This window comes from Miscanthus floridulus, chromosome 6 (genome assembly GCF_019320115.1).
Source record: "Miscanthus floridulus cultivar M001 chromosome 6, ASM1932011v1, whole genome shotgun sequence".
NCBI lineage: Eukaryota > Viridiplantae > Streptophyta > Magnoliopsida > Poales > Poaceae > Miscanthus > Miscanthus floridulus.
This window is the reverse complement of record NC_089585.1, coordinates 137,581,961-137,652,051: the sequence shown is the minus strand read 5'-3', so window position 1 is coordinate 137,652,051 and position 70,091 is coordinate 137,581,961. Positions and strand designations below refer to the sequence as shown.

Sequence of the window (70,091 nt, the reverse complement as noted above, 5' to 3'; positions counted from 1 at the left end):
GCAGCATCACCAAGACAGGCAGACAGCAATTCAACATACTGTTACCGATGATCATCCTTGACGACGTGCATGTGACATTGACACATTGTAACCTGATGATGGATGATCGGTCGTAAACAAGAACCCAAGATTCAGAGAATCTGCGTGTGCTGATGAGGTCACAGACTCACAGCCATAGCATTGTCCACTGACCAGTCCACCACCGGCGGTCCTTCCTCCATCCCAAAATATAACCGTAGATATTGTATTTCGAAAAATTATTTTTTTAAAAGTTTAACTAGATTTACAAAAGCATTATCAAAATTTATATTTATTTTCTAACATATTTATTATATAATTCTAATATATTCAATTACTATTAATCTAATAATATTTATTATAAATCATAAATATTACAACAACAACAACAAAGCCTTTAAGTCCCAAACAAGTTGGGGTAGGCTAGAGTTGAAACCCAACAGAAGCAATCAAGGTTCAGGCACGTGAATAGCTGTCTTCCAAGCATTCCTATCTAAGGCTAAATCTTTGGATATATTCCATCCTTTCAAGTCTCCTTTTATTGCCTCTACCCAAGTCAACTTCGGTCTTCCTCTGTCTCTCTTCACGTTACTATCCTGACTTAGGATTCCACTACGCACCGGTGCATCTGGAGGTCTCCGTTGCACATGTCCAAACCATCTCAACCGGTGTTGGATAAGCTTTTCTTCAATTGACGCTACCCCTAATCTCTCACGTATATCATCGTTCCGAACTCGATCCCTTCTTGTATGACCGCAAATCCAACCTAACATACGCATTTCCGCGACACTTGGCTGTTGAATATGTCGTCTTTTCGTAGGCCAACATTATGCACCATACAACATAGCAGGTATAATCGCCGTCCTATAAAACTTGCATTTTAGCTTCTGTGGTACCCTTTTGTCACATAGGACACCAGACGCTTGCCGCCACTTCATCCACCCTGCTTTGATTCTATGGCTAACATCTTCATCAATATCCCCGTCCCTCTGTAGCATTGATCCTAAATATCGAAAGGTATCCTTCCTAGGCACTACTTGACCTTCCAAACTAACATCTTCCTACTCCCGAGTAGTAGTGCCGAAGTCACATCTCATATACTCAATTTTAGTTCTACTAAGTCTAAAACCTTTGGACTCCAAAGTCTCCCGCCATAACTCCAGTTTCTGATTCACTCATGTCCGGCTTTCATCAACTAGCACTACATCGTCCACGAAAAGCATACACCAAGGGATGTCCCCTTGTATGTCTCTTGTGACCTCATCCATCACTAAAGCAAACAAATAAGGGCTCAAAGCTGACCCTTGATGTAGTCCTATCCTAATCGGGAAATCATAAATATTAGTATATATTTTTTATATATGTGATCAAAATTTTAGAAAAATAAATCTTGAAATAGTTATTTTAGATTAGAGGGAGTAATCTGCATGCTCGAATCGAGGATGAAGCTGGCAACCACAGACACAAAGGAGGTGAGGAATATAGCTCTTTGGGCCTGTGCTCCTCACTTTTGGGTCTCTAGAAATCTCCAAAAGAAACAAAAAAGGGTCACGCATACATGAGTGCTGTCTCGTATAGCTACTGGGCGGCAATGCGCTTTAGCTCTCTGCCGTAGTGCTTCGTGACCGTCGTATTTGCTCCATGATTTGACATTATTTCTTCCGCAAGACGAACCACTTTGGGTGGTTGGTCAGCCAGTTGTTTAATCATTTCATCCTAGAGTAGAGTTCGATTGGGAAACTTGGGGCCTCAAATAGTCAAATACAATCATCCTTTCATCGATCTCCCCCACTTTACGAGATTGGACTCAAATTAAAATATCTCGGGATGATCAAGGCTATTGGTGGATCATGATTCGTCTACTTTTGTACAAGCGTCTCTGAATAAAGTTTTCAGGGGAACTCATTTGATTCTAGCTCACTACAAGTTTTACGGTGGTTTAAAAATAAAAAGAGATGTAAAGGGAAATTGAGTGGTAGAAAAATACAGAAGATATCTAAAAAAGGTGCTCCAAAGTATCGAATAAGTACGTAGAGATAGTATAAATAGGTACCCATATTATTATTTTTTCAATAATTTAACAAAGATTAAGGGTCTCTTTCTTTAGAACATAGGAATATATCACATGAATCAGTTTATTTTCATGGAAAACACACACGAAATATATATAAAAAAAGTCTTTCAATCCAAAAAGGGTCTACCCTCGCACGGCTTCAAGTTTAGACCATATAACCCCCGACCCGCTGGTCTCTGCTATAGAAGCGGTGTGAGCCAAAGGATGTATTTAATCCCTAGGGTTAGTAAAACAAAAAATATGTCAATATTTTCTATGATTTTATCTTCTATATTGAGATATAACATTATATTTGTAGTGTCACTATTTTTATCTTTTTGACCAAAGAAATGTCCTTTCTCCATATATAACATTTATAAGTCAACCCAAATCGCTTCTTCATATTTGGGAATACAAGGTACTTTTAGAACACCAATGGACATACGAGACGAGTTCAATCCTGACTACCGGCTTTATATTCCTTTTTTTATGATATATGTATCATCTATTATTTATACGGATTTGCTTTTCTTTCCTAAAAGAGTTTTAGCCTAACTATTCTTTATTATTTTTCTTGTTCCAAGAAATATATAAGGACAAAGGTCTTCTAAACCTTTGGTATATGTTAAATTCTATGCGGGAAATATTTGGAGCCAGTATCTAAACACTAGACTTTGCAACCCTGCTTGTTGGTGGCCTGGTGGGTGGGCCACACAGAGGGCCGCTTGTTAGCACAACAGCTAGTGATGGCAAAATACGACGCTGCTCCAACCCAACACACAACACTGGAGCATCCGAACCAAAGGCAAAATTGGCCTTTATTTGGTTTGCTTGTTTCAATCGGGCTAGGCTGATTACTACTTAGCTCTGGGCTGGATCTGGCTGCCAATGGGCTACCTGCAACAAACCAAAACAAAACCATTTTAGGCATCCATGAGCATCACGATGTCTATCTCTATCTCCCTCCAATTCTATTCTATTGATGAGTATCATCGAGTGGGACTCGGGGGGCGAAACTAGCCACCGTCGCCGAAGCCCCTGGCCACGCCGGCTCCCCTGGCCGCCGCCGCCGCCGCTCTCCGGCTAGCGGTGGCGGAGGCCAGCTGCGGTGCTTAAAAAGGCATTCCGCAGCAGCTCCAGCTCCCCCTCCCTCCCCTTCTCTCTCCTCCTCCCCATTAGAGCTCAAACTTTTCTGCCAACAAAAATGGTCGCGCGGGGACTAGGAACGCCGGATCTGAGCCATCCGGCCCCGGATCCGGCGACCACCACCACGGATCCGGCGAAAGGCGGGAGATCAAGAGCAGCGGCTGTCGGGGACCAATACTAGGGTACTCGAAGAGGCGGAGCTAATAACCATCAACATCGATTCGTCCGAGCAGTCAAGAGCGCGACTACAGCTCCAACCGACCCCTAGGTGCGCAAGCTCCGCCTCGCCCAGCCTCTGGGGGCGGGCTCCGCCTCGCCCGACCTCTAGGGGTGGGCTCCGCCTCGCCCGACCTCTGAGGGCAAGTTCCACCTCCCCCGACACCGAGGCTGCGGGCTCCGCCTCGCTCAACCCTTGGGTTTGCGCTCCGCCTCACCCGACCTCTAGGGAGGACTCCGCCTCGACCGACCTCGAGGCCTGGGGATCCGTCTCGCCCGACGAAGACCCATACCCCCGCCAACCACTCTAGGTCCAAGCGAATGGGCCTGGGTCAAAGCTTTGACACCAGGGAGGTGACTGGCACGCCCGATATAACTCATGGCCGTGACAGGCCATACCTAGTGATTCACATCAGGAACAGCGTCGGGCGTACTGGTGTTGTTCTGCCTAACCCTCATACGAGGACTGACAGGCGTGTTAGTTCACCACGACGTCCGCCGGGATGAAGTGGAGCACCACGACCAGGAGACGACACCTGCGCATGGCGCCAGTGATGGACAGGGGCACGACGTGGAGCTATCCCTATTGATGTCTACAGGGTCGGTGGGACCTGCGTGAAGGAAAAGAAGGACCCGGCAATCCTGGAGGACTCCTCATTCTCCTTCTCCTCTTTTTCCTTCACTGTAACCTGTGCTTTCCCTTGGCCTATAAAAGGGAAAGCAGGGCATCCCATAAAGGGGACTTGAACCCATCGAACCCCGAACCGATCAGAACACTCAAGCACACACCCAAGAAGCGACTGAGCTCTCGGCACCCGTTCGCTCCTCTCACCAGAGACTTAGGACATGTCCCTCGCTCGACCGTTTGTAACCCATACTACGAACTTTCAGTGCTAATAACATGAGCAGCAGCAATGAACTGGACGCAGGGACATTCTCCAAGAACCAGTATAAACCTTGTCGGTGCAGAAAGTGGTCAACTAGTAAATATTTGTAGTTTTGCTGTACGTTATGATCGGAGGTGGCCTAGCACATAATGACACAGGATTTATACTGGTTCAGGCAACGTGCCCTATGTCCAGTCGGGGTCGGTCGACGACTTTATTCCTGAGCCTAGGTGCTCAAAGTCTATAGTGGGGGTACAAACGAGAAGGAGGAAGAAGGTGGGATACAAGAGGTTCGGTCGGCTCTGACCGGAAGGATCGTGGTCGGAACTTGGTGGTCCTATGGTTGGGAGCATTGATGTCGATCTAGTGAGTCTGGGATTGAAGAAATCGATCTCCCCTTCGGGAGAGGGAGCGCATCCCCTTTTATAGATGAAGGGGATGGCTTTACAGGTGAGAGGGGGAGAGTACAGATATTTCTAAGTCTTGCTGCCTACGATGATGAAAACTGGATAATGGTTGAAGCCTCCCAATACTATCGATGTCGCTGTAGGATGTCAGATGTGCACGGGGGGTCGAGATATCTTCTTCAGGAAGGATGACGTCGGTACCTGCAAAATACTTCTAGATGCCTAGTGGCATGTGAGGAGCTGTGCTATGTTCACCCGGTATGGCAAATCCTGGAGCCCATACCGCAATCGATGTCTAGAGACACGCGGAGGGCTTACCATATGGGAGTTTCTAGCGGCCCCTACAATATTTTGTGTCAGGATGGCTGTAGAGCACTGCTTCGTGCAGGGTATGGTCCCTGGTACAATGGTGTTGACTTGTGAGCCATGCCTTGCCTTTCTCTACACGCCTTATGGTTCTTTCCGAGCGGGCGTCCCCGGTCGGATGATCCCCAGTCGGTTCTGGCACGCCAGTCGGAGAAGAGCGGTGAGCAGGCTTCTTGCGAGCCCCGGTCATGGGGTCGGAGTCAGAGGCGGTCCTCGGGTCAGGCTTTCTGAGTGGAGGCCATGCGGAGGCAGCCGGGGCCTGACGCTAGCGCTCCGATCGGAGAGGCCGTTTGGAGCTGGCCTGAGCCTGAGCTAGTGCTCCGGTCGGAGAGATGGGCCGAAGGCGGCCTGTGCCTGAAGCGAGTGCTCCGGTCTGTTGGTTTTAGACTTTTGGGCCGGTCTAGAAGAAAGAAAGGCCGTTTTCCTGGGCCGAGCCCTGGCATGGAAGCCGGTCCCCGAGGGACCCCGGGTTTATGAACCCGACAGGAGCCCCCGAGCCCTCGGGCGATTTAGGCAGAATCGTTCGGGGGATTTTTGTATTGCCAATGGGTGCGCGCGAGCGCACCTGCGGGTGTAGCCCCCAAGCCCTAGGCGGTTCGGGCCAAACCGGTTGGGGGTGTTGTCTCAGTAGGCGTGTATGCATGTTTTTTAGTTTGAGATAGAATTTTGTTTAACCATGGCGTTGTTGCACGGCCGAGGTGTTTTTAAGCGCGGGGATTGGATTGAGACAGAACTTAATGATCCCGGTGTCGGTGCGCGCTGGGGATCGGACGAGGAAGTTTTTAGTTTTTGAAACAAGCCCTGGCGTCGGTGCGCGCCGTGAACGGAAATAACTTAGTTTCGGATGCAACAGAGTTCGATCTTTGGTGTCGGTGCGCACCATGGGATCGAGTAAGGTGGAGTCGCGAGTAGACCCAGGCGTCGGTGCTCGCCATGGATCGAAAGAGTTAGTTTTAGTTAGTGAAGCTGTCTGAAGTCATTACGCGAGTTAAGGAGTCATGGTCACAAGCCGTAGCCGGATGTCGCCTATCCCGTCGATGCGAATTAAGGAGTCGCAGACCCAAGCCGTAGCCAGATGTCGCCTATCCCATCGACGTGAGTTAAGGAGTCGCGGTCCCAAGCCATAGCCAGATGTGGCCTATCCCGTCGACGTGAATTTGGAGTCGTGGTCCCATGGCGTTTAAACCCCCGAGCCTTGTCGGGCCTTCGTGGGGGTTGTGAGTCATTTTTGCGCTACCCCATCCGGTTCCTCACAACTAGAGGGGCTGAGTTTCGTCGCCTATCCCGATCGCTCGGGCTCGAAGACTAGCTCGGTGAGCTCACTAATGGGTGTGATCGAGTGGAATCTGGGTCCGTCGTTCGTGACGGGGTCGGCATAGCTCTCTTGTGACATTCTACTACTCCTTTACCTATAGCCCGGTAGATGCCTAGGCCATTCCATAGACTGACCCATGTGGCTTGATGGCCTCCCCTCGATGGAGATTCTATGGGCTTGGTGGGTTCAGGATTAAACGAGAAGGTTGAGATGACCCGGTTTGCCAGACCAGGCGAAGGCCGCATGGTGCTCATCTATGGTTTTCTCCCCTAGCTCTGTTTAGTTGCTCATGTCAAACGAGGCAAGTCACCGCTTTGTGGCGCAACACGGAGCATTTTGGTGCATTTTGCTGCACGTGCGATGCTTAGTTCTTGAGCCCCCAGGTGGTTCATGCCCTAACCGTCCGGAGGGTTCAGGCATATGAGATGAATGCGCGTATGGATGTATGAATGATTTGTAATGAAATAGAGGGGCTTTGATGGTGTTTTACCTTGAAGACTGGAGCGACGGGGTTCGAAGAGCTCCAGTCAAAAACGTCCATCCAGGACCTTGATGACCTAAGAGATGGGGTTCAGAGAGCTTTAGTTGCAAATGTCCGACCGAGACCTGTGCTCGTCATTCGAGATGGAGTCGACATGGCCCACATGGGGTGCCCCTTCGCTTCCTTCTTGTATCTCAGGTACTTATCCTGAGTGAATCGATCGACTCAGGAGGCCGGAGCTTCAGTCAGAAACGTCCAATCGGTACCTGCGCTTGTCAATCGTGGGTTAGCTCTCGCGTGAACAGTTTTGTAATTAATGAACACATGCTTACCTTGATGACCTGAGAGACGGGGTTCGGAGAGCTTCAGTCAGAAATGTCCGACCGGGACCCGTGCTTGTCATTTGAGACGGAGTCGGCATGGCCCGCATGGGGTGCCCCTTCGCTTCCTACCTGTATCTTAGGTGCTTATCCTGAGTGAATCGATCGACTTAGGAGGCCGGTTGATCTCTCCTAGGTGACTTGATCGACTCAGGGAGGTCTGGTGGTCTCTTCTGGCGGAGATTCCTCGCTCTTCCTTCCTTCTTCTTTCTCACCGAGAGTGCCTGTACAGGGTCCTTTTGCAAACCCAGAGCGTGATGTTGGATTGGAGGTGAATGTCACCCCGGTCTTGGCGGAGCCGGATGCCGCGTCATCGAGAAGTGAGCAGCTCGAGCCTTCGTCAGTTGCACCGTCGTCGGATGTCACCGGGTCGGGCCAGTAGCATGTAAAAATGTAATAGTAGTTAGCAAATATAGGAAGTTTTAAGTTCGTGGGGAAGCCCCCGTGTAAGACATTTCATGGTGTGTTTTAATGACTATAATTGGTTTTTGCTCTTGTGATGGAGTCGCTCCGTTCGGGGAAGCTTGTTCCCTTTCGTTCCTTAGTTTTTCCTTAGCATAATTTTGTTTTAAATTTCTTTCTATCTTGTACCTGCCTGTTTGTTCCATAGGTCACAACTTTACGAGCCCGGGGCGTGGCCTGCGAGGCTCGGCCGGTCGTAGCCATAGGAAAAGGCGGGGTGTAATCAGTCGGAATGTTCTAAAGCAAAGTTACGTAAGGTAAAACAAAGAAACGAACTACCCTTTTACTCAGGTAGGAAGGAGTTTCTTTATACAAAAGCAAAAGAGTACTTGAGGTAAAAAACAACAAAGGGGTAGTAGAGCCCCCTGGTGGAGCCCCTGAGCGCTCCGAGCCAAACAATGTTTGGGTTGGGGTGCTCTTGTAGGAGCGTTCGCTAAGTAAGGTAAGACTGAAACATAGGAAAAGAAGAAAAGACATAGCTGTTCCAAGGTCCTTGGAGAGAGCGTCATCGTCACCCTTCAGTCAGTAGACTTCCGGTTGGATCACCTTGGTCGTCTGGATCCTTGTCCACTACGCCCCCTTCTTCCCTTGGCCCGCCAGCCTACCTCAGCAGGCGCCTAAGGAGCTAGCAGTCCTTGTAGAGATGGTTGATGGGATAGTTGTGGTTGAGGCATGGACCATCCATGAGTTTGTTGAAGTGGTCAGGTAGTCCCTATTGGGGCTGCCTGGGTGCGCGATCAACGCGGTGTCGTCCATCCGGCGCTGACCCTTCCTGTTCTTTTTGCCCCTCTGAGTGGAGGGGCCTTCATCTGGATCCACATGCTTGGGCTTGCCTTTCTCCCGACCTCCGCTGAAGACTGCTCCAACTGCCTCCTTGCCAGAGGCATGGTTGGTGGCGACATCGAGTAGATCGCGGGTGGTGCGGGGTTTTAGGCAGCCAAGCTTGTGGATCAAGGACTCACAGTTTGTCCCAGAGAGGAAAGCGCTGATGACGTCTGCGTCGACGACATCAGGGAGGGAGTTACAACATTGGGAAAACCTACGGATGTAATCCCGTAGGGATTCGCTGGGCTCTTGCTGGTAGCTCTTGAGGTCCTAGGAGTTTCTCGAGCGGACGTACGTCCCTTGGAAATTCCCAACGAAGACCCTCTTGAGGTCTGTCTAGTCGCGGATACTATCGTGTGGAAGGAATTCGAGCCATGCCTGAACATGCTCCCCTACGCAAATGGGAAGATATTGGATGATGAAAAAGTCATCATCCACTCCTCTGGCTCGACAGGCGAGTCGGAAGTCTTCAAGCCAAATGCCTGGGTTTGTCTCCCCGGTGTATTTGGTGATGTTGGTGGGAGGCCAGAAACGCTGCAGAAACAGCGCTCTCCAGATGCGCCAGCTAAAGGCTCATGGCCCTGGGCCCTCAGGGCTAGGGCTCTGGTCATCTGGCCAGCGATCACGCCTAGGGCGCGTTTCTCCGCTTCCCTCGATGATTCGGCCAGGGTCCGTGTCTCCTGCTACCGTATGGCGGACATCGTTTCTGTGTCGGGCTCAACAACAGTTGCTATCGATGCTACGAGTGTCCTGGTGTGGTCGGTGTGGAGCAGGCGCCTAGTTGGACCATGGCGTGGCTGCCACTCCCTGAGCCGAGCCTACCGGCTACGGCGGTGAGCGAACGGATTGATTCGGCTGGTGCGTCCCCGTCCCCCCGGTGGGGAGAGAGGGCGAGGGTCGGAGTCGCGATGCGGAGCTTTTTGCCTATTGGACGACGGCGGCCTCTACTAGAACCCGGAGGTTCCGGTAGACTGCCCGCTCCTAAGGGTCGATGGGCTCAGGAACACCATGGAGAAGCATTGCTGCAGCAGCGATATTCTGGTCGGCCTGGGCGAATTGTGGGACATTGTTCCCTTCGCTCATGATGTCGTGCTGAACCTAACGAGCACGACCCCGGGCGCCACCCGCTAGGCCAGGCGCGTGGGGCGCAACGTGCTGTACCGACGGCGCCGGTGCAGACGGCGGCTGATTCTGTCGTCGTTGTCGTAATTCCTCAGTGTCTGCTTGCGCAGACGCGAGGGCTCCTACACGTGGGTCTGGAGGGGTGTGAGTCTATATAGACTCTGCAACCACTGGCGGTTGTCGCGGGGCGTCTGCCATAGCGCACTCCTAGGATGGATAGTGGCGGGGTGCCACGTCACCGATGCTTGAACCGTCGCTCTCGCCATCAATATCCGGAAGTTTGTGAGGAATGGCAGGAACGAAGCCCACTACTCCCACGAACTCAAACGCGAGGGGGGACGGTGCCAGCATCCTTCGGACCCCCCGAGCGTAGGCGTCTACGAAGGATGCAAGGCTGTAGGGGAACCGATTGTATGGCGTTTGTGGCGTGGGCGGTACATTTCCTCTGAATGACTGGTGAGAGATAGCAAATAAAGAGTGAGTAGCACGCATATTACTTACAGTGGGGTTTGAGCAGAGAGTTTGCTCGGAATGAAGCGCAGATGCCGCGCTGTCGAAGTCACGCGTCCTGGAGTCGATGGAGGACGTTCCTCCGACGGGTGCCGAGTCATGAGCCTCCTCGCAGAGGTAGAGTACACCGAGCTAGTCGATGATGAAGTCCAGGCTCCCAAAGCGGAAGGCCTGGAATGGCTCGAAGATGGGTGGAACCCGCATCCCGGCGGGTGAGACTGCAGGGAACTCTAGCAAGCCGAAACGAATCGTATCGTCGGAGCCCGCCACGGCAAGGGTGGCGGAAAAATGGGCCATCCGATGACCAAAAGGTGTTGAACGTATAACGTCTTCCCCACGGATGGCGCCAACTGTCGGTGCAGAAAGTGACCAACTAGTAAATATTTATAGTTTTGCTGTACGTTATGATTGGAGGTGGCCTAGCACACAATGGCATAGGATTTATACTGGTTTAGGCAACGTGTCCTATATCCAGTCGGGATCGGTCGGCGACTTTATTCCTAAGCCCAGGTGCTCAAAGTCTGTAGTGGGGGTACAAACGAGAAGGAGGAAGAAGGTGGGATACAAGAGGTTCGGTCGGCTCCGACCGGAAGGATCGCGGTCGGAACTTGGTGGTCCTATGGTTGGGAGCATTGATGTCGATCTAGTGAGTCTGGGATTGAAGAAATCGATCTCCCCTTCGGGGGAGGGAGCGCATCCCCTTTTATAGATGAAAGGGATGGCTTTACAGGTGAAAGGGGGAGAGTACAGATATTTCTAAGTCTTGCTGCCTACGATGATAAAAACTGGATAATGGTTGAAGCCTCCCAATACTATCGATGTCGCTGTAGGATGTCAGATATGCATGGGGGGTCGAGATATCTTCTTCAGGAAGGATGACACCGGTACCTGCAAAATACTTCTGGATGCCTAGTGGTATGTGAGGAGCTGTGCTATGTTCACCCGATATGGTAAATCCTAGAGCCCATACCGCAATCGATGTCTAGAGACACGCAGAGGGCTTACCATATGGGAGTTTCTAGCGGCCCCTACAATACTTTGTGTTAGGATGGCTGTAGAGCACTGCTTCGTGCATGGTATGGTCCCTGGTATAGTGGTGTTGACTTGTGAGCCATGCCTTGCCTTTCTCCGCACGCCTTCTGGTTCTTTCCGAGAGGGCGTCCCTGGTCGGATGGTCCCTAGTCGGTTTTGGCGCGCCAGTCGGAGAAGAGCGGTGAGCAGGCTTCCCACGAGCCCCGGTCACGGGGTCAAAGTCGGAAGCGGTCCTCGGGTCAGGCTTTCCGAGTGGAGGCCGTGCGGAGGCAGCCGGGGCCGGACGCTAGCGCTCCGATTGGAGAGGCCGTTCGGAGCTGGCCTGAGCTAGTGCTCCGGTCGGAGAGATGGGCCGAAGGCGGCCTGGGCCTGAAGTGAGTGCTCCGGTATATTGGTTTTAGACTTTCGGGCCGGTACAGAAGAAAGAAAGACCGTTTTCTTAGGCCGAGCCCTAGCGTGGAAGCCGGTCCCCGAGGGACTCCGACTTTATGAACCCGACAAACCTCGTGTTCTCTTAGCACACCATCCGAGGCAGACGCGTAATATTAGAAAATTACTTGTCGGTGGCAACTCGAAACACCGACAGTTGGCGCGTCAGGTAGGGGCCTTTTGCGTATCTTACATCCACACCAGGCCTCGGATGGCTTGTCGCAACGTCAGCTGGGTCTTTCAACTTGCATCTAGGCTTATTCTTGAGTCTTCATGTTGGCTCTTCTTGTTATTTTCTGTTAGGTGTTATTGTTGGGGTGTTGTTGTAATCTCTGTCTCCCCTTCCACTTAACGTACTTATGTGACCTCTAAGGTCGTCTTTGTAATAGGTGCATTACACCCTTTCACCCACCGGCATGCCGAGATCTGTGAAATGAAAACATGTGGGGATCGTTCCCCCGTAGTTGATCTAAAAAATTTTCTATTCTATTCTTCAATTTCCTCCTCATAATTTTTGTTTTAGCGAAAATGCGCCAGATAAAGTAAAATACTCGTAAATGTTGTTTCGCATTAGACTGTCTTCAACAGGTGACATATATGGACACATAAACCCAAAATAGGTAGCAAGAGACAAAAAACGGCCTTCAACAGAGTACCTATACGGGAGACCCATTTTAGGTTGCTTGAGAGCCACAACCCAAATATGAGCATCATCTCTCCTGAAAACACATTCGAAGAAAGGATTCTCTTTTAGATTCTTTTATTGAAGAAGATGCCGAATGGATATTGAACCCTTTGCCTATAGTGCTATTCATAGGTCGAATGAGTCTTGTATTTTAGGTGTTATGGTTGAAGACAGTGTTATCCTCGACTGAAAAGGGCCCAATCGGAATATAAATAAATGAATAAATAAAAATAGGGTATAATAATTGCACAGTGACAAATGAATCAATCAACCATCATAGCCTGGGCCCCTCCTCCGCCTACCCAGTGCCGCACTGCCGCGAGGCTCGTGACGTGACGCAGTCGGGCCGCGCGCTCTCTCCGGGCCGGACGCCTCGCGCCGCCGCTCGAATTGATGGACGCCGAGGCCGGCGTCGCCGGCGCCGACCAGCTGCCGGTAGGGGCGCCACACTCTCGTTCTCTCATTGCCGTGATTCCGCTCTCTGCCCCCGGTGGCCGGTGCGTGTGCCTGCGTCGCGATCGGGGTTGTCCTTGCGGTGGTCAGATTTAGGGGATTCCGGTGCGGGATCCTCACGGGGACCAGGGATTAGATCGACCTGTCGCTCTCTCGGCTGATTCATTCCTCCCCTGGGTTCCAATCTGAAGGGTACAGTACTTAGTATCGTTCGATTTCTCGGCCGCAAATGTTTCGGTTTGGTTGCGGCGACAATGGTGGAGCAGGAAGCGGAAACTAGCCAGGTTGTGCGATTTTATTTCAATCGGGGATCACTGGTGTTAAGCAGACATGGGCATATATAATATCACCATGTTGTTGTTATTAAACAGTCATTTGGTTGCATATATATGAACCGTTTCCCTTGTTGATTTTTTTTTTGTTACACAAGACAATTAATGAGCATTGTAATACTACTTTAGAGCGCTGCTTTGAATATGCAGATCATGATCCTTCTCAATATTTCCTAACGGTCGTCGTTCTGACTTGCAATTTCAGCGGAGGCAGTACTACATGAATCTATTGCTTTTAGCTTACCAGAGCTTTGGTGTTGTTTATGGGGACCTAAGCACATCACCTCTTTACGTTTATAAAAGTACATTCTCTGGAAAGCTCAGTCAGTACCAGGATCAGGAGACAGTGTTCGGTGTGCTTTCCCTGATCTTCTGGACCTTCACTCTTATTCCTTTGCTGAAGTATGTCACTATTGTCTTGAGTGCTGATGATAACGGTGAAGGTGCGTGTATATCCCTTCCTAAACATTCTCTCTATATTTTTATATGCCTGGATGGAATGGAATTAGTTTGTTGTAATCCAACATGTATATTGGCTAGCAACAATATGTAAGAAAATCTAAGGCTATACTGTTTATCGTCCTGATAGATCTTATATTAAATGAATATAGCCCTTAATCTATCTTCTGAAATAAGGCCTATCTTGGCACTTGTATCTTACAAATGAATAAGATCTGCCTACACTTTTGTAGGTGGACCATTTGCTCTCTATTCGCTCCTTTGCAGGCATGCAAAACTCAGCTTGCTTCCAAATCAACAAGCAGCCGATGAGGAACTTTCTTCATACTACAGAAATGGGTTTGCACCTCGCAATGGATCTTCACCATGGTTAAGAAGGTTTCTGGAGAAGCACAAAAAAATGAGAACTGTGCTTCTTCTCATAGTTCTCTGTGGCGCTAGCATGGTGATTGGTGATGGTGTCCTTACCCCAGCAATCTCAGGTGGATACTTACTGCCACACTAATCTATTTGATTGCCTCTCATGTTGAGAAAAATTGCAGTTATCAACCTTTTCTATATATTTATCATGCTTCATTCTGCTTGTTCTTTTCTTGCAGTCCTCTCATCTATGTCTGGATTACAAGTTCGAGCTACTGGTTTAGAGCATAGTAAGTACAAATCATCTATGTGAACTCATAGCTCTTGAATCTTGATGCAAAAATGTTGAAAACACACCTGTTGTTATGGGAGTACTAGTGGTTGCAAATTTCTAGCAGTATGTAAATTCGCTTGATAAATAGGAGTACAATAAATTTCTAAGACCCATACTTGTGTGCTCAAAATTATCACAAAACCACACATTTTAGAACCATTATCATAGAACAATACAAATTTGCACATATTATCATAGAACATTAGTGGATGTTTTCTGTATTTCTGTGCTTTTATGAAGATCACCTTTTATCATTTATATATTCAGATTCTCTGGCATACTTTTTTAGAATCACCAGTTTTACTTCAGATGTTGATCCTGTTTGTGTTTCACACGCAATTTGTGTCCTATACAGGTTCTGTAGTTCTCCTTTCATGCATTGTGTTGGTTGGTCTATTTGCCTTGCAACACCGAGGTACTCAGAAGGTTGCATTCATGTTTGCACCAATTGTCATCATCTGGCTGTTTTCCATTGGAGGAATTGGTTTATACAACATTCTTTATTGGAACCCAAATATATATCAAGCTCTCTCTCCCTATTATATGGTTAAGTTCTTTAGAAAGACAGGTAAAGATGGATGGATTGCTTTAGGAGGGATCCTTCTTTCTATGACAGGTTAGTTATTATCAGCCCTACAGTGCGGTGATGTATTATGTTTGCCTTTCCCTTACTTTTTTTTTATAATCTGGTTGTCATTTAGGATTTAATCACCAGGTCTACTTTCCACTTTTCAGGCAGTGAAGCAATGTTTGCTGACCTTGGTCACTTTAAGAGTGCATCTGTCAGGGTAAGTTGAACTAGTATGATCCTCTGTCCATTAGAATTTTTTTCTCTCGAATGATGCAGGAGAGCTGCTCATCATTTCATTAAGAAAGAAAAGGTACAACAAGCCATGTTTAGAAAAACCAGACTCGAGGCCCCAAACACACACGACAGACTAAAAAAACTTGCCCCAAAAAACCACATGACCATCTGACCACACCGGTGTCTAAACCCCTGGGGTCAGCGACCTAGCTAGGATCGTTCCATTAGAATTTCAACTGGAAAACATTCAGTCCTTTTGGGTATATCAATTTTATGTTCTGTAATTTTATTAGGTGGTGAAGTGTGCTGTGTGATGAAGCAGACATGAAAAATGACTTAGATATAATCTATATGTTTCCTTGTAAAAAATAGCGGCAAAGTTGTTGTACTAAACAAATTATACATGTAAAAGAAATTTATTTCAACATGCTCACTTTAAAAGTATATAACCTGCATATTTGAGACATATCAGAAACCCAAAAGAAGCCAGTTAATTGGGGAATTCCTATTAGATTTTCTAATTGTCTGACTTGTCTGTTACTACAAGGATACAGCTTATGTTTGGTTGAAATATGCACCTCCTTCTGAAACAAAACATGTTTAAAGTGTACAATTGTTTTCTCCTTGGTTCAGGTGGCCTTTATTACCGTCATATATCCATGCCTTATACTACAATATATGGGTCATGCTGCATTTCTGTCGAAGAACACATTTCACATGCCGACAAGTTTTTATGATACTATCCCAGGTTTGTGTCTCCTCCCTCACCCCAGCCCCTCCTTTTTTTCATGGACACAGTGTAATTTAAGTTTGTAATGTCATGCAGAACCTGTGTTTTGGCCTGTATTCGTGGTGGCCACACTCGCTGCAGTAGTTGGTAGCCAAGCTGTTATTTCAGCAACATTCTCCATTGTGAAACAATGCCATGCTTTGGGATGTTTCCCACGAGTGAAGGTTGTTCACACATCGAGGTGGATCTATGGGCAGATATATATTCCAGAAATAAATTGGATCCTTATGGTTCTTTGTGTCGCTGTCACTATTGCATTTCGTGATACTACTCTTATCGGCAATGCCTACGGTAAGCTTTTAGCATTGATTCACAAGCATCGGGATCCTTCTTGTCTATATATATATATATATATTTGAAAAAAAATCCAGCATTCTCATGCACTGGGAGTCTAAGCACAGTAGTTTTTTCTTTCTGTGTTTCCAGGTATTGCCTGCATGACTGTTATGCTTGTTACTACATTCTTGATGGCATTGATAATAATCTTTGTTTGGCAAAGGAACATAATATTTGCGCTAGTTTTCCTGGTGTTCTTTGGATCCATTGAAGCCATATATCTTTCGTCATCTCTCATGAAGGTTCCTCAGGGAGGATGGGTGCCTCTTGTGCTTGCTTTCATATTCATGTCAGTCATGTACATCTGGCACTATGGGTTAAGGAGGAAGTACCAGTTTGACCTACAGAACAAAGTATCAATGAGATCCATCTTATCTCTGGGTCCAAGCCTTGGCATAGTTCGGGTTCCTGGTATTGGATTGATTTACACAGAGCTGGTCACTGGTGTACCCTCCATCTTCTCACATTTTGTCACTAATCTCCCTGCCTTCCATGAAGTCCTAGTCTTCCTTTGTGTGAAGTCAGTGCCAGTGCCATATGTTTCACCAGATGAGCGATACCTTGTCGGTAGGATTGGACCTAAAGAATATCGGATGTACCGTTGCATTGTTAGATATGGTTACAAAGATGTGCAGAGAGATGATGACAATTTTGAGAACATGTTAGTCATGAGCATTGCAAAGTTTATTATGATGGAAGCCGAGGATGCTTCTTCTTCAGCAAGTTATGATATCGCTAATGAAGGAAGGATGGCGGTTATAACCACCACTGATGCCTCTGGCAGTCCATTGGCCATGAGAGATTTCAACGGCCTAGCTGACTCCATGACTACGAGGAGCAGCAAATCAGAAAGCCTTCGAAGTTTGCAATCCTCTTACGAGCAAGAATCCCCAAGTGTAAGCCGGCGCCGCCGTGTTCGCTTTGAGGTCCCAGAGGAGGATGACATGGGTCAGCAAGTGAAAGAAGAACTCATGGCAATAGTGGAAGCGAAACATGCTGGGGTGGCATACATCATGGGTCATTCTTATATCAAAGCTAGGAGGAGCTCAAGTTTCCTGAAGAAGTTTGCTATTGATGTTGGCTACTCTTTCCTCCGGAAGAACTGCAGAGGTCCATCAGTCACACTGCACATTCCACACATTAGTCTGATAGAAGTCGGCATGATCTACTATGTTTAGCCTAATGCCCATTGTCTAAGTTCACATGTGGATACCCGGTTGGGACAAAGCTTGGTGAGTTCTCGTTGGAACATGTGGGCCTTTTTTTTTTTTTTTTTTGCCCTCCTTCGTAGGTGGAAATTAACTTAGAAACTGATTTAAACTAATAACCTTCGTTTCTGTTTTCCCTTCAGTGCTATCTGCGGATTTTCATCTGGAGTTCAGGCTTGTGCTTTCTGGGCCAAGGACCCTCGTGTGCTTAAGTTTCAGCTTGTAGAGAAGGCAGACTTTCCTTGTTAATATTATTTTTAGCCTAAATAAACCAGCAGAATGTTGCCGGTTATGTTTTTCATTTGGCATATTTGCATGCATGCTGTGATTTTTTCTGCGAGCTATGTGATGGAAATATACGCATTCTCTTTATAAGCTGGTCAGCGTTCTCTATCGTAGCAGACTGGCAGTGTTGTCTTGCCCAATTTTGCCGTGACAATTTTTTTTTTCTTATACAATGCGGGGTGGCACTTGAAACATAAAATATTGGTTAATGTTTTTTTATTGAAAAGAAAAGATTATATATATATATATATAGGGTTTAGGGTATATATATATTCTTACTATAGGAATCCTGTTATCAGGGCCAGGCAGGGTGGCTACGTCGCCTGCTTTTTCCGGCCATCGGATCGGCCATGCGGACGGACCAGATCGTGCGAGCTCTGGTCTTTTTGCGAAAAAGATCTCAAACTTTAGTCGAATCAACCCACGGTTTAGGCCTTCTCTTAGTTTTTTTTTTAAAAAGCTCTCGAACTTTACTGAAATCAACCCTCAATCTAGACCTTTTAAATAGGCCGGCCTGCCTCTCGCTCGGGTCTGTATATCGCCGGACCTGAGCCTTACTGGGTTGAATTCGGCCTGACGATGTTTTTTTATTTTCCTGCAAATTTATTATTTATCTAAAATGGATGAAATTTTGTAAAGAACATAATAAAACAAGTAAAAATAAAAAATGCCAAACTAAGTTTATTGAACTCTACACAACTAGCACTGCACTGTAAACACATAACATCACATGTTTTAGTGTATTTTTTTTGCTATTAATATAGATCTAGATTTCTCTATAGTTTTCTATAAATAATTAATAGAGTTAGTTTCTTTATTAAAATTGCTGTGAAATCTTTACGGTAGCTTACCCATATCACGCATAAAATAAAACGATTAAGTGATTTTACCGACTTTACGATCCTGCACTATATATATATATATATATATATATATATATATATATATATATATATATATATATATAGGGAGAGGCTATTCAGTAGCTGGCTACAAAATAAGTTATTCTGTAGCCACCTCCATTTACTATAATTTTATATACTAATTTACCATAATGTCAATACATATTTACGATAGTTGAGTTACTATAACACATGGGGATATTTACCATAACGTTATAGTAAACCACTTAGTAAGGAGTTACTATAATCTCGTAAATTAACACAGTAATTATCGTAATTCAAAGTGGCTACGGAATAAGTTATTTTGTAGCCAGGTAGTATATAGAACTACTATCCTGTAGCTGGCTACAGAATAACTTATTTTGTAGCCACTTTGAGTTATGATAATTACTATGTTAATTTACGAGATTATAGTAACTCCTTACTAAGTGGTTTAATATAACATTATGGTAAATATCCCCATGTGTTATAGTAACCCAACTATCGTAAATATGTATTGACATTATCGTAAATTAGTATATAAAATTATCGTAAATAGAGGTGGCTACAGAATATATATATATATATATATATATATATATATACGTATATGTATATATATGTGTATATATATATATATATACGTATATGTATATATATACATACATATATGTATATATATATGTGTATATATATGTATATACACACACATACATACATACATATATGTATGTATATCTATATATATATACACACACACATACATACATACACATATATATGTATATATGTATATATATATATATATATATATATATATATGTATATCTATATATATACATACATATATATATGTATATATCTATATATATACATACATATATATATATGTGTGTATATATATACACACACACTCATGCAAAATGTCATGTGATGACTGAATGAGTATTGCTGATTAGATTCGACTTCTTTCCCCCAATATTCAAGACAGAACTACGTTGAGGAAAAACAGGATCTTGTATTAGTGGAACTCAGTTTGTAAGGACAGTCAGACAAAAAAAAATGGAGCTCAGCATATTACATCATGCACTGCTATTACTAACGAGGGTCATGTTGTGTTGTTAATCATTACCACATTTGATACGTATATCACGAGTTCATCAGTACTAAAATTAGAATCTACCTGTTGTGGACTCCATTGTTCGTGCTGTTGTAACTTCAAAATTGATCCTGTCACTCAAGTGTCAAACTGGCTACATATCCTACAACTTTGAAATAAAGGCTTGAGCGTCCTCCAAAAATATTAGCTTAATCATTACCCTGACCTTCTATATCAAGGATGTCTAGATGCTAACCATAGAACAAAATTTGTTCCATACATCAATATTATGTTTTATTATTGGCTTGGTTTTACTTTGCCTGGTGCGGGCCTGGTGCAAGCGGTAGAGTCTTACCGCCTGTGACCGGAAGGTCCCAGGTTCGAGTCGCGGTCTCCTCGCATTGCACAGACGAGGGTAAGACTTACCACTGACACCTTTTCCCAGACCCCGCATAGAGTGGGAGCTCTCTGCACTTGGTACGTCATTTGATTTTACTTTGTCTATAGTTTCTTCTTGCACTGAGCCATTCATAGCGGTAGTCTCACTAAAGCCATTTTTTGTGCTGCGTATGTACTAGAAGATTGTTCAGTTATCAGTTCAGTATGTACAACATCGCGTATGTGGTTTTTTTTGTGGTGTGTAGAACATAAAAAATAGTGTAATGTGTGATGCAGTTTTATTAGTCCACATTGCGCCAACAATCAACTGCCAAGGTACCCTTATGTCTTTTTCCTTTGATTGGTTGATAACATTCGTCTCCCTGGTTGTACATGCATTTTGTCCAATTTATGACCTGGTTCATAAATGCTTAAAACTCTTTGATTAACTATTTCGGACTTCATATGTGTAAGCTAATTCTTTGTTTACTGGTTGCCTTACCATACTTTCTGATCATGTGCCGACAAAGCCATCTGAATACTGCAAGGGAGTCAAATTGATGCTCAGAGTGTTCGACTTTCATTGCACCATGCTCCTCAAAACAAACAGGTACTGTGTGCAATAACGAAATCTTAGTTTTCACTGAATCTCACCTACCTGACGGATGATTAATCCAAGATGGTTCTCCATCAGGATCTGTTGATCAAGTGCTTCTTATAAACTTTCTGATCTCTGAAACATAGTCCATATTTTTCTGCTCCTTTGCACATATTATTCCAGGTCACAATAGGTATTGAAGTTGCCTTTTTATTTTTTTATATACATAATTTTTAATTACACCTAAGATTTTGGATTTTTTTAGTAAATTTTTGTCATATGTAACTATCTGAAAGTATAGGTAATAGTTTAAACACTCCGAAGTTAGGATTAGAATTTGCAACAAATGTAGAAAGAAAAGTGATACCTATACAATGTTGCTAATTTGCTACAAATAACAGATTGTGAGGTCCCAAAAGGGTTCCTTGCATCTCCAATGGATGTGTTATTTAGGAACAAAATAATATTCAAATATTGCAATGGTGGAGACTATTCCTCCATGAATTCTATTCTCACTTATTGGTGCACTGACTCTCAGTGCAGGGCATTAAGGATTTTTTCCCCTGTAGATACAAATCAATTGTGAGGGCCATTCTTACTAAAACTGAAAGTTTCTGATAATTGTGTGCTCACATAGTTTAGTTTTTCAGTGCAATGGTAAGGTTGGTCTTGATGTGCACAAGAAACATGTAGTAAGCAGGGAAGAATTTGTACGTCACCAAAGACCATGGGATACATAAACTTGAACCTGCGTACAGTCTCCCTTTAGGGATTTGTTTGGTTTTTTTAGTTTTCCTTATATTAGTTTGCTCCCTTTACACAGCAGTAATTACTTTTTGCTTCCGTAGTTAGCATGCCATTGTAAGTGTTACAGATTAGTTAGCTTGCGATAAATTACTCACCTTGTCCATGGTTCATAGTTTCAAGTAGGCACTTCTATATATCTATGCCTAAATTCGTCCATGTACAATATGTCCATTAACTACTTATAATGGAGTCATCGTCTACTACAACCCCTGTCTCAAATTGTCAAGTTATGACAAATAACAAATTTTCTATTTCTAATTTCAGTAACTCAGATCTTAATGGGATAAGTCCAGCTACAGAGCTCAGTTATTGATTTGACCCTGTTTATCTTTATCATCATTGATTGTTGCCTCTTTTCTTTGATTCATCCTACGTGTCTATAGAAATGCTGATGATGGATGGGAACTTGACAATTTTCATATTGATACATACTTGCTAATATATTTTCAAAGGTTTCTTTTGGTGCTCTGATTTCTATAAATGAGTTCCCATTCATACAGCTAACCCCCTACTTTTACAGCTTACGGCGTCTATCATCTCGTCTTCCATAAATGTTGCCAGTTTAAAGGGTCAAACCTCATTGAGAAATTGTTGATGTGTATCTTTTTTGTCGAATGAAAATTCAACTTTTATGATCTAGGGACTGCAATCTCTTTTCAATGGTTCCAGACTTATCTACATAGCCCATTTCAATAATTTTAGGTGTAATACGTCTTTCCTGATCTGTAGTGAGGCCTGTCCTGAGGGATTCAATATTCACTGGTGATACATAGCGGCAAGTGAACAGTTGGAGAAAGAGTATATGCATTGACGGATCTCCTTTCTAAGGTATGGTTGCCTGCTTCTTCGTATCTATGATCATGATGGCTTTTGTACCTTCAAGTCTGATTCAATGAAATTGGCTGCATGTGTGCTCTTGAACAGAGCCTGTTATTACACAGTGAACAAAACCTGCATAAACCGAAACAATCTCTCTTGCTCCCTCATTTTTTCACTCCACAAAATAGCTACCCCACAATTTCTCAATCTATACGGATCTATTTGCCATGTGTTTAAGAACTTATTACACATATGACAGCTTTATGACACAGAGACACAATATGCACTAAATCTACATAACTACTACTCAAAAGTGAACGTGAGAGACAGACACAGTTGGCGGCCCCTGTAATTTCAAATGATATCCAATCCTGCCTTTGTTCAGTAAAAAATAGCTAAACAAACTTCGACTTCTTGTGCTTTACACGTTCCCGTTTTGTCATGAAGCCAATAGTTACCTAAGCTGACATGGCAAATACCACTGTGTCATTACTAATTTCTAATCCCAAAACTTGGCAAACAGTTCGATTGTTAATTGGATATCCATATGTTAACCTTCTTCATGTTGTGCTCAAGCTGTGCTTTCTGGCAAAAAAAGAAGAAGGATGGACATAGTTAACCAATTCTTTCCCTGTTATTTCTTAATTCATTATATTCCTTGCTACAGGGAGTGATGCCACAGAACAAGATGACCGCTTAATCATTTTACGACACACACAAGGTTGTATTTTGCACGCCAAATACACGTGTCATCGCCTTGCCATCTCATCCCTCTGCACGTTGCAAAGGCTCCTGGGAAAAAAAACACCTCAACCTATTTACTACCTTGTTTGTTCGACTGGGTGTTTGTATATTATAGCTACTTCAAATTTACTTACGGCGCTATATTCCTATAGTGTCAGCAACTACATACCTGTCTACCACTCAATATGTAAAATATAGTTCCAATACGCCGTGTAAAATGCATTAATATACTCCCCTTTATCTGCTGCAGTTCCAAAAAAACACATGTGCCATGTATATTTACAGTCAGCAAACCAAACAAATATTTGTAGTTATGCAGCCATGTATTTTGTAGCATTAACAGGCATGCTCTCTTCACTGTGCGTGCCCTGTACTAGTTTTCTTCTTATATCCGGCTAGCCTCGGACGTCTCCCAGACGGTCTACGGTAGCGAAATTAATTTTCACCGTCCATCTGATGATCTGCGTTCTAATTTTACCCCACCATCGTTTCACTGTAGCATTCCACGTGTCGTCGCCCGATTGGTTGGAAAGTAAATATCTCCTTCACCTGCCTCCCATTCCCATCCGTTTTTCTCTCCCCTTCATAGTTGGCCATGCAGCCCGAGCCCGTTGGCCCGGCCCAAGGCCCGTTTTTTTTTGGCCCGGCCCGACGGCTAGCGGGCCCGGCACGGAGGAGCAGGCCGTGCCTGGGCCTTACCCCAGGCACGTGGGCCAGCACGGCACGGCCTGCTACAGAACAGGCGTCCCGCTAGCAGCCCGGCCTGCTCGTCTACCGCAGGCTGCAGCCTCCTCCCCCGTGGCCCGCGCAGCGCCGCAGCCCCACCGCCCACGCTCCTAGTTCCCACCCGGCCAGACGGCCACCCTCGATTCCCCTCCCCCTCCCCTCCCCACGCAGCCCCACGCGGGCGACATGGCCCTGAACCCTAACTCGCTTCCCCTCCCCCTCCCCACCTCCCTGCGCAGTCCCCTCCCCATGCCGCACTCACTCCTCTGCGGCGCCACCGCGCTCCTATGCTGCCCCTCGCCCCCTACTGCCCCTCCTCCAGCTCCATCGACCGGGACCGCTGGCTCCCGATCCGCTCCATCTCCATCGCCTCCTCCCGGTGGGGCGGCGGTGCGGCCAGGAGCAGGCGGCGCATCCACCGAGCTCGCAGCCCCGACAAGATTCGAATCCAGCGGCTTCGCGAGATCTGGCATGAGGAGGCGGAGGACGACGAGATCCACGCGTGAGGAGGCGTGTGGCGCTCCCCGGCGGCGGATCCAGGGTGGGCGCGCTCACCGGTGGCAGATGCAGGGCATGCCCATCCTCCGGTAGCGGATCAAGGGTGGTGGCATCCCCTGGCGGCGGATCCAGGGCGTGCTCGGCCTCCAATGGCGGATCTAGGGTGGTGGCGTCCCCGGCGGCGGATTGAGGGCGGGCGCGACCGGATCCAGGGACGACGAGCATGGTGGCTGGCCTCAAGCGGCTCCTCCAGATCTAGCTTCGAGGGCGTCAGCCTCCTCAGTGGCGAGTGCGCTGGCCTCCTCCGAATCCGGTGTCGATCTCCTCGGCGGCGAGCGGCGGCGAGCCCCTTCCCCTCTCTCTCTCTCTGTCGACAGCCAGTGGGCCTCGGGCTGGCATGGCCTGTGAAATTGGTCATGCCTTGCGGGCCGGCCCGACACGGAAATCGGCCCATAGTGCCGTGACTGGGCCGGAGGCTAGGCCTGTGGCCCTATGAGGCACGGCCCGGGAGGCACGGCGTGCCGTGCTGGCCTGTTGGCTATCGGGCCGTGCTGGGCTGGGCCATTGGCCATCTATACTCCCCTGCCCCCCCTCCCAAGGCAGCGACATGAGCGACGCGACGGCGTAGGTGGTGCCCGGTGGCCCCCTCCCTTACCCCCACCCCTCAAGCAGGTTGGCCCCCCACAGCACGACATGGCGCGGTGGCATGTTGGCGTGGTGGCACAGTGGCGCGGCGCGGGAGTGTAAGTGCATCTAGCCCTTTAGTGGGTTTTGGTAAATTGAATGACAACACAATTAAAGGTCTAATAAGTTTGCTAAGTGTTGAACAGGAAATTGAGTCAGTTACATATACTTGTGGGTTGTGTATTAACAAGTATATACAAGGTTCAACTAGTAGGCAAACTTGATGATATGCCACATTGTGTTAAAGTGAATGCCAAACTGTGTATTGTTGTATTGGAAGTTTTTGGAAGCAATCTAGTTCAAGCAAAAGACAACAATGCAAATGGAATCAATGAAATGGCTTTTGTGTTGTGGGATATCATAGCATCATGTGAAAGCAAACATACTTGGTAAATGACAATGTATAGTGGATATAAGTCGGTCTCTACATTGGTTTGCTTACATGGATGAATATATGAAAGATCAATTAGAATGTCAAGCCAAAATGAGAAGGGAATAAGGAATTGTGAATTACCTTGACCATATTGATGTTGATCCATGTATGTCTCTATGTGAGACAAACTGAAGCTTGATTGATCTCAACATTCATATCTAGAAAATATTCAAGCAAGGATCAAAATATTGAAGAAATGATTTTCAATGGATGCTTAATATAATGTGACTTAAGTATGGCTTGATAGGGTGAAGATAGCAAGGAAAGTGCTTCGAGGTACTAAGCGAAGGTGAAGGGCAAGCGACATCTTGGCGACCGAGGTACCATGGCTAAGGTGAAGAAGAGAGTACTTGCATTGAGTCGAGGTACTAATCAAGCTATGAGGAGTCATATTGTGTTGAGGATCAAATCATTAGTGGAAGTGACTTGAAGCCATGAAGGTGAACTCATATGTATGGAAATGGTTCAAGTCACATAATCAAGGTATAATGAGAATGAGGAAAACATATTCGATAATAGAAGTTCTCAATTGTCAAATGAAGTGGCAACCAGCTTAAAGGCATTTACATTCTTTTATGCTTTGAATTTGAGTTTAGGAAAAACCGTACTATAAAGAGAGATTCTAGTACAGTTGGTCAACTGTGCAACCAGATGCTCAAAACTTCAGATCTACATCCTCTTACCCAGCCAAAGCAGCCAGCCAAAAATCTCCAGATTCTACCTGTTTTGGCTAGGGCGGCAGTGCCGTCCATAAACGACCGTTGGGATCCAAGAGGTATAAATACCATTTGGGTCGGCCCACTGCGTAGAGACTTCTTCTCCAATGGTTCAGTTCGAAACTGAACAGACCAAAGCTCACCTCTCTCTCCTTCATTGTTGCTCCTTCAAGCTCCCAAGTAACCCTTGATTTCCACCATCAAAACTTGAGAGAAAAGGCAGCAAAACTCGATTGGAGAGCAGATCCACTGATTCCCAAAGTCTAAGAGCATTTGGTTCACGTTTGGTCGGCGGTTCTAGGGTTTGTTACTCTTGGAGCTTGCTCCTAGCCGGCTAGGCGTCGCCCTTGTGCTTGCCAATTTGTGTGGCAGCCTTGGGAGGTTTGTAACCTCATCCTACAGCTAAGAAATTATCCCTCACTTCAAGAGTTCATTCTCTTGATTTGAGAACGAGGGCAAGGCAAGCCTTGGTGGCGAGCCAATCCTTTTGTGGATATCTCAACAACGTGGACTTAGGCAAGTCTTGGTGGCGAGCTGAACCATGAGATAAATTTTGTGTCTCGCGTGCTTCACTTTGTGTTCTTGCTGGTTCCACTCTTTGCTAGCTGTTGTTAGGGTTTCATAGCTCGAACCTCTCTTGTGTGAGATTTCTGTGGTATCCAGTCTTTGAACTGGATTTTATCTTTCCGTTGTAGGATTGAGCAGTTGAGAGGGCCAGGTTACTATCTGTGAAATCTCAACACTATCTGCTTTATTTTTGAAGAGCGGCAGTGCCGTCCTATAAGGCCGGCAGTGCCGTCCTCTGTTCTAATAGAGTTTTGAGTTGAATTTGCAGGATTGAGCTGTTGAGAGGGTCAGGTTACTATCTGTGAAATATCAACGCTGTCTGCTTTATTTTTGAAGAGCGGCAGTGCCGCCCTATAAGGCCGGCAGTGCCGCCCTCTGTTCTAACAGAGTTTCGAGTTGAATTTTTACAGGCCTATTCACCCCCACTCTAGGCCTCCTAGGCGACATCAAGGTCCTTTCAGGGAGGCCACCGTCGGCGCCGCGGCCGCCCCACTTCCGCGCGAGCTCCTGCAGATAGTCGTCGTGGCTCTGCTCTCCCTCAATCCGTCCGCTCGCCGGTTTACTCGCCCTCTCCCTCTGCCTCTCGATCGCCCTCTCGGCCTCTCTCTCCTGATGTGGCATATGCATGGCGCTCGCTGGTTTACTCCCCCTCTCTTCCTTTCTCTCCCTCCCTCTCCCTCTCTCCTGATGTGGCATATGCATGGATGCAGGCTCGATTTCGCCGTACATCTGGTGTTCTCCTCCTTTTCTCCTATCGATCTACATGGTTACTGCGAATTCTTGTTCTGTAGGTCCTGATCTGCTCGGTTTCGCTGATCTGAGAGCATGCAGCTATTATGACAGAGATCTGAGCACATCGGCATGATGATATTTGTTTGACACCATGTGCACTGCAGTGCTGATGTTTTTGTTGTCATTGTTTGCATTTCAGTCATGTGCAGTGATGAGTACGATTTTCCTATTGTTGTTACATTTAAAAATAAGGGAATGGGCTACTACTATGATGATTGCACCATAAATTATGTTTTGTGTTTCATGTAATGATCATGATCTACCTTTTCACATATGACATCTCTTTCTTTTTTAGATGCCTGGGGCAATGCTCGTGAGTTTGGCCTACCTTTTTTAGATGCCTATTTACACTTGCAGTCAATAGATTTTTTTTTACTTTTCGGTATTCATTTTCACTTTGCCCTTTTTTCCATACTTTACTATTTCTAAATTTTATTGATCAAAGGGCTCCGATGTTCCTGATGCCTTATATATGTGACTATTACAGACCATTGCAGGTTCGATGCACTTAGCCTTATGTATCTGACACATAGAATGGTTTTATAATACAATATCATTTAGAATAGAGATTGAACTACCTTGTATGGGTGGTTATAGTCATGCATAGCCAAATTCCTTTTAAGCATGTGCACAGACAAATTGTTCTTCTACTTATGAACACTCAGATTTGAAAACCTTAGGCTATCTCCAACAACAACACCAAAAATACAAGACGCATTCGTCCTTTAGGTAGCGCTATAGGCAAAAGATTCAATACCTATTCGGCATCTTCTCCAACAACAAGACCCAAAAGAGAATCCTTTCTGCAAATGAGTTTTCAGGAGAGATGATACTCATATTTGGGTTGTGCCTCTCAGGTAACCCAAAATAGGTCTCCCATATAGGTACTCCGTTGAAGGCTGATTTTGGATCTTTTGCTACTCATTTTGGGTTTGGGTCTTCTTATTGGAGACAGTCTTATATGGATTTCTTGTAGTAGACTACTGTATATGGATTATTAATCCTCTACACAACGATTGTCTGTGCAATGCTTTGTACAACAACTAGGGTTGTCAGGTTATGAAATGTTGTTGCATTTGTTACAGAATATGCCTTGTCATGTTCAGATGACATAGCAACACATATCAGTTCTTTGTTGAGGGAAGCGCATCGCTTTGTTTGTTTAGGCACCCTGGAACCATTCTCTATTCCTCTTGTGTGATGCAAAACAAAATGACTTGCTTGTGTGCTCCTTCAGTATCGGTCTTTGTTCTGATTCTAACTCTTTTGTGCTCTCTTTTATCGTGCAGATACAGGTTTGATATTGTGACGCTCAAAGTTTTGACTCTACTGGTGGTGCCATCTTTCATTAGAGAGCCAAGTATAGGTAAATAAAACAACTAAGAATGAAAGATTTTTCATCATTATTTATTACGTGTTGAACCTACCTTGTTCAGCCAAAAAAAAATCTACGTGACATCTCTGACTTCAGCTTTTTTTTTCTCGAATACGCACGAGTGTGCGTATCTTTGCATTAAGGAGAAATAGAGTATATTTACAAGATTGCCGCCACCCGGCAGCTGCGAAAGAACCCAGGGATTACATTTTGGACAATAACGATCTCAGGTGAACGAACTACTAACAGGGCTTAGTTCCGTGCTAGCGCTCGAAGGCCGGCCGCTCCAGCTTCGATCCACCGATCTGCTTGAGCCTTTATGATCTGTTGGAGCTCGTTCGTGGTCGCCGCGGAGTCCCTGAAGCATCTGGCGTTTCGTTCTTTCCAAACTTCCCACAAGATGAGCGCGGACAGGGAGTCGAGTCCGGCGCGCTGATCACCATGGAACAGAGGACGCAGCCGCCGCCACCAGCAAATTGTTGTCGTCGCCGCCTGCGGACATTGCCTGCCAAGGGCTGTCAAAGCGTGGTGCCAGATCTCCCGAGTGACCGGGCATTGTGCCAGAATGTGGTCGATCGTTTCACGCCCTTGTTCGCAGAGGTAGCATTCCTCGCGTGCATCCAAGCCGTGCCTGAGCCTTCTGTCGCCTGTCCAGTGCCGTCTCCTGAACGCCAGCCATAGGAAAATCTTGATCTTTAGGGGAGCCCAGGTTTTCCATATGAGGTTGTGGCCGAGGAACCGAATTGATCCGGAGTGAAGCATGGTATATGCTGACTTCGCCGAGTACGAACCGTCCGGTGTCCATCTCCAGATGGTCCGATCTTGGGCATCAGTCAGCTGGTAGTCGCGCAGTGTGTTCCAGAGGAAGAGGTATTCATTGATAGCGTCGGCTGACATTCCCCCGGTGATGCTTCGCGTCCAGGCTCTGTCGATGAGGCCATCTCTGACCGACTGCCTGCTGCGAGTCCTCCTGGGCACCAATTGATATAAGCATGGTGCAATGTCGACGACCGACTCGCCGTTGATCCATCGGTCTTCCCAGAAGAGGGCCTGGCGTCCGTCCCCGGCAACTGTGTAGGTTGAAGCCCTGAAGAAGGCCTGAACTTCCGGCGTAGTTTGGATTGGCAGCTGGCTCCAGGCTCGGTCGCGATCAACTTTCTGCAACCATAACCATTTGGTCTGTAGGGCGAAGCCGGTTAGCTTTAAGCCACTGATTCCCAGTCCCCCAAGCTCGGTTGGCTTGCAGACGTTTGGCCAGGTGACCATGCACTTCCCTCGAATGGATGTGTCTGTGCCTGCCCAAAAGAATTTCCTACAGAGGCTGTCGATCTCCTTCCGTGCCCAAGGCGGCAGATTTTCAGCGATCATTGCATAGATTGGTACGGCGCGGAGCACGGACTTGATCCAGACCAGACGTCCACTCCTCGCCATTAGAGCCCCGTGGCATGGCGACATCTTTCGAGCCACAGCCTCGACCACCGACTCGTAGTGTGCTTTGGGTATTGCCCTGGTACTGAGCGGCAAAGCCGAGGTACTTGATTGGGAATGCTTGTACCTGACAGCCGAGGATGGACACGATCTCCTCCAGACTGTCCTCAGCTCCGAAGATGGGCGTGATGGATCACTTTAAGAGGTTGGTTCTCAGACCGGACGCCGCGCTGAACACATTCAGAATCTCTTTTACCGCTGTGGCCTCTTGAACTGTCGGCCGGATGAAGAGAATTACATCGTCGGCGTACAGGCTGCACTTGAATTTTATCTCGGACGGCTCTATTCGTCGCAAGACACCGTCCCTGGTGTCCTTGAGGAAGAGCCGGTGCAGAACGTCCATGGCGATGATGAATAACATCGGGGAGAGGGAGTCACCTTGTCTGACGCCCCGGAGGTGCCGTATGGTTGGCCGATGCTGTCCATTGAGAATGATCTTCGATGTGGCCGTACTTAGTAGCGTTTCAATCCACCGTCGCCATTCCTGCCCGAACCCGTGTGCTTGCAAGATCTCCAAGAGGAAAAGGCCAGGACAGGGTGTTGAAGGCCTTTGAGATATCGAGTTTTAGGAGCAACATAGGGACCTTCTTCCTGATCAACACAGCCGCCCGCTGTACGTATTTGTAGTTGTCGTGGATAGAACGAGTTCGGATGAAGGCGTTCTGGTTCTTGTCCACGATTTCGTCCATTCTCGGCGCCAGGCGCAGGGCTAGCATCTTGGAGAGAAGCTTTGCGAAGCTGTGGATCATGGTGATGGGGCGGAAGTCCCCTGGGCAAGAAGCGTCTATTTTCTTCGGCAGCAGGGTGACCAGCGCGCTGTGGAGCTTGCCCATATTCCTACAGTTGCCGTCAGTGAAGGCCTGAACAGCCGCCATGATCTTAGGCTGTATGATATGCCAAGCCGCCTTGTAGAACGCGCCGGTGAAACCGTCAGGCCCTGGCGCCCGATCACTCGGCATTGCCTTGATCGCTGCCCAAGCCTCGTCCGCAGAGAGTGGCACCTGTTGATCTGATAGGTGGATGACCTGAATCCCCAGTGCTCTGAAGTCCAGCGACATTCAGCGCTGGGATGTAATTCCTTCTTCGAGCTGCCGTACGCGTGACCGTTCCCTGGCCATCGTGCGCTCTAGTGATGCTAGGTCGAGGCATCGCATCTTCATGCGCCTTCTGAGCCCAACCTCATCTTCAGATAGCTCCCGTAGCTCTTGGGCAGTGTCGAGTCGTGAAATGAGTTCGCGCGCCATCAGCAGCTGCGATTTGATGTCACCGATTTTGCTTGTAGACCAACGCTGAAGTTCCCGTACTAGGTTCCGCAGCAACTCGTCGAGGGAGACCAAAGGATCCCCGGTTGAAGCTTGCAGCCGCCAAGCCGTTGCCAATACCTCATCGAAGTCGTCAAACTTGGGCCAAAATGGCTCGAAGTGAAAACGAGCTTTAGACATTTGGCCCAGGTTGGTCTGTAGCAGCAGTGCGCAGTGGTCGGAGGCGTCGGAGCCCAGCCCCCTGAGGTGTGGGTTCGGAAATCTTTTCCTCCAAGAAGAGTATTATCTTGTCCCCATCCTCTTGAGGCCCATAAACCGCTGTTAACCACCAGCGTTCTGCTGATTCGCAATTCACGGCCACCGTGACCGAGTAGCAACCGATCAGGACATCCGAGAGAGAAACCTCTGGCTGGCGACCCGCGATTAGGATCCCGCCACGAGTGTCAGACGCCGGCAAGTAAGCAAAGTCACTGAAGTTTATACCAAGCATCGAGGATACAAGGAATTGCGAGATTACAGCTAATTTAGTTTCCTGCAAGCACACTATGGAAGGTCGGATGCCCCCCACCAGGGTTCGAGCGGTGTCTCGCCGCGCCCCCGCGTTGAGGCCGCGCTGGTTCCATGACAGTATGGTCGTGTAATCCATTAGAACTAGACGACGGGGTGCGCACAGGCTGGCGTTCAGGCCGCCACGGCCGTGGGCTGCCTGGCTGCTCGACTGGCCCGTATCTTGACGGCCGGGAACATGTCGTCGAAGGCAGCGACATCCCTCTTCGAGAGCTTGGAGACGAATAGTGAGTCAAACGATTTCTTCGCTGCTGAAGACGGTGGTGCTTGCGGCGGTGCCACTCCCATCATCTTCATTAGCAGTACCTCCCCTCGCTTGGAGGCTGGAATATGCCCCATCCGTTGAGCGGCAATGCGCCGGCTTCTTGGGTGGGGCCTTCTGCTTAGGAGGCGAGGCAATGAGGGGCTTCGGTCTTTCCCGCTGGACGTCGTTGGTGAACTTGGCAAGGCGCCTAGCAGCCTCACCTGGAGTGGGCGTTGCGTCCACCGCGCCGTCGGAGCCGGGCGTGGCAGTCACGACGGCGGTCCCCTGATCCCGCAGGTTGGAGTCCTTCGACGTCCCCGCCAGTACCGGGGTGGCCTGTGCTTGGGCCCCTGGAGATTCTGTTGTGTCGCCGTCTTGGATCTCACCCCCCGCAGCCTCCTGGACTGCAATTTGGGTCGGCTCGTCGCTGGCATCCGGGGCGTCCCTGGCGATCGTCTGGGCCGCAATTTGGGCCGGTTCACCATTCGCAGCTGAGGAGGTGGAGCCCGTGCACATCGCTGGCATCAGGGGGACCTCCACCTGGAGACCCTGGTCCGCCGTGCTCGCGGCTGCCGCGCTGGAGCCCTCCGCTTGGACAGTCGTACCCAGCTGGGTGGCCGTGCCCTGCGAGTCTGTTGGTGCCCTTCTGTGCTGCAGCGGTGTTACCCGCAGGCTGGTCCACCGGGCTGGTCATCCGCGGCGATTGCGGCGTAGTGTCGTCCTTTGCCTCCTCTGATTTGAATTCCTGAGGCTTCTGCAGGACGGATGGTGCTCTGAGCAGCCCTGCCTCGACGACCATGGGATCCGAGGCAGGCTGTCCTCCAGCACGGTTTGAATTGAAGGGAGTCTGGGGGAAGGCCACCTGGCAGAGGTCCGCACTGGTTTCGCCCATTTTGGGTCGTGGGCCCAGCTGCTTTCCCTGCTCCCCCTGAACAGTGGCGCTGCTTTTGAGGGTTGCCTCGATGTTGGTGCTGTCGTGAAGCTGCATGTTGCGGGCCCGGCTGCTGACGCCAGCGTTCCTGGACGTGCCTTCCCCCAGTTGCCGTTACGGCGCCCCGAGTGCACCGGAATCCTTGAATCCGCAGCCCGGATCCTCCGGAGAAGTGGCGGTCCGGGTTCCCGTCGTGCCCGCTGTCGCCGTCGTCGGACTCCGGCGGCGAGAGTGACGGTGACAGGTCCGGCGGGTTGAAGTCGTGGACGCTCCGTAGGTGGATGAGCACCCGGTAGCGTAGAACGTCCTCCCGCCGTAGGTACGGCGGCAGGTTGCCGAACCAAACCTCGTTCTCGGCGATGTAGAGCCGGACCACCTTGGGAATTGAGCGCGGGTCGCATGTCCATGCTGAGACCTTGTACGCGGAGAGGTCCGTCTTGGCCGCCGTGTGCTGCTCGACGTCGTGGATCTAACAGCTGGGGGCGAGGATCTTGGCCGCCGTATCCTCCGCCCAGGCGTACGATGGGATTCCCTCCAGCTCCAGGGACACCTTGTACTGCATAGATGTCGCCTCCGTGTGCGCCAGGCGCGTCCAGGGGCACAGCACCAGCACGGTTCCAGCGACAGGCACCGGCGGTGCCGCCATGATCCGGTCCCGCATCTCCTGCGACCAGCATCTGATGAGGAAGTTCTCCTGGTAGAAGGGGATGATGGAGAACGACGCCTCCTCGACGCCATGAATGCTCCATAGAGCACGAGAGGAATCGGCGGCGGTGATGTCGCGGGTGGCGTCCGCCGCGACCGCCGTGATGGCGAGGCGCATAGAAGCTTCGGCGTCATCAATGGCAGTGTTGCGCTGGATGATGCAGGTGCTCTCCCACTGGCGCTTTTCTGGGTGGCCAGGCGGAAGAGGGTCGCGCTCGTCCGAGATTGGGGTCGCTGGAAGTGGTGGGCTGTTCGCCGGGGTCGACCCGCCGGCTTGGGAACCTATCGGCGTGCCGGTGTTGCCCGGTGCCCGACGCGCCCGAACGAAGCGCTCCTGCCCCGCGGTGTTCGTGGCCTCTTGCAGTCGCGGGCCAGGTGCCGGTACCCGTGGCAGTGGAGGCACCGCAGCGGCCGGCGGCAGGTAGCGATCTTGTGGGTGTAGGATAAGCAGTTGAGGCACCTGTCGCGCAAGGCGTTGGGGATGCGTCGCCGCCGGGGAGCCCGTTTGAGCGGTGCGGCTGGTCTCCCCTGCTCGGCGACCGGTGCTCTGCCGTCTAGGTTCCTGGGGAGCACCTCTCTCCAGCCGTTGGCGTCGGGTGGTGAGATCCGGCGGCGGCCCCGTGGAGGAACGCGTGGACCGAGGCGCTGGTGGACCGGCACGCGGTCGTTCCCCCCGAGGCGGAGGTGCGTCGGCACCCGTTCCCCCTTCCGAAGCGGTGGTGCGCCGGGTGTCGCTCCGCGGAGTCTATGCGGCGTCCTAGACGCTGGTGCACGGGGACGCGGCCGCCGGGCTGACTGGTGCTTATCGACGGCGCAGGCGGGCGGCTGGGCGGATTTGCCCTCAGCCGAATCATCCGCGTGTGCCGGACAGCCCCGGCGGACGGCGTCGAGGTAGGAGTCCCACACCTACGCCGAGTCGACGTCGGAGTCGGAGAAGTCGAGTTTGGGGGGGGGAGGGGGTGGCCGGCGGCGCCGGGGTGGCTCATCCTGGAATCTCTAACTTCAGCTTAGCCTCAATGCTTATGGAAGAAATGACATTAGCTGCCACACCATAGGTATTGCACCTGTAAATTTAGTTCAATGCATGTCACATGTTTAATATCCATTAAACTAAATCTCTACTGAAAAAACGTAGAGGCAGTAGCCTGTTCACTTGATCGTAAACCATCGTAAATTTTCAACCAGAACAGTATTTTCTTTCATACCAAATCAGTCGGCCGTAATAATCTACGATCGTTTCGATCCCAGCCTGTTCGGCTGAGTACGTGCACACAGGGACGTGCGCAAGGCAAGTCAGGTCAAAAGGAGGAGAAAAATGCCGGCATTCCTTGCTAGTTGTACTCTCACAGTGTTATTCTGATCTTTATCTCAAAATAGAACACTGTAGTAGTTTCTTCTGATACCTATCGTTAACTAAATGATACAGCTTTTCCCCTTCGCAGCTTGCATCATCCCAGTCCCAGAAGACTCGGCAGCTTGCCAAACATTGTTTCTTCCCTGTTGTCGCAAATGATTACACTCAAAAGGTATATAACACATATCTATCTACTCAACCCTTACCTTCAACTTACTAAATTAATTCCAGTTACTACGCATGTAACGTATAATTGCCATTTCCATGATTCCGCATATCACCCTATCCTTAGCCCTGAACCAAAATGTGCTATGTTGAAATGCAGATAGCATATGCAGTTATGGCGAAGATGAAAGAAGACTAAAGATGCAAAATATTTTGACAGGACATCCCTGGCGAACCAATCCAACATTAATGTTTTCATATTTTCGCCATTGTCAAAATTAGATACTTTCTTTTCCCATTCAGGTACCTCTCTCGGTTGTATAATAGTTTAGCAAAATAGTGGATGATGAGTGAATATTGTTGCCATTGTAATTCATTCAGTTCTTGCATGGAAAAACACAGTGCCTGCATGAGGAAAATTTGACCCTAAGTTTATCTGTTCCATGCAAAAACATGAGCCAGTTTCTGTAGTTCTCATGTAAAAAAACTTCCACGGCATGTTCTACGTGTATATACCCTGTAAAGAGAGGTAAAACATTTTCTTGCTAACATAAAAGCATGTGCTTATAAGGTGACAATTGCCTGCCAATGCACGACGCGCGCAAGGGCGCACGCAATATATGCATGAGATTGTCAAGCAAGTGGCCTGAGTTGGTCACTGCTCCTTTATACTGTTACAGTAATTGACTCGTTTCTGTGTCATAACCTTCCGGTATTGATTTTCAAAATTTAGATTCGTGATGAAGGCTTGCATTTCAATCGCCATGCGTGGCCTCTGCGTCTAATTGTATATTCCATCTTCCAATTCTAGATGGGAGTCAAATGGATTTTTACATATATACACATATTTTGGCTGAACTGCTCGATGAAAGCCAACGGAACTCTGAACATGAAGACTGAAAAAAAAAATCAAGAGACAGGTTCTCGTCTGTTGCTGTTTCTTGAAATTTCCTGAAACGGAGGGTGAGCAGTGAGTGAGAGAATCACCGGCCACGAACTGCTCGCGTTGCGTTTCGTCGCGTCGTCCAGCTCCCCTGGACGCACGCAGGAAGCAGCGCTCGTTCTCTGTTGGTTGCAGATTCGAGCAGCGATCACCCCCGGCCCCGGTCAGGTCGCCGGGCAACGGGCATGGATGACAGAGACAGAGCAGGTGGATTCCGGGCGCCTGCCCGGTTGCACTAAGGGCCTGGGGTCTCCGGCAAGGCCATGTCGGCGGCGTTAGGGGCGGCAGCGACCATGCTTGCTCCTTGGGTTGATGATGCCAGCGGGTCCCGATCGATCAGGACGTGAAGAGCTGGCTGCCGAGCGTGACGATGGCGGTGCCGTCGCCCATGACGGTGGTGAGGGTCATCTCCTTCTCCAGGATCCGGTCCAGCTCCGCCGCCACCAGCCGCATCCTGGGCCGCCGCCTCGCCGACGGGCTCAGGCAGTGGAACGCTAGGCCCACCACCTCCGCCATGCCCTCCGAGGTGAAGCTCCCTCCCAGCCTCGGGTCGACCAGCTCGTTCGAGCTGAAACGCGCCTCCATCTGACACAGGGATTCGTCAGTCAGGTAAGATCATGAGCTTCATAGTCCATACATGCCCGTCCAAATTCGGAGAGAATTTTTCATGGTTGACTTTTGAGATTAGAGATTTGTTATATACAGTACTCACCAATTGAGCGAAAGTATCCTTGGATTCCGGCGGAACCAACCCCGCTGCTTCCCTGCCGGTGATCAGCTCCAGAAGGAACACCCCAAAGCTGTACACGTCGCTGCTTTCAGAAAGCTGCGCCAGTGAATGTACCCTGGAAACGCCAGAAATGCATGGTAAGAATTCATGAGGAGCACATTTTGTGAGAATTGGATTGGATTGTAGAGCTTGCAATTTCATGTCCTATATACTGTGACACAAAGAAAGGCCGAATGCAGGTAACACGGCAGAATGCACATTCAGACTACTCACTCTGGGTCTTGGAAGACACCGCTCTTCGCCGCCGGAGCGGCGGCGCCATCGAACCCTCGCAGCAGCCTGTCGATCCCGGCGTCGGACACCTTGGTGATGAAGTTCTCGTCGACGAGGACGTTGCTCGTCTTGAAGTCCCTGTGGATCAACGGCGGCGCTAGGCTGTGCAGGTGATTCAGACCTGCAGTTCAGAGTTCAGGCTTTCAGGCACCGTGTTTGTCTTTGTGTTGTACAACACCCTGGGCAATGGGCATGCATCTCTACTAGTGCATTGTTTGTTCATCATGACAGGTGTAAAAGAATGGCATGACTTGGCAATCTTGTCACCTTTAGCTGCTCCAATGGCAATTGACAGCCTCTGCTTGAACTCCAGCCTTGTCATGGACTCCTTGCCGGTGTCTGATGAACAGAACAGCACACAATGTTGATGCAGCATCCGGAGAAGCAGACACAAGGTTACTGCTAGAAGTATTAGTGAATGGGCTCAGCTCAGCTCATTACCGTACAAGTGGCCGCTGATACTGCCGTTGGGCAGGTACTCGGACACCAGCATCTGTAGACCCCCTTCTTGGCAATAGCCGATCAGCGTCACGACGTTGCGGTGCCAGATCTCTGACAGCCTCCTAATCTGCATTTCAACCCAAAAAAATCATCATGGAAGGACTGATGAAGATGGTAACAGTGCAGAAGGTGCTGGGCAGGCAGGGAGGTCAGAAACAGGCGTGTTGATCTGGGCAGTAGCTGCAATTCGGGACGATGCATTGGTGTTTGGCTATATAATATATACCTCGTCGGCGAAGTCCTGCCGCGGCGCGCCGGCGCGGCGCTTGATGGCGACGACGGTGCCGTCGAGCAGCAGGCCCTTGTACACCAGGCCGAAGCCGCCGGCGCCCACCAGGTTGGCCTCAGCGAAGTTGTGGGTGGCGTGCGCCAGCTCCTCCAGCGAGAACTGCCTGGCGCCGTGGAACTCCGGCGCCGACGAGGTCCGGCCGCACCGGCCCCACTCCGCTGCATCCAGCACCAGCAAGCTACACGATTAAGCGGCAGGCATATGATATGTACGTATGTGCGTGCACGCACGAGTTGCGGGCGGTCGAGGAGCAGCGGTCACGCACGTACCTAGCGTGGGAGGAAGAGCCTCCGACGAGGAGCCGGTGTCGGAGCTCCGGTCACGGCGCCGCCGCCGCCTCACGAGCCACCACGCCACGGCGAGGGCGGCTACCAGCAGCAGTGCGGCGGCGCCGGCCGCAATGCCGGCTACAACCGGGGTTGGGAGTGCCATCGGGGCGGCGACCGGGGCATCGAACCTGCGTGCATTGCAGCCCACGATCGATCACCCAGCTCAGGGAGAGCAAGAATCTATCTATCTGCTATATATACATCAACGAAGCGAAGTGATCGACGAACCTCGGAAGGAGCACGGACCGCTATAGCTTCGGCATTCATCAATGAAGCGACGGAGCTCCGGACCACTCTTCTCGGCTCGATCTCTTGCTTTCAGCGCTGCAGCTCGACGCCGCTGGCCCAGGTCCAACGAGAGCTTTGCTCCGTCCTCGATGGCGGGCGAGCCCTCACGAGCTGTTTGTCCGTCCGTCCGGCTCTTTAAAGGCAGCGAGAGCGGCGCGCCGTTGGCGGTCAAGAAGAAGAAGAGGGGACGGAGCGAGACGCCGCCGCCGCTGGCCCAGGTCCAGGTATGGATGTGACGTGACGTGGTGGCCGCGGAAGCGAAACCCCACATGGCATACGGCAAGGCAATTGGATGGCTGGTCGGATGCATGGTTCTTCAACTGCGACGCCATTTTTTTTTTTTCCATTGGGACTTCCTTCTCAGTCAGTGCAGTGTGCAGGCTGTGTGCATGTGGAGCTGTAAAAACGGATCGGTGCCTGCCTTTTTCGACGGTTCTTTCTTCCCATTTCTTCGCAGACGTACTGTTGGTCGATCTTGTACTAGCTATAGTGCTATGCTCCTGTTGGCAACATGGAAATGGGATGTGCTGATTAGGCTCAGGGTCTGTTTGGTTTCAAGCTCCTGAAACTTGAGCTCCTAGAAGTTTTAGGCAGCCTTCTAAAACCTCCTAAAGGAGTGTTTGATTCTACCTCCTAAAACTGACTAAAGGCAATAAATGCAGTGGCAAAAGGACCATGATGCCCTCCCCAGTTACCCCTGGCGCTACTCTCCTTTTTCCGTAGCTCCGCACGCCACTCTTTCTCCCTCCAGTCTCCTCCCCACTCCTCAAATGCCACAGCCACGCCTCACACAGGTTCCGCCGCCGCCGCCGCTTCTTCCGGCAACGTCACCGTCGATCCGCCGCCGCCGTCGCCAGATCCACGCCCGCGCTACCTGGATCCGCATCCCCTTTACTCCCCCTGACCTCTTGCTTCTTCGCTCAAGCCTCCCCCTCACCGGCTCCATGAGGGATGGCGGCGGCCGCCGCCGGCGTTGGTCCCACCGCGGGGAGGGTCACCGGCACTGCAGGACACGGCGCGGCGGGGCGGAGGGTGCCTCCGCCCTCCCTGCGCCCAAACGGCAGCTGCTACGGGTGCCTGCCACCGACGCCTCGACCTCCGGCCCCGCCCACCAGGGCCTCGTCCTCTGGCCCCGCCGACGGAAGGACGGGGTGGTGGGGCGCGCGAATGAGGCGGATGGAGTGGCGGGGCGGCCGCCGTAGGTGGGCGACATGGTGGTGGGTTGCGTGGAGGCGGTAGAGGCGGGGGTGGACGGGGCGGCCACCCGAAAGTGGTCCTCGCCAGCGGACATTGCCACGCCGTGGCGGTGGAGATTGGAGCGGAGCCGGTGCCGAACGCCGTGGAGGAGCGGGGGCGCTGCGGCCGGCCCGTGCGGTGGCGCGAGGGAGCGGGGGCGGCGAATCCGGAGGCGCGAGGGAGTGGGGACGGCAGATCCGGCGGGCGCCGGCATGGAGGAGGGAGGGAGCGGGGGCGGCGGCGTTCGGGACGTGGGTGCGGGGGTGTGGGGGAGTGTGCGGTCGGGAGAGGTACCCCAAGTTCAGGATGGACTTTAGGAGCTTTTAGGAGGGGGTGGAGCTCCTAAAGTTTTTAGCCCTCCTAAAGTTTTTAGGAGCTTGTAGGAGGGGGTGTTTGGTTCTTTAGGTAAATTTTATCCAGATTTTAGCTTCTAAAGTTTTTAGAGGGGTAACCAGACAGGGCCTAAGCTTACACGTTCCATCTCAACAGAAAGCAAGAACCGAAACTGAATCGTCTGAATTGGTTCGTCCAGAGGAAAACGAGAACGGCTGAATTGTTTCATGCGAAACTTTTCTCAACAACTTTTCTCCTTCTGCTGGCCAGATATCAGAATTCCTTCAGAGATGTGGCAACTCTCAAGCATGAGTACTCCCTCCGTCCCACAATATTTGCACATCTAGGTTTGGACACGCAAATCAAGACTGACGTAAAATGATGTTGCTATCCCTAGAAACATCCATCTGACTTGATTGGGAGCCTTGGTGGCGTCGTACGGCAGTCCAAACGGGTTAACCAAACGAGTGGATGGGGAAGCTTCTGGATCCTACGTTGTTTTCTCTTTTGTCCAGTTTTTCTTTTTATTTCACGGTCGTACCTGCTGTGGCTGCTGTAGTCAGTAGATGTTGTACCCTAGGTACCCTATATGGCATTTTAATTTGGGACAATTTTTGAATGAAATGTGCAAATATTTTGGGACTGAGGGAGTAATTGATAATTGGCATCGGTCAGTTCCTTGGCCAGGCCGGGCCCTCGTCTAGCCGGCGGTGGTGCCCGTGGCCGTGTCCAGTGTTCTGCGATAGCTGCTACTGCTAAGCGGTAGCAGCAGACAGACACTCCCTCCCTCCAGGGCAGGCTCCAGCTGTTATTAGCTTGAGCTTTGCGAGATGGGGACCGCATATTGCTGGCTAGTGTGGCGTAGTCTAGGGCTCTCCTCCTTTGACTGGCTGACCATGAGTGAGTGAGTCCATGATAGGCTGGAAAGCCGAGCAGTATGATGCGCTTGTCACCTAGCGTGCTCTCTCTCTCTCTCTCTCTGGCGTGGCGAGTGGCGTAGGGCAGGAGGAGGAGGCCATGGCCATGGGCGTCCGAAAAGGAAGCCCAAGCACTCGCTTTCCGGGTGCCCAAAAGCTCCCTGTCACCGCAAAGTGACTGAAAGCCTGTCCCTGCTGTGATGTAAAGAAAAACTTCTTTTTTTTCCTAAGAGAAAACTCTCATTCAACGAACTGACCGACTCAAGCGCTGAAGAGTGACCCGGTGAAAAGACTGAAGATTACTGTCGTCTGTGAGAGGGACTGAGGGAGGCTGGAATTCATGACGATGACCATGGGTGCAGAATGTGAAACTTGAGCAGAGGAGTGACATCAGTTTGCACAAGGAAATACCCTGCAGCTGAGTTGCACGTCATGTGCTGGTAAGCTACGCAGCCACCAGCCTACACCAATGCATGCTCAAAGTGTAGGCCCCGTTTAGATCCAAAATTTTTTGGATTTTGGCTACGGTAGCACTTTCGTTTGTATTTTGCAATTAGTATCTAATTATGGACTAATTAGGTTCAAAAGTTTCGTCTCGCGATTTCTCACCCAACTGTGCAATTAGTTTTTTTTTCGTCTACATTTAGTACTCTATGCATGTGCCGTAAGATTCGATGTAACGGGTACTGCACAAAATTTTTTGGAATCTAAACAGGGCCGTAGTTCCATTAGGCTGGCAAGCTGCAACATGGAGGACAGGAATAGTTGCTTCCGAATGAGCACCTGCTGTAAGATTAAACTACTGCAAATTGGGCAGCTCGCGGCAAAAACAACAAGTGTCTTTGGCTCATCATGCAGATACAGAGCTAGCATACTACTAACATTCAGAGAAATTAGAATGTGCTGCACTGCATTATCATCATGTCACATGCTAGCTAACTGCAGCCACAAGTGTATTGGCCACAGTAACAGCGTGTTTGCTACTGTGTTTGCTACAGTATCGACAGCTTTGAATTTTCTTTTTTTATTTATTTTCGATGAATTTTTAAAAAATCATAGTAAATCATAGAAAAATCATAAAATAAAAAATCTAATTTTATTGGACTTCACATGAGTAGATCTACACAATGAATATATAATACAGTATGCTTTAGTACAAATTTTTTTTTGTAGCTTTAGATTAATTGGAAAATCCAATTTTGTTTGTAATTAATTAGAATTTATCTATAACTAAGTTATACATAGTCCAATGAGTACGAAATTTTTACTATAATTCAAGCATACAATAATTAGCGTAGCATAAAAATTTCACCACAATTGGACCATAGAAGCTACAGCTATGAATTATTCCAATTAATTACAAACAAAATTGGATTTTCCAATTAATCTAAAGCTAAAAAAAATTGTACTAAAGCATACTGTATTATATATTCATTGTGTAGATCTACTCATGTGGAGTCCAATAAAATTAGATTTTTTATTTTATGATTTTTTATGATTTACTATGATTTTTCAAAAATTCATCAAAAATAAATAAAAAAGGAAATTCAAAATTGCCGACACTGCAGCAAACACATCGTTACTGTAGCAAACACATCGTTACTGTAGCAGACATGCTGTTATTGTAGCAAAACCGCTGTCAAAAACCCGCCCAGGGGTAAAATAGACGGTTTTGGAAAGTTCGAGGAGTAAAACAGACGGTTTCATAGTTGAAGGGTGAAGTAGACCAAGTATGAAAGGTGGGAGTTAAGTAGACTTTTTCCTATCCCATAACAATTTCTATTGACATAGGTAGACACCAAAAACTCCCTTCTGCCTCCTGTTGTCCGGTGCCTGCTGCATGTGAAGTTTTCTGCGTCACCAGAATCCCATTGCCATCGACGTGCAGACAGGCACGGATGGACTGCTCCCTTGGGAGCTGCAACTGTGGTGACCAGAGAATAGGCTGCAGGCTGCATCAGGATCCGGTATCTGGTTGGCACTGGCAGGCCACAGCTCCTGCGACACTGGTATCTGCTGTCTGCGTCCATGATCATGGACGCATACTACCGGCGTAGGGCTGGTAATGCCAGCCAATGGGGCCTGCTGTGCTGTATGGGTGCCAATGTGCTGCAGTTGGGCATGAGAGATGTACGATCACACCACATTGTGCGTGTACAATGCAACTGTACGATGGTCAAAACGATGTCCCGACGCAGCAGCGTATGAATTGATCATTTGGGTAAGTACTATAGAGTAGCTGCATCCAACGTGTCAAGTCACATGGATGCATTGTACTCCTACTATGGTACTGTCTCTCTATAAAAAAATGTGATTTTGAGTTTGGATTGGATCGAAGTTCCTTAATTTTAACTGAATTTATCCAAAATATTATCAATATTTATAACTCTAAATAAATGCACTATAGAAATATATTTCATTACTAATCTAATAACATTTATTCAGTATCATTTAGCCTAACTTTAAAATATTTGACGTGAAGATTACATCATTTTTTGGACAGAGGGAGTAATTCGAACTGATCCATACCAGCACGATGACAAACAGTCAAAACACTCGAACCCTTTGCACTTCGTTTTTTCATCACGGCAATGCAGGTACCAAGCCACTCACCAGGAGTCAGCATTTTGATGAGGGGGAAATAAGCAAGCAACCATGTGCTTGTTGCACAGCAATATCACTGATCCGAGATAGGCAGAACAAAAAAACAAGACCAGAATAACTAGGCAAGTTACACAATCAAACTGAAAAGAGATCACTATCGATATTTACCATTATTACAAAGCTAGCATAAAACTGTCTTCCACCTTAGCAGGGATTTAGGGTCAAATGAAAATTACTTGACAAGACACAATTTTCAGTAGGGCACCAATCAATCCAAATCCAAGTAACAAGCACAAAAAGGACAACGAAGATATAGTATTTGAGAACAGAAGAACCAGCAGTTTGCCATTAGTCTACCTTCAATATTTTGGTGTCCTGTTGGGTGCTCAATGCATCTTTGGAGGAACTACCGTAGCGGATATAGATCTAAGTAGACAATTGTGTCCTTAGCCATGATCAGTAGAAGAATCTTGAAGTAGATCAAAGCCCACTTCCTGGTAACATCATGGTGGACATAGTCCAGCAGGATCTCCTTGTGGAACATGTAGATCTGATGGAAAACTGGCATGACCAGAAGAGAAGTGGTAATGGTATTTTTTGACGTGAAAAGCAGAGCCGGGATCATGACATATGTAGCTCCTCTAGCTAGCTCAGTTACCCTCACTTTCAAGCTTTCATATGTCAATGGACTGCGTCTGGGTTTGGTGATAGTTGCTTCTAATGGGCTGAATGCCGTCACCTTTGTGGAGGCACTTTCCTGTGTTTTCAATTCATCAGATTGAGCCGTATCAGCAATTATCTTAGGCAGTGTAGAAGAGATTTAAGGTATAGAAAGAACATTGAATTTGCACTAGCAAACCAATGACTAGTGGGAAGTCATAACAAACTATCAGAGGCATAAATGCTATAAAATGCACAATAGGACCCACCTGCATCTGCTGCACAGAAGATCCATTGGATGCTCCAGCAGAAAACCAGCGAGGGAATACTTGTGTGCCACTGAGTCGTGAAGTTCGCTCATACCCTAGAATCTGTTTGAATACTCAAAAGATGAAATGGCACAAGAATGTAAATTAATAGGAGCACAACCAAACGCTACATTGCTGAGAAAGATGGGATCAGAAGTAAAAAACACAAGAAGTTCATTAAGAGGGCACAAACTGAACTTATTAAGAGTTAGGTACATATAGAATAAGCCACAAACCATGCATTAATAATCCAACTCTCCATGCCAATTATACAAATATTATGCTCCAAACTTTCAGAAGTGTGATTGCACAAGACAGAGAAGTTCTTTTCAATGCAAACAATAATTAGTAAAGCATTCAAGAAATACACAGACTCACAGTAAATGTCATGGTCATGGTAGTTAGAATATAAATGTCATAGTGAAATGTGACACTGTTTTTTGTGTGAAATTGGTAGTGCTTCCCTATAAAACTTCCTTGTTCCTTATTCAGGACAGTGAACTTAAGTTCCCTCCTCTATATTCAGTCCTCCATAGAATAATGAACCATCACTGATTAATGCAAAAGAACTTTAGTAAAGCAATGGAAACAAAGTTCACACTAAGTGTAAAGAGTAAAGATGTGTCGACTAACCCAAGCAGGTTCTAAAGATGTGGTTACAAATCCTAGAAAATTCTTGAGGATATTGATCCTAGCAAAATTAAAAGGAAATGAGAACTTGCATGACAAGAAATACTTATATCAGTAGGTATGAGCTACCATGAAACCAGGTGGCATAACATTTAATTAGAAATAAGACCCCTGAATGTTAGCAAAGGAATGACATGTTTGTTCTCTAATAAGTTGCTACTGAAGGTTGGTATTGAAGTGAGAAACTTTCCATAGAAAATGAAAGAGAACAAGAGAATGTTTGCGCAAAGATACTCCCTTTGATCCAAAATGCAAGTTGTTTTGGCAGTGAAAAGGTCTGCAAGATGACAATTTGACTAACAATTTCTATGAAAAATGTGTTAATTCAAACAGCATATTGCGAAAGTATTTGTCATGATCGATCTAGTGATGCCACTTTTTTTGTTGTCAGTCTATGCGATCACTTATCTGTTGATGGTCAAAACTTAAAACAGAATTGACCAACAACAATTCTTCCATTCATCTATCTAGACTATAAGCTAGCAAACTTTATAACTGCCCCCACAAAACGCAAGCGAATACGCAACGCGGAGAACCATAGATTCGATCTACAGAGACACATTGCCTGAGAAAAAAAATGTATATCCGGAGCAAGGAAATGGGCGGGGCGAGGGAGGGCGAACGCGAACCTTGGGGAGGTCGAGAGGGGAGCAGACCGATGTTTGGCGCAGTGACGGGGCGGCGGCGGCAGGGTTTTGAGGGAGAGTGGAGAGCGCTCGGAGAGACCGGGCGCCGTACAGCGGCGACGGCGTGGCCGCGTCGTCGCGTGAGAGGGCGTGCGCTAGGGCTTTGGATCGGGTCAGCACTCGCGACGCCATTCTCGCCGTCTCTCCCGCCGCGCCTGAGGAGAGGACTGCAGCGAGAGGGAAACTGGGAAAGAAGGTGGCCGACGACGCGGAGGGTATGCGAGACCATATGGTTTGGCCCAGTAAGGAATACGGCCCAGGTATGGGCTGGGCCAGCAAATGTGGTGCAGTAAGGACTAAGGAGTTCCGCTTTCGAGCCACAAAGCCTGGAATTGACTGACAAGTCAAATCCTTTTAATCTAGATGGATGGGTAGATAGATTCCATGATCATTTTACTTGTTCTGGAATACCAATTCGTGTAGCTGAATTTGTGATTTTGAGTCGGATCAAAAGGAAAAAGCATTGACACGAGTAAGTTTTTTTTATCGACACGAGTAAAGTTTTCCTAGCTCTTGGGGCCTTGTGGAGGGGGGAGGAGGCAATGACATCCACTAAACTTTTTTGTAGAAAAAAATTATAGGCTTGACTTATATATATGCTTAGAATAAATACATCCTCAGAAATTACATATAGGTCCACAAGAAATAAACTACCGTACAACTATTTTCTGGCCCTATCCTCATTAGGTTTTATCCGATTACACTTATATCCACCTCGATCCATGTATAAAACAAGTGCAGCCAAACAAGCTTCGAAGGTGGTTTGAATCTATATCCACTTATTTCGTGTGTTTTAGGTTGGTCTACACTTTAAAGAAAAATATAAAACAAAGCATGCATGATCAGAGCATTGTTTGTAGTTGTCTACATGAATGCTTATCATAATTTCAACTATTTTCCATCTTAATAGATACTCCCTCTGTTTCAAACTATAGGTTGTTCTAACTTTTCTAGATACATAACTTTTACTATACATCTAGAAATGTCCATTATATCTAGATAAATAGTAAAAATTATATATCTAAAAAGTCAGAATAAATTATAATTTGAAATGAAGAAAGTACAATTTATATGTACATTTTATATTTAGCCTTTTAGAAATTCTGGCATTTGTACCTGCATGTGTTGAAGCAAATTTGTTTCATCCCTCCCTCACTCTCTCATCCGTCTATCCTTACACTCTCACTCATCTTGTTTGGTATTAAAAGGAGCAAATTTATTTCATTCCTCCCTCACTCTCTCCTATGTCTATCCTTCCGTAGATCCTACACTGCTACCTTCTTGTTAATTTGGTCACTCTTTTCACCGTCCGAAGATAGACTGTATCTTCCACCAAGGCAGCGCTGGTTACTGTTTGGAGCTAAAAAAATTTGTTGGCGCTACGGGCGGGTAGCTTGCATTCCACCTTTCTTAAACTTAAAACAAGTGCACACAATAGCTACATATATTTAAGCTGCGTCAATCTCTAGTTAATTTTCTCATACGGGATTAATCCTTCATTGCACCTAATATTTATTATGAGCCTTATAATTTATTTGATTTAATTTAAATAAAGTTGGGCCAACTGAATTAGATCTAACAAAGATAACTAGCTCGTTATCATTGTCATATATATAGACGGGCCCACGTATAAAAAGTCAATTTTACACGATCATCACACACAGACACACGTACCTCAAATGGGGGGGAAAGGCAGATAGGGCGGTTACGACTGCTTATTCACCTCCATTATGTTCTTAGGAATAGGCATATTCTACCGACATTTATAGCTAGTGACTTAGTGTACCAAATTAAGGCCCCCTTTATTCTTTGAGTGTCTTCTTAGGCGTTGGAAATCCATTGATTAGTACTTAATCCTGCCGATTTATTCTTACCTCGACGTGTAAGTGGAAATAGATATGCCCATTCATTTCACGTTGACACGTCGAGAATGCAAAGTAGGGCATTAAAGAAATGGGCGGGGTTTTACGCCAATATGGCACCCCCAAACAATGTGCTGAAAGCTGAATGCATGATGTTTGATGCCCACTCAAGAATTGTTCTTCTTGTTGTACTGCAATCGGAAAAAAGGAAAACAGCTAGAATCGATTCAGTCCTTATGGAGTTATCTACAAATAAACTGAAAGAAGTCAGAGGCATGCATGTTTACTTGCACCAACGTTGCATTGGTTTCCCTGTAGTGTAAGACGAGCTCAGTTGAAGTTTTCAAAAAAGCAAAACTCTTGTTAATAAAGGTATAAATAAAATGTAATATTAATGATAAAATGGCATGGCACCTTGTGATGACGTACACACTCACTGGAACGGCTGGCAAATAGAACCCGACGACCATATATTATTTGTGGTGGCTAAATTCTGGTTCACTACTACATAAGTTAACTGTAGGGGCGGCTCAAGAGCCTCTGTAGGGGTAGCTGCGCCAGCCGCCCTTCCCAGGGTGTTCCTACAGAGGGTGCCTCGGTAGGGGCGGTTTCCTGACCGCCCTGCAGTGCCCTCTGTAGGGGTGGCTGGTAATATCAGCCGCCCCTGTAGTGGACTTCTGTAAGGGCGGCTGTATCACCAGCCGCCCCTGTTGTGTGTATTTGTAAGGGCGGTTCAATCAAGAACCGCCCCTATAGTGGATTTTTCAGCAAAAAAAATAATTCAAATTCAAATCTAACCACATATATATATATAATTCAAATTCGAATCTGACCGTCACAAATATACGTATATACATCCACAAACACAAGACCATTATTTAGAACATCATCACAAGTCATAATTCACAAAGAGCATAAGATATTCAGATATCACTTTCAAGCTGGTTGTCCATCAACATGGCAACTGTATGTGCTAACCTTATATCTTTCCAACTACGCAACTGTATGTGCTAACCTTATATCTTTCCATACTATACAGTGTGAAGTATAAGTGTGCAAAATGAAAGAACATGGCTGGGCAGTTTTTTTTTTCCAGTGTGACGAAGCTGCTGCATCATCCTAATGTATACCCGATGATCTAATCCCGGCCAGGCACTAGCTGATTGCAAAGGCCGCACCACGACACGAAGAACTCAACCAGCATGGCAGCACCACATCGTTGGAGTCTAGCACTTGCATGAACTTTTAAATATGGCACACCACTCTGAGAAAACCCAAAATGGAGGTGCTGATGTGACAGTGGAGGGGGACTGATCTGGTGGCTGAAGGGTAGAAGTCAGAAGAGACATTGGGGTTGTGCTGGAGGATGAGGGAGGCCACGAAGCATAGCCAAACGGCCATGGAGGCGACCACGGCGAGAATCTGGACACATTAAGCAATACTCAGACCCTATCATAGAAATGGACATATAAAAACACCCCACAATCATATTGTATCTCCTACCACTTACCAAGCTCGTAGATGTGTAGAGATAGGTTCTGCATCCGAGAGCCCTGTACTTGTAACCCAAAGGAACCAAGCCAACCACAGGAACAGACCTGCAAATGAATAGAAACATGAGTTCTGTGGTACATCAGAGCACAATTATGACTGCATACTCTCAAATGGTATAACTGAGAAGAAGATATTTGGTGTCAAGCAACACCGGCAGCGACATGTGCGGGAAAAATTTGCAAAATAGCAACGACACGTAAATATTTCCAGGTTTGACCTATATGAATACCTCACTCGCAATGACAAAGCAAAAAATCATAAAAGAGTGATAATCATGACCGCTTCTTGCAGGCCTTACATGTTAGAAAAAATCACATCGTATATTTCAGCTAAAGACATTTGTTTGCAGCATCATCAGCATCGACATATGTTCAACCAACCAAAATGCAAAATAGCAAAGGCACAATAATATGTTCAGGTATACTAAAAGCACCTCACAGTCATCATCACATCATCAGCAATGGCATATGCTCAGACTTAAATAAATAAAACAACAACATAGTCACACACTTATAATCCAGAAGAGGCACATAGAGGAGACCGCAATGGGATCAATACAGAGTAGAGGGATGGTCTTGCTTCACCTGGGAGACGGCAAGAAACGAATGCAACAGAGGGGGCACCACGGTCACTACCGTCGGAGGCACCCTAAGAGGCGTCGCAGCGCACAGATATTGCAGCTCACCAAGTAATAAACTGCGTTCCTAGTAAGGTCAACTGCTAATACATCATCGGCAATGGGTTGTGTGCTCAGTAATAGAACAACCGATAAATCGTATGAAGCAAAGACATCATTGACAATGGTTGTATACTGACTAACAAATGGAAAAAATGTGCAAGTAATATAACGACACAGTCACGACGAAGGCACCCAAAATAGCAAGATCCATGGAAGAATAAAATAATTATATAATCATCACTGCACAATTCCATTGTCTCAGTCTTTAAAGAATCATCATAGCACAATCCCCAAGCCTCAGTAGATGACATGAATGAAACAATTAGTCATCAATGTACAGGTAAGGATATCAGTTCTGCATAGGAGAACAACAGGACACGATGGACACCGGGCGACCTCACTCGCTGCAGCCAGGGGGGCGCGGGTACGATCCTCGTAGTGAGGAAGGGGAGGGAGAAGGGGAGAGAGCGCATGGTGCAGCTTAAGGTTTGGGCCGTACCTAGGGTTTCGCCGACCAAAGGAGCGCACGCTCCCCGACTGGAGGAGGCATTGAGGAGGCTGTGCGGAGGATGGGGGAGAGGAAGGAGGCCACCGAGCCCCACCCACGGCGGCGCGCCGCCCGGGGGGGGGCGCCACTGCCGCGGACCACTCGCAGCAGGCGTGCGGAGCTGGCTGTAGCGTCACAACAGAGCGGAGGGAAGCGGAGCACTGGGACAAGACGCGCAGGAGCCAGCGGGCAGCGCCGTCGTTGGGGCACGGTCCTCCACCATGGAAGCAACGGCCATGGCGTTCGGAAGGTTCCTGCCTGCACAGATCGGACGGGAGGACAGACGGATCCGACCATGGAGGCGCCGGATCCGGCAGATCCGCCGGTTTGGGCCTCCACCGGCAAGGAAGACCGAGCCGAGAAGGCTACATCGACGTCCGTCCCCGGCGCCCGGTGAGGGAAGGGGAGGGGGAGGAAGGGAGGGACCGGGCAGCAGAGGCCAGTGGCCAGGGCTTCCGCGAAAGTGCCGGCGGCGGCGGCCCGTGTCGGGCCGGCTGCGCGCACTGGCTGCCGTCGCCCTGACCGCACCGGGAGAGAGAGGAGAGGGGGGAGGGCACGCCATGGGGTGGGTGGGGTGGGGGAGGGGGAGGAGGAGGGTGGCCGCAGCTGCGCCGGCCCAGGCGTGCGCTCCGTGCACCATGGCCATGGTGGTATGGATCGAGAGAGCGAGAGAGAGAGCGGAGAGGACGAGGCCGTCGGGGTTGGGGAGAGACGGGGAGGATTTCGTTGCGGGGGCGGTGAACTGTAGCGGGGGGGGGGGGGGGGCGGAGCCAACACGGATGGTCGATGGCAGAATCGGACGGCTAGGGGAAATCGAGGCGACGTGGCCACCCTGAGCGGCGGCCAAAGCTTCCTGCTTTGATAATAAGAGATTTGAACAGCCATCAAAATAATTGATAAATTATTACTGGAAGACCTCTAGAAAATACAGGACGTAATGCCCTACCAATTATAAGGATCAACAATGAACTTGGTTCAGAAGCAGACACATTAAAGTTCTTGTTCAAGGAAAAGAAGTGGATGACTCTTCAACAAAGTACATGTAAATTTTACCTGTAAGTACTCATTAACTGCCTGAATTCCTCCTCAATCTTTAGCTTAGACTTGGTTAAGAGGTTGTTAACTTGATTCAGTACTCCTTCACAGCTCTTAAAGTTCTTGCTTGAGGAAAAGAAGTGGATGACGCCTTTCAGCAGATCCAACAACACCTTTCAGAAGTGGATGACAAAATTTTATAATTATTTTTTATAGATATATTTACATATACAATAACTAAAATAACTACAACAGTTTAAAATTGCAAAATTGAACCTTTAAAAATGAGAAAAAAATTTAAATTTTAAAAAATTAAAATCAAAACTACTAAAATAATTTTGAGACACCAAATGATCTCAAATGAAAATTTGATAAACATCAAAGTTGTATAGGTCATGAAGATCTACAACTTTTATTTTGGTCATCTTGTCATTTGACAAAATTTGAACCTTTTAAATTTGAAATTTTAAAAAATAACAAGTTCGAACCAAAATTTGAGACCCAAAATGATTTCAACATAAAAAGTGATGAATACCAAAGTTGTTCAACTCATTAATATCTACAAGTTTTATTTTAGTCATCTTATCATTTGACAAAATTTGAACCTTTCAAATTTGAAATTTTGAAAAACGACAAGTTCGAACCAAAATTTGAGACCCAAATTGATTTTAACATAAAAAGTGATGAATACCAAAGTTGTTCAACTCATGAATATCTATAACTTTTATTTTGTCATTTCTTTATTTGACAAATTCTTAGCACATATTGTTCACTAATCTTACACATGTCTCATATAGTTTATAAAACCTTATGAGAGATGTGTCACATTTGTGAACAATGCCATTACCACTTTGTCATATGAAGAAATGACCAATACAAAAGTTGTAGATCTTGATGAGTTATTCAACTTTGGTATTTATCACTTTTTCAGCTGAAATCATTTGGGGTACCAAAATCTTGTCTGAAGTTGTATTTTTTTGAAATTCAAAATTTAAATTGCTCAAACTTTTCATATGTATATCTTGACAAAACCAACAAAATAAATTGATATAGAATGATTTTAGAAAATTTTAGAAAAAAAATCATCAGATTTGGAGTTAGTATGAGAAAGAAAAACTAGTTACTAAGTTGACCCACAGATTAAAAAAAGAAATCACACTGTTCACTATGATCACGTAAAGATCATCTAGAACAGTGTGATTTCTCTTTTTAATCTGTGGGTAAACTTTGTAACTAGTTGTTCTCCCTCGTACTAACTCCAAATGTAATGTTTTTTTCCTAAAAATTTCTAAAATCATGCTTCAGCATTTAAGTTTGATCCAACTTGGATGTGACAATGTTTTACACGTTTTAAAATTGGAAATTTGAAATTTGACAAGTTCAAACCAAAATTTAAAACCCTAAATGATTTCAGATGTAAAAGTGATGAATACAAAAGTTGCTCAACTCATCAATATCTACAACTTTTATTTTGGTTATCTTGTCATTTGACTAAATTTGAACCTTTCAAATTTTGAAATTTGAAAAAAGACAAATGGGCACTGCAGGGGCGGCTGGTGACTGAGCCGCCCCTACAGATCAACCCCAACTGTAGGGGCGGCTCAGGTTACCAGCCGCCCCTACAGTGCCATCTGTAGGGGCGGCTGGGCTGTTGGGGCCCGAGGACACCCACTGTAGGGGCGCCCCCAACCCCAGCCGCCCCCTACAGTAAAAATGCCCCCGTTCCTAGTGTAAGAATCTGGCGTAGTGGTTGTTGATGTGATGATTTGTTATAATGCACATTAAATTCAAAAAAATACGAACATCCAACGCCAAATTGAGGACTTAAATTTAGATGAGCAAATTACACCATAAGTAACATAACCAGCCAAGCTAAGCTTAGTTGGCGTCATCATTTTTAGTAGCAGTAGATAGAGAAGAAATAAAATGCTGTTATGGCACCCGGCCGGCTCAAGCAATTTTAATTAGTTCACGTCATCATTTTTAGTATGCATGCATCAGACGCTGGTATATTTTCAGCTCAGTGTGATCTTGGTGATGTAATGTAACTAACTGCCTTTTATTTTCAAACAAATTAAATAAACAAACAATCTGTAGAATGGTGGCCCGTGGGCCGTGGCTCGTCCCAAAAGCAAAGGCGATCACAGAGAGTAGCCGCGAGCCTTCTCAACAGAACATTCGATTCCCTGACTAGCTATAGCTAGCCACTCCTCAAGATTGCACTGCCCCGGTGGCCACTTCCTCCAAAAGCCGGCCGGTCGGCCGGTACGGTGGAGATGGAGACTGGCCTCTCGATCGATCTGCTATATAAAGCCAGCCTCATCGATCATTATCGTCACCACAACTCATCAATTCATCATACATACATACATACACACACGAACAGCTAGCAGCAGCATAAACTCTGAACCCTCAACTAGTAAGTTGAGGTTCGATCGATCGTTGGCACCATCATCGAGGCATCATCTCAAAGGAGAAGAGAAGGCGGCGTCAATGGCGGCGGCCGCGGACGGCGGCGTGTCGAGGCTGGCGTCGCAGCGGGCGGTGGTGATCTTCGGGACGAGCAACTGCTGCATGTGCCACGCTGTGAAGACGCTCTTCTCGGAGCTGGGGGTGGGGTGGGCGGTGCACGAGCTGGACAAGGACCCGGGGGGCAAGGACATGGAGAAGGCGCTGGCGCGCATGGTGGGCCGCTCGCCGCCCGTGCCGGCGGTCTTCATCGGCGGCAAGCTCGTGGGCCCCACCGACCAGATCATGGCGCTGCACCTCCGCGGCAAGCTCGTGCCGCTCCTGCGCGAGGCCGGCGCTCTCTGGCTCTGATGATGATCTGTGATGAATCACTGCGCATATATGCATGCATGCGCGCGCGCTAACTCATCCGCTGCCTTACGCTATTAGATGCTTACTCATCATGATCCGATCGATCCATCAAGCTATATATATATATACTGCTCTATACGTAGTATGGCCTACTTCTAACTGATCCAACACACGTAGTGCCTGCATCGGCCACTGGAGGGACGACAGGACTAGTCGGCCCGAGGAATGCCGACAGGTTAGAAAAAAAACTGCCGTACGCCTTAGCCGTTGCTTCTCGCGGCTGCTTTCGTAGGCCTATCGGCTTATGGGATGCCGACAGGATGCTACACATCAAGCTTTTCTATAACAGCTTGTAAATTTGCAAATAATCATTAAAAAATATTATTTACAGAAAAATATGTCGTCCGTCCCGTGTTGTGGTGGGCAGGGCAGGTCGTGGTGTCTGGCGAGGTACCTCTAAAGTCTGAACCGGCCGCGGCCTGCTGGGCTGTCCATGCCACGCACAGGCCCACCGTACGGCACGGGGATGGGGAGCAGCCGCCAAATCTACACAACACGTTGAATTGTCAGACTGACATTGCAGAAGACACACAACACATTAAAACAAGATTTTGAATAATGAGAAATTTATTTTGTAGAGGTTAAGGACCCTTTTGAATTGGACAAAGCAGTGAGTGAAAAGTATAAAGGCCCGAATACGCCTATGTCCTTTTGCTAACATGTGTCCGCAAGACCGACGAAAAGATAGAAGAATGCATCCTCCTACTGCTTTTGAACGATATATCTATCCAAGTATGCATAACGAACTTTGTTTTTAAACGATAAATCTAGGCAAATATGCATAACAAAATTCTTTGATTTTTCGTGTAGGCATTAAAGCTTACTTAATTATCTGGTCTGCCAGTGATGTTGACTATAAGCTGACCCTTAATTAGGTCCAAGTCCCACATGAGCACGGTGCACACTGCCACGGTAGGCCCACCACGTCCACGACCTTGCGTAAGCCAGCACCAGCAAAAGGCCACACCAGCGACTCGACAAATTAAGCGAGAAATACACTCTAGAAATATATTCCAAGGAAAAATATAACGAAGCTAATTTTGGATAGATGTGTTATGGCGCTGGTCCACTTTTTTCTATTAATAAGTTATTTTATTAAATTACATTATAAAATTAATGTATACGTAAGACAAAGCTAGAACTATGCATGTAATAATCATAAAACGGGTGTAGATATTTTCCTATTAGCAAAAAGAGAGAGAGAAAATCCTAGAGATTAATTGTTTCTCTCACTGGCAATAGGCAGGCAGTAGCAGATGATGGTGCACTCACACGTGGTCGTGGTCGGGGTTGGGAATTGGGATGGGAGCTGACCAATTGTGTGAACCAGTCTGTCCTGGTCCCGGTCCCGGTCCCGGTCCCGGGGGCTTCTTTGGGTCTGTTGGCAACTAGGAAGTAGTACCGTCGGTACAGAAAGTGACCGACTAGTAAATATTTATAGTTTTGCTGCACGTTGTGATCGGAGGTGGTCTAGCACTCAATGACACAGGATTTATACTGGTTCAGGCAACGTGCCCTACGTCCAGTGTGGGTCGGTCGGTGACTTTATTCCTGAGCCCAGGTGCTCGAAGTTTGTAGTGGGGTTACAAACGAGAGAGAGATGGGCTGAAAGTGTTTCAGGCAGGGGTGCTCTTACGGGAGCATGTTCTAACTAAAAAGTGGTTTAGACCAAATTTAGGGGAAAACGACGTAGCTGTTCAATGTTCCAAGTGTTGTTGAGAAGGTTGCTGTTGTTGTCCTCCAGTCGGTAGGTGCCCGGTCGGACTACTTCGGTTACCGTATAGGGTCCTTCCCATGGTGGAGAGAGCTTGTGTTTTTCCTTCGTTGATTGGGTCCTCTGGAGTACGAGGTCGCTGACTTCGAGAATCCTTCCTCTGATCTTCCTTTCGTGGTACCTATAGAGGGTTTGTTTGTAGCTAGCGGAGCGGATGACGGTTGCTTCACGGGCCTCTTCGAGTAGGTCGACTGCGTCTTGTTGGGCCTCCATGGCTCGGTCGCGGTCGAAAGCCTTCACTCTTGGTGCGCCGTGGTCGAGGTCGGAGGGCAACACTGCCTCGGCTCCGTAGGCTAGGAAGAAGGATGTGAATCCCGTAGATCAGTTTGGGGTCGTTCTCAGGCTCCAGAGGATCGTTGGGACCTCCGCAACCCATCGTCCGACGTATTTGTTGAGTCGATCGAAGATGTGTGGCTTAAGTCCTTAGAGGACCATGCCATTGGCGCGTTCGACCTGACCGTTAGTTCGTGGATGTCCGACCGAGGCCCAGTCGATCCTGATGCCGTATCCATCGCTGAAGTTTAGGAACTTTTTTCTGGTGAAGTTAGTCCCATGGTCAGTGATGATACAGTTGGGAACGCCGAATCGGTAGATGATGTCAAGGAAGAATTTGACTGCCTCCTCTGAAAGGTCCTTGTTGGTTTTGGTAATTGAGTGACAACCTAGGTGGACTAATTGTGTTTATGTGAGATACACAGGTGATTAGTCCACAGGTACATGTGTGTGAGCAACATATGCCATGAAGGTGAAAATAGCTTGGTGTGGGGGATAGACCCCCTATACCCTCATGGGTATACATGGGCCGCACCACCGGAGGTAGCCCGGCCCGCAAGATCAAGTTGTACATCGCAAGGCTACAAGCTGTACTAGATATTGTAATAGTACCAAATAGGATACTTTACTTGTAACCTTGTCTCTTCAGAGTATATAAGGAGAGGCAAGGGTCCCCTAGAGGACAGGTTAATCTGTATACATCTCAATACAATACATCAAAGACACAGGACGTAGGGTATTACGTCGACCAGACGGCCCGAACCTGTCTAAATCGCTGTCTCTGCGCCTTGTGTCACCATCTGGTTCCTGATTATACGCACCGTCTACCGATAATCTACCACCACGGGCACCCCCCTCGGTGGACTGCCGACCATATTTCGTCGACAGTGGCGCGCCAGGTAGGGGGTGTGCGTGCTGATCCATGGCGAACCAGATGGGATCTCAAAATCAACATCAACATCATCTGTGGCGACCTGACGCTACGGCGCAACTTGTTGTGGATTCGTGGCAGCAAGTTTTGATACCTGGAGTCAAGCAACGGATCCTGTTCGGCGCACACGGCTCCACGTCCTCTCGGCGGCACGGATCTTGGCGGCTGCACGCGGCGGCCAGCAAGGACTTGACGTCCCACGGCGACATCCTCCAGCAACGAGGAATAACGCCACCATGGGACCCCATGGATCTAGGATCGGCACAGTGCCCGCCGGCTCTCCAGCGTCGAATCAATCTCCGAATCAATTTCGTGCACGTGCTGAGGATTTGTGTATGTGCTGGCTGGGTACCAGCGCATCGGCACCGTGTACAATTGTGCACCTACGTACTACAGCAAGCTAGCAAGAGGAAGGCATGCATGATTTACGCAAGCAACGTGTCCGATATACACCGCCATGCAAGCTCATCATGCATATACACGTATATCATCCGTGGAGCGATTCTCCAGCTACTGATCGATCGGCGTCTCCGCTTGATGCTGCACCAGCTAAGTGATGCTTTTTATTTCGATTAACAATTTCATATGTGTCTTCGGATATATGCATGCATCTACTGTGTTGCAGGAATTCGGCCGCGATCCATGCTGGCCGTCTGCATGTCTGCATCAGCACGAACAAAGGCAACGTCACAACTTCGCACGTTCGTGGGCCGGCCTTTGCACGGCCAACGCGGTCCGACTACGCCTCTACGACACGCCGATTACTCCGCCCGACTGCATCGAGCCACAAGCAAGCCATCCGGATCACGTCGACCACGGACCACGTCCCGAGCAGCTCCGCCGAGCTCCGACCACGTCGACCGCGACCACGTCCCGAGCAGCTCCGCCGAGCTCCGACCACGTCGACCACGTCCCGAGCAGCTCCGCCGAGCTCCGACCACCTCGACCACAAGACTACGTCGCAATGATGATCGCCGCGAAGAACGGCGCTACGACAATCACGACCACAGTCATGACGACAGGTCAAAAAGCTCGAGGACCGGACAACTTCATCGCCAACGACACGTCAAGCCATCTCTCGAACATCGCAACACGCCGACTACACCCACCGGTCGTCAATAAAGCTAAGTATTATTTTTAATTAAAAATTTCTTCGATCATCATACACCTCCGCCGACCACCCTTAGGGTGCGCTCCGCATCGAATTTTCTCCATACATACAGTCCAAAACATGTATAAGTTTTCACAACGGTTCGCCGATACGTTTTCCTTCCTGCTTGAGAATCCCAGAGCCGGCACTGTCTCCGGCTCCACCCCACGCGTGCATGAGAGTCCGCCCTCTGCGCTACGGGTAGTCGGCAGTCGCTCCCTGGTAACACTGGCACTCTACGCGCGGCAGCGTTCCGTACCTCGCGCTACGAGATGTTGGTCAGCCCAGGGCTGGCGCATTCTTCAGGACAGGTTAATACATCGCGCTACGCCGCTACATAACAAAAGGGCTAAAAGCAGCCAATATTATTTTTTGAATATTATACCAAGTATAATTCATCGCCAACCGAACACCAAGTGTTTACTTCACCTCCTACAGAGAGATCAATATATTTCGTACATCATCATGTACTACCGCTCTCCGTGTTTATTTTTCAGGAACATAGTTCGGTCAATGAGCTCATGCTTCGGGGCTCGCCAAGACCACTACGGTGCTCGAGGACTCTGGCCAGACCACCCTCGTGCTCGGAGACTCGTCAGACCACTTCGTGCTCTGGGACCCTCGGGGACTCGCCAGACCACTCCGTGCTCTGGGACTTCTCGCCAGACCACTCCATGCTCGGGGACTGCATCGACCACTCTCCGACCACGGCTTGGGGACTTCGTCTTCCGCTCCTCGACTTGTGCTCGGGGACTGCCTGCCTCGATCACTCTCCGACCACGGTTCGAGGACTTAGTCGCTCGCTCCTCGACCTGTGCTCGGGGACTGCATCGACCACTCTCCGACCAGAGCTTGGGGACTTCGTCGCTCGCTCCTCAACTTGTGCTCGGGGACTGCCTGCCTCGATCACTCTCCGACCACGGTTCGAGGACTTCGTCGTTCGCTCCTCGACCTGTGCTCGGGGACTGCCTCGACCGTGGCTCGGGGATTTCGTCGCTCGCTCCTCGACCTGTGCTCGGGGACTGCCTTGACCACTCTCCGACCACAGCTCAGGGACTTTGCGTTTCAACTACATGCGACTGACGACTCGCATACAGTTGGGATATTCTTTCTCGTTTAGACCTTGCTACAAGGCTCATACCTCGCCTTCCAGCAAGCTCGGGGACTACATCGGTACGATGCACCTACCGGTGCATCTTGTATCGCCTGTACGACGGTTGGATTCTCAACTTAACTGGGAATTCTTTTTAGACCCTGGCACCACGTGCCTACGTCACCTACTACCAGGCTCGGGGACTAAGTGGGCACACTTCACCTTGCGGTGAATGTGTTTGTTTTTTGACCTCTACGCCTCTGATGATCAAGGACGCTACGCTTCAAGACGCACTTACATTTCTTTTCAGAAATACAAGTGGGCACACTTCGGGGGAAATATTTTTCAAATTTTATCTTGAGCCCCTTACATCCTTCTGGCAAGCTCAAGACGGCGCTACTCGAAGGATACAAGGCGCTCGGGGACTAGCTGTGGGGGATAGACCCCCTATACCCTCATGGGTATACATGGGCCGCACCACCGGAGGTAGCCCGGCCCGCAAGATCAAGTTGTACATCGCAAGGCTACAAGCTGTACTAGATATTGTAATAGTACCAAATAGGATACTTTACTTGTAACCTTGTCTCTTCAGAGTATATAAGGAGAGGCAAGGGTCCCCTAGAGGACAGGTTAATCTGTATACATCTCAATACAATACATCAAAGACACAGGACGTAGGGTATTACGTCGACCAGACGGCCCGAACCTGTCTAAATCGCTGTCTCTGCGCCTTGTGTCACCATCTGGTTCCTGATTATACGCACCGTCTACCGATAATCTACCACCACGGGCACCCCCCTCGGTGGACTGCCGACCATATTTCGTCGACACTTGGAGATGTTGCAAAGCTCACACATGTGATGATGAAGGAGCTTAAATGCACATGAGACATGACATTGAGTCATGTGATCAAGGTGGAGAAGATCAAGACAAGACTTGGCTTGATGGACCGGTTGCAAGCGTGAAGGGCAAGTCGAAGGCTTTGGAGTGATGGACCGCGTGGCGGTGAAGCTTGAGCAAGACTTGGCGCCGATGGACGATGGCAACGGTGAAGAGCAAGTAGAGTCAAGATCGATGAACCAATATGATCATGTGATGATATGAAGTGGATCATATCATTGTTGATCGTGTTGGTGCATGTGTTGCATCGACATTGAAGGAGATGGAATGGAATGCGCAAGGCAAAGGTATAACCTAGGGCATTTCATTTCACCGGTCATAGGTGTGTAGAGAAGTTTATGACCGGGTTTAGGATAGATGGCCGTACTATCAAGAGGGGCAAACTTGTTTGCATATCAGTCATCTAGTGCCACTCGAGTGATCTAACTTTGCATTGTCGCTAGGATCGAGTGGCGTGGCAAGTCGAGTGGCTAACATCCTTTGGGAAATGATTGTGAAAATGCTAACACACAAACACATGATGGTGTACACTTGGTGGTGTTGGCACATTTACAAAGGAGGTGGTGTTTGCAGGGGTGAGATGGGTTTTGGGTCCCTCTCTCCCTCCCGCCGAGCTTGCGAGGCGGGATTCGGCGCTTTCGGGAAAATGGATTGCCTATTTTCTATTGCGCCGGATGCAAATTCTTATGGTTGGCACATTGGACCAAGGGTGAAGAAGATAGAGGAGAAAGGAATTCGGTCTCACTGTTTAACAGTGACCGGACGCTGAGTCCGAAACGACCGGACGCTGAAATGGTGCGTCCGGTCAGGCTGTCGGTCGGCACAGTGCTTAGGGTTAAGCACCGGACGCTGGGCTGTGTCCGGTCGAGTTGACCGGACGCGTCCGGTCATGCTCGGGAGCTTACTGGAAACGACCGGACGCTGAGGGTCCAGCGTCCGGTCAGTTGAAGTGCTGCGTCCGGTCGGCAGATGACCGTTTGGATCGGAAGATGACCGTTGAACGCAGGGGACATGTGGCGTGTATCGCGTGACCGGACGCTGAGGTCCAGCGTCCGATCGATCGGACCGGAGCGTCCGGTCGGCCCGAGTTTTGCCTAATGAAGGGGTAACGGCTCTATTTGCCCATGGGGTTATAAATGGAGGCCATGGCCGGCCTTGGGCCGACAGCTGAGCACACTAGAGCCTTGGTGGCTTGTGTAGTAGTGCTTGGGAGCCCTCCATCTCACACATACATGATAGTGTTCATCCGATAGTGTGAGAGAGCGATTCTAGTGCGATTGCATCGTGAGGTTGCATCAAGTGGCACTAGGTGATCGTGTTGCAAGCCGGTGGTGCTTGTTACTCTTGGAGGTTGCCACCTCCTAGATGGCTTGGTGGTGGTCTCCGTCGAAGCCTGTAAGAAGATTGTGCGGAGCTCCGGAGAAGAGCTTGTGAGGGGTACTTGTGCTCGCCCCGCGGGAGCCGCGAAGAGCAACTCTAGTAAAGCGTGTCATTGAGCTACCCTCACTAAGGGGTGGGTTCTTGCGGCGCCCGGCGTGCGGGCTTAGCGGGTGATGCTAATTAGCCGCCGAACCACCAAGTGAGCGGTCGACACAACGGGGACTAGCGTGTTGGCAAACACGTGAACCTCGGGAGAAAAATCATCGTGTCTACCTTGTTCTTCCCGTTGGTTTGCATCCCCATTACACAAGCTTGCGATTACTTTTATATATATTAAGCTTGTGTAGTTGCTCTTGTAATTAGATAGCTTGTGTAGCTTGCTAATTACCTTCTAGCTTGTGTAGCATAGAAGTAGCTCCCTTGCGTGGCTAATTTGGTTTTAGTAACCTTGTTAGTCACATTGCTTAGTTTGTGTAGCTAAGTATTTGCGCTCTCTAATTAGGCATTAGTTGCCTTGTTATTGAGCATTGCTAGTGAGCTTAGTTAGCTTTGTGCTTTTGCTTACTAGCATGTGTAGGAGCTCCCTCATTGCATAAAGTACTAGTGGCATAGGTTTGTGTGACCTTGCACCTAGAATTGATTAGGAGAGCTCTAGCTAGCCCGGCACCTTTGTTGCATAATTGTTATCTTTGCAAGGTGCTAGTGAACATATATAGTGGGGTATAGTCTTGGCTAGACCGATAGTTTTAATTCCGCATTTGTATCGGTTAGCCGACGCGATTAAGTTTTAGAAAAGACTATTCACCCCCCTCTAGTCGCCATCTCGACCCTTCATCCTCCGACCGGATGTTGGTGATGGGTTTGGCCTCTATCCACTTGGTGAATTTGTCGACCGCTACGAGTAGGTGAGTGAAACCACCCAGGGCCTTTTTGAGGGGTCCTACCATGTCGAGGCCCCAGACCGCGAATGGCCAGGTGATAGGAATGGTTTGGAGCTCTTGTGCCAGCAAATGGGTTTGCTAGGCGTAGAACTGGCATCCCTCACACCTGCGAACGACTTCCTCTGCATCTCGTAGTGCGGTGGGCCAGTAAAAACCTTGGCAAAAGGCTTTTCGGACCAGCGACCTTGGGGCCGCGTGATGCCCGCAAATGCCGGCATGAACCTCGAGGAGGAGATCCCTCCCTTGGCTAGTGAGGATACACTTCATGAGTACCCATGATGGACTCCGTTTGTAGAGCTCGTCACCGAGTGCGATGAAGGTCTTGGCACGTCGAGCGATTCGTCGAGCCTCCGTCCTTTCGGGCGGGAGAACCTCTTCGAGGATGTAGGCGAGTAGCGGTACTCGCCAATCGGTTTGACCGGGCGCCAATACGGCGATGCTCGCGGGTAGCGTAGAGGTACTAGGATCGAAGCCCCTGGGCGCTGGTTGGGCGTCGGGGTCAGAGCCCCCGAGCATCGGCTGGGCATCGGGGTGCATCTGGGTTGGACCTTCCAAGATGCGAGTGGACGGCTCGTGGATGTCGTTGATGAAGACCCCGCTTGGGGATGGATCCCGCCTGGCGGCTAGTTTTGCGAGGAAATCAATGGCATCGTTGTCCCTTCGAGGGACGTGATGCAGTTCGATCCCCTAGAATTTGTCCTCGAGCTTGCGCACCTCTTGGTAGTATGCTGTCATGAGGGGGCTTTGCAGGACTCCTTCATGACCTAATCAATGACTAGTTCTGAGTCGCCAAGGATGTAGAGTCGCGTAGCGCCGAGCTTGATGGCGATGCGGAGTCCGTTGATAAGGGCCTCGTATTCCACGACGTTGTTTGAAGCTGAGAAGTGGAGGCAGATGGCGTAACGGAGCCTACTCCCATCCGGGGAGAATAGAACCACTCCAGCTCCCGAGCTAGGCACCATTACGGACCCATCAAAGTATATTGTCCAGTATTCGTGGGTGACATCCGAGATTGGTAGCTGGACCTCTGTCCATTCGGCGACAAAATCCGCGAGAGCCTGAGACTTAATAGCGGTGCGGGGGGTATATCTGATGTCGTGGCCCATGAGTTCAAGAGCCCACTTGGAGATTCATCCCGCGGTATCACGGTTGCGGACGATGTCTCTGAGTGGGTATGAAGTGACGACCATGACTTCGTGGTCAGTGAAGTAGGATAGGAGCTTCCTGGTCGCCATTAGTACGGCATATAGGAGTTTCTACACCTGGGGGTACCGGACCTTGGGGTCGGTAAGCACTTCTCCGATGAAGTATATGGGTCGCTGCACTTTGAGCTGGTGTCCCGGTTCCTCCCTCTCTACGACCAGGGCAGCGCTCACCACATGGCTACTTGTCGTGACGTAAAGGAGGAGGGGTTCTCCCCGCTCGGGAGCGACGAGGATTGGGGCCGACGTTAGGGACGTTTTGAGGCTTTCGAGAGCCTGGTGGGCTTGCTCAGTCCAGACAAAGGTGTTCGTCCTTTTGAGGAGCTTGTAGAGCGGCATCCCCTGTTCGCCGAGCCGGGAGATGAAGCGGCTTAGGGCAGCCAGGCAACCAATGAGCCTCTGCACGCCCTTGATGTTGTGTATGGGGCCCATGTTGGAGATGGCCGTGATTTTTTTGGGGTTGGCTTCGATGCCGCGCTCGGATACGATGTATCCAAGCAGTTTCCCCTTTGGAACCCCAAAAACACACTTCTCGGGATTCAGCTTGATGTTGAACCTTCGGAGGTTTGCGAACGTCGCGGCCAAGTTTGCGATCAGGTCGCGAGCCTGAGCCGTTTTGACCACTATGTCATCAACATAGACGGCGATTGTTGGTTTCAATCGCTCGGCCTGATCGGGCTGGTCGAGCGAGTCGATTTGGTCGGCGAAGCATTGCTGCATGCACCTTTGGTAGGTGGCGCCAGTGTTCTTTAGGCCGAAAGGCATGGTCACGTAGCAGTACGAACCATATGGGGTGATGAACTAGGTTGCGAGCTGATTGGACTCTTTCATCGCGATCTGGTGATAGCCTGAGTAGGCATCCAGAAAGGAGAGGATTTCACAACCCGAGGTGGAGTCAACTATATAGTCTATGCGTGGTAATGGGAAATGATCCTTCGGGCACGCTTTGTTAAGTCTAGTATAATTGACGCACATTCTCCACTTATCGGTCTTCTTTCTGACTAGGACGGGATTGGCGAGCCAGTCAGAATGGAAGACCTCCCTGATGAACCCGGCCGCCAGGAGTTTGGCGATTTCCTCGCCTATGGCCCTTTGCCTTTCATCGTCGAAGCAACGCATGCGTTGTTTGGTGGGCTTAGAGCCTGGGGAAAGGCATAGTGCATGCTCAGCGACCTCCTAGGGTATCCCTGGCATGTCAGATGGCTGCCATGCGAAGACATCGCGATTGTCGCGCAGGAAGTCGATGAGCTCGCATTCCTATTTGGCCGGGAGCTGGGTCCCGATCCGAACTATCTTGGTTGGGTTGGTGGGGTCAATTCCCACCGTCTTGGTTTCTTCGAGCAGGCGGAAGGCCAATGAGGAAGTTGGTTGGTTATAGTCCAGGGCTACCGGGACCGACAACTCCCCGAGCCGTGGGAGTTTGGACGAGTTGACGACCGCAGTGGTGAGCTCGTAGTGTTCGCGGTCGCACGTAAAGGCGTGCGAGAACACGCTGCTCATAGTGATGACGTCGTTTGGTCCCAGCATCTTCAGCTTGAGGTAGGTGTAGTTGGGGATTGCCATGAATCTCGCGTAGCATGGCCGCCCCAAGATGGCGTGGTTGGACCCTGAAAAGTCCACCACCACGAAGGTGAGGACCTCCGAGCAGAAGTTGGCTCGGCTGCCAAATGTGACGGGCAGATTGATCTGCCCGAGCGGGTATGCCTGCGCTCCCGAGATTACCTCGTGGAAGGGGGAGCCTGCCGGGCAGAGTTCCGATCAGGGGATGCGCATGGCGTCGAGGGTGTCGATGTACATGATGTTGAGGCCGCTACCATCATCCATCAGCACCTTCGTAAGCCACTTCTTGCGGACGATGGGGTCGACGATGAGCGGATAGTGTCCTAGTCGTGCAACATGGGAGATATGGTCCCTCTGATCGTAGGTGATCAGAGACTCCGACCAGCTGAGGAAAGAGGGAATGGCCGACTCAGCGACGCATGGCTCTCGATAGCGAACCTTATGCTGTCGCTTGGTCCAGATGGTGTCGGATCTGCCAAAGATCATGATACATTCATCAGTGTCAGGGAAGTCGTCTGCGTCTTTGCCTGTCGTACCTCCCTTCTTGGGTGCTGCCTCTTTGCTGTCTCCCTCCTTTGGCCCGCCGGCCTGCCGGAGGAAACATTTGAGGATCTCACACTCCTTGTAGAGGTGTTTGACAGGGTAGGTGTGGTTGGGGCATGGTCCGTCCATGAGTTTGTTGAAGTGGTCAGGCAGTCCCTGATGGGGCTGCTTGACTGTGCGATCGGTCGCAGCGACCAGCGGGGTGCTGTCCGACCGACGTTGATCCTTTTTATTTTTCTTGCCCCTCTACGTGGAGGGGCCCTCGTCCGGGTCCGTGCGTTTGGCTTTGACCTTGTCCCGGCCTTCTCTCAAGACTGCTCTGATCGCCTCCTTGCCAGAGGCGTGGTTGGTGGCTACATCAAGCAGGTCACAGGTGGTACGGGGTTTCAAGCAGCCAAGCTTGTGGATAAGGGACTCGCAGTTCGTCTCGGAGAGGAACGCGCTGATGATGTCTGCATCGACGACGTCAGGGAGGGAGCTGCATCGTTGGGAGAACCTATAGATGTAATCCCGCAGGGACTCGTTGGGCTCTTACTGATAGCTCTTGAGGTCCCAGGAGTTCCCCGGTCGGACGTATGTCCCATGGAAATTCCCGACGAGGACCCTCTTGAGGTCCGCCCAGTCGTGGATGCTATCGTGCGGAAGGAATTCGAGACACGCCTGAACATGTTCCCCCACGCAAATGGGAAGATATTGAATGATGAAGAAGTCATCATCCATTCCTCCGGCCCGATAGGCGAGCCGAAAGTCTTCAAGCCAAATGTCTGGGTTTGTCTCCCCAGTGTATTTGGTGATGTTGGTGGGTGGCCGGAAACGCTGTGGGAACGGTGCTTTCCAGATGCACCGGCTGAAGGCTCGAGGCCCTGGGCCCTTGAGGCTAGGGCTCTGGTCGTCCGGCCGGTGACTGCGCCTGGGGCGCGTTTCGTCGGTTCCCTCGATGGTTTGGCTGGGATTCATGGCACCTGCCGCCGTATGGTGGATAGCGTTATTACGTTGGGACCGATGCCAGTCGCCAATGGCGCTACGGGCGTCCTGGTGCGGATTGGGCCGCTCATGTATCGATGGTAGGTGTGGAGCAGGCGCCCAGTCGAACCATGGCGCGACTACCGCACTCCGAGCCGGTCCTAGCGGCTGTAGCGGTGAGCGAACGGAGCGATCTGTTTGGCGCGTCCCCGTTCCCCTGGTGGGGAGAGAGGGCGCGCGTCGGAGTCGTGACGCGGAGCTTTCCGCCTGTTGGACGGCAGCGGCTTCTACTAAAACCCAGAGGTTCCGGTAGACTGCTCGCTCCTGAGGGTCGACGGGCTCGGGAACACCGCGTAGAAGCATCGCTGCAGCAGCGATATTCTGGCCAGCCCGGGCGAATTGTGGGACATTGTTTCCTTCGTTCACGATGTCGTGTTGGACCTAACGGGCACGACCCCGGGCGCCACCCGCCAGGCCGTTTGCGTGGGGCGCGACGTGCTGGGCCAACCGAGCCGGCGCAGGCAGCGGCTGATTCTGCCGCCGTTGTCACAATTCCTCGGCGTGCGCTTGCGCAGACACGAGGGCCTCCGCACGTGGGTCCGGAGGGGTGTGAGTATGTGCAGATTCCACAACCACCGGCGGCTATCCCGGAGCGTCCGCCATGGCGCACTCCCGGGACGGACGGTGGCGTGGTGCCACGTTGCCGACGCTGGAATCGTCGCTCACGCCCTCACCATTCAAGGGTTCGTGGGAAGCGATAGGAGCACAGCCTGCCATTCCCACGAATTCGGATGTGGGGGGAAAGGCGCTAGCACCCTTCGGAGTCCCCAGGCGTACGTATCCACAGGGACGCGAGGCCGTAGGGGAACCGATCGTGCGGTGTTTGCGGTGTGGACGACACAGTCTCTCCGGGTGCTCGATTAGGGATAGTAAATGAAGAGTAAGAAACAGTACATGTATTACTTACAACGGGGTTTGAGTAGAGAGTTTGCTCGGATAGAAGCGCAGATGTCGCGCCGTAGATGTCGCGCGTCCCGGAGTCGATGGAGGGCGCCCCTTCGACGGGTGCCGGAATGTGCGCCTCCTCGTGGAGGTGGAGTACGTCGAGCCGGTCGGCGACGAAGTCCAGGCTTTCGAAGCAGAAGGCCTAGGAAGGCTCAAAGACGGGTGGAACCCGCATCCCGGCGGGCGAGAGTGCGGGAAATTCCATCGAGCCGAAGCGAATCGTATCGCCTGAGCCCACCACGGGGGGGGGGGGTGGCGGAAAAATGGGCCATCCGATTACCAAAAAAGTGTTGAACATACAGCGTCTTCCCCACAGACGGCGCCAACGGTCGGTACAGAAAGTGACCAACTAGTAAATATTTATAGTTTTGCTGCACGTTGTGATCGGAGGTAGCCTAGCACTCAATGACATAGGATTTATACTGGTTCAGGCAACGTACCCTATGTCCAGTGTGGGTCGGTCGGTGACTTTATTCCTAAGCCTAGGTGCTCGAAGTTTGTAGTGGGGTTACAAACGAGAGAGAGAGAGATGGGGTGTCTGGTCGGTCCGGTCGGAAGGGCCGAGATCGACAGGAGCTATGCTATGAACGAAGTGTCCAAGCGTGTGCTTGAGGGGTTGCGAGTTATTGGTCTAATGAACCTAAACTTGAAGAAGTCGACTTGGGTTAACTAACTGTGTTTGGAGGGAGCACATCCCCTTTTATAGAAGAAGGGGATGGCTTTACAAGTGAAAGGGAGAGAGAGTACGGACGTTTCTAAGCCTTGTTGCCCACGCCGACGGGGATGGGATAATGGTGGGCGCCCGCAATACTGTTGATGTCACTGTAGAATGTCAGGTATATGTGGGAGGTTGAGCTGCTTTCTTCAAGACTGGAGGACGTCAGTACCTGCAAAAATGTTGTCTCATCGACTGGAGGCATGGCTTTACCACATTCACCTGGTACGGTGAATTCCGGCGCCCACAATACTGTTGATGCCCAGAGGCACATGGGGGTCTTACCGTACGGGTGTTTTGACCGGCGCCTACAATACTGTAGAGGTAAACGTTGGCGCCTACAATACTGTTTGTGGCAGGGCGGTTGTAAAGTACTGTTCCGTAGGGTATGGTCCCTGGTGCCATGGTTTGACTTGCAAGCCCCGTCTTTCCTTCCTTCGTACGCCTTCTGGTTCTTTCCGAGCGGGCGTCCCCGGTCGGATGCCCCTAGTTGGTTCTGGCGCGCCAGTCGGAGAATAGCGATGGGTAGGGTTTTCTATGAACTCCGGTCGGAGACATGGGGTCAGAGTCGGAGACGGTCCTCGGGTTAGGCTTTCCGAGTGGAGGCCGTGCGAAGGCGGTCGGGGCCTGACGCTAGCGCTTCGATTGGAGAGGCCGTTCGGAGTTGGCCTGAGCCTGAGCTAGTGCTCCGGTCGGAAAGATGGGCCGAAGGCGGCCAGGGCCTGAAG

At 48.9% G+C, this 70,091-nt stretch overlaps 5 protein-coding genes across 5 annotated transcripts; 2 read left to right on the top strand and 3 right to left on the bottom strand.

Annotated features, from left to right (window-relative positions):
• Positions 1-12,610: 12,610 nt before the first annotated feature.
• Positions 12,611-17,786, top strand: LOC136457096 (probable potassium transporter 2). Its single transcript, XM_066457137.1, has 10 exons — positions 12,611-12,769; positions 13,325-13,562; positions 13,812-14,060; positions 14,178-14,228; positions 14,628-14,888; positions 15,008-15,060; positions 15,711-15,825; positions 15,904-16,158; positions 16,294-17,435; positions 17,555-17,786. The coding sequence occupies exons 1-9, from the start codon at positions 12,728-12,730 to the stop codon at positions 17,379-17,381; spliced, it is 2,352 nt and encodes a 783-aa protein (XP_066313234.1). The 5' UTR covers positions 12,611-12,727; the 3' UTR covers positions 17,382-17,435; positions 17,555-17,786.
• Positions 17,787-36,360: 18,574 nt separating this feature from the next.
• LOC136459819 (probable leucine-rich repeat receptor-like protein kinase At5g49770) lies at positions 36,361-39,042 on the bottom strand. Its single transcript, XM_066459659.1, has 8 exons — positions 38,883-39,042; positions 38,595-38,782; positions 38,263-38,483; positions 37,977-38,103; positions 37,803-37,874; positions 37,476-37,656; positions 37,185-37,317; positions 36,361-37,057 (listed from the first exon to the last, which is right to left on the bottom strand). The coding sequence occupies exons 2-8, from the start codon at positions 38,755-38,757 to the stop codon at positions 36,809-36,811; spliced, it is 1,146 nt and encodes a 381-aa protein (XP_066315756.1). The 5' UTR covers positions 38,758-38,782; positions 38,883-39,042; the 3' UTR covers positions 36,361-36,808.
• A 5,133-nt stretch (positions 39,043-44,175) lies between these two features.
• LOC136459818 (succinate dehydrogenase subunit 4, mitochondrial-like) lies at positions 44,176-46,545 on the bottom strand. Its single transcript, XM_066459658.1, has 3 exons — positions 46,320-46,545; positions 44,962-45,063; positions 44,176-44,789 (listed from the first exon to the last, which is right to left on the bottom strand). The coding sequence occupies exons 1-3, from the start codon at positions 46,506-46,508 to the stop codon at positions 44,439-44,441; spliced, it is 642 nt and encodes a 213-aa protein (XP_066315755.1). The 5' UTR covers positions 46,509-46,545; the 3' UTR covers positions 44,176-44,438.
• A 7,943-nt stretch (positions 46,546-54,488) lies between these two features.
• On the top strand, positions 54,489-55,280 carry LOC136459817 (putative glutaredoxin-C2). Its single transcript, XM_066459657.1, has one exon. The coding sequence runs from the start codon at positions 54,547-54,549 to the stop codon at positions 54,871-54,873; it is 327 nt and encodes a 108-aa protein (XP_066315754.1). The 5' UTR covers positions 54,489-54,546; the 3' UTR covers positions 54,874-55,280.
• A 10,554-nt stretch (positions 55,281-65,834) lies between these two features.
• On the bottom strand, positions 65,835-66,140 carry LOC136461327 (uncharacterized). Its single transcript, XM_066460668.1, has one exon. It carries the CDS (start codon positions 66,138-66,140, stop codon positions 65,835-65,837), a length of 306 nt encoding a protein of 101 aa, XP_066316765.1.
• Positions 66,141-70,091: the final 3,951 nt, after the last annotated feature.

What these genes read in the sequence shown, in the direction of transcription:
- LOC136457096 (XM_066457137.1), top strand. Translation starts at nt 12,728, where the DNA reads ATGGACGCCGAGGCCGGCGTCGCCGGCGCCGACCAGCTGCCG. An exon ending in CCGGCGCCGACCAGCTGCCG is followed by an intron (nt 12,770 to 13,324) that starts GTAGGGGCGCCA and finishes TTGCAATTTCAG; the next exon opens with CGGAGGCAGTACTACATGAA. An exon ending in TGCTGATGATAACGGTGAAG is followed by an intron (nt 13,563 to 13,811) that starts GTGCGTGTATAT and finishes ACACTTTTGTAG; the next exon opens with GTGGACCATTTGCTCTCTAT.
- LOC136459819 (XM_066459659.1), bottom strand. Translation starts at nt 38,757, where the DNA reads ATGGCACTCCCAACCCCGGTTGTAGCCGGCATTGCGGCCGGCGCCGCC. An exon ending in GGCTCTTCCTCCCACGCTAG is followed by an intron (nt 38,484 to 38,594) that starts GTACGTGCGTGA and finishes TGCTGGATGCAG; the next exon opens with CGGAGTGGGGCCGGTGCGGC. An exon ending in AGGATACTTTCGCTCAATTG is followed by an intron (nt 37,058 to 37,184) that starts GTGAGTACTGTA and finishes TCCCTGTGTCAG; the next exon opens with ATGGAGGCGCGTTTCAGCTC.
- LOC136459818 (XM_066459658.1), bottom strand. Translation starts at nt 46,508, where the DNA reads ATGGCGTCGCGAGTGCTGACCCGATCCAAAGCCCTAGCGCACGCCCTC. An exon ending in CCCCTCTCGACCTCCCCAAG is followed by an intron (nt 45,064 to 46,319) that starts GTTCGCGTTCGC and finishes GTATTCAAACAG; the next exon opens with ATTCTAGGGTATGAGCGAAC. An exon ending in CTTCTGTGCAGCAGATGCAG is followed by an intron (nt 44,790 to 44,961) that starts GTGGGTCCTATT and finishes TTGAAAACACAG; the next exon opens with GAAAGTGCCTCCACAAAGGT.
- LOC136459817 (XM_066459657.1), top strand. Translation starts at nt 54,547, where the DNA reads ATGGCGGCGGCCGCGGACGGCGGCGTGTCGAGGCTGGCGTCGCAGCGG.
- LOC136461327 (XM_066460668.1), bottom strand. Translation starts at nt 66,140, where the DNA reads ATGGCAATCCCCAACTACACCTACCTCAAGCTGAAGATGCTGGGACCA.